We start from the raw sequence: 72,089 nt of genomic DNA, 5'->3' as shown, positions 1-72,089 counted from the left end.
GACTATGATGTTTTCAAGAAAAAGGAGTGCTACAGTGGTCAGTGGCAGATTAACAGTGGCATCTTCAACAAAGTGGGGTGGGGCGGTTTGTTAACACTAAAGACCAATGACCAATGTGAGTTTAATGGGTGGCAGGGCATCAATAAATCAACTTTCTGTCCACACCACTTGATAAAGATTTTAAATGAATGCCAGGCAGAGCATTCTAAGCTTGTATATTGCAAAAGCACATGAAGAACAACAAAAAAGAATGCTCTTTCATTGTTACTGTCACGTCTATTAAAAAAAGTCTTAGGTAGACTGTATGTACAATTTTTTCACTTTCAGCAAGAAAGACTTTGCAGTGACTTTGAAAATAGCGAAGACAAATGAATTTTGCAGCATGAGCTCCTTTGCACCACTCAAATCCATCTCAAGATACAGTTGACAGCTAAATTATTTATACCCTTACCAAGTTTTCAAATTTTTGTTAAGTATGTGAAAAATTGATTTGTCCCCATTAAGGTTTCTTGATAATGTAAGATATCAAAGCTTACATTATTCTACAAAGGCTCTAATTTAACCAGCCTGCCTTTTAATCTTGAGTAAAGTGAAATTCCAAAAAAGAAAGCATATTTACATGAATAACATGGATTTACATTAATAATTTAGTTGTTAACTATAAATCTAATATTTGAGGAAAATTGTTTTTCTACAGTGACTGTGGAATATTTGAAAACTTAAGAATAGAAATTACCTTGTTCCTTCATGTCTCTGTCTTCACAAGCTTTGAGAACCTTGAGGGCTTTCCTCTCGGTCTTCAGAGGGATCCGCTCAATAAATAACTCCAGATAATGTCTGCAATAAAAATCGAGGAGAAAGTCATTTATCACAAAGCTTTAATAGTGGAAATAAAAGACTATAAAGCAGTATCATTGTAGATTGATAGAGACCTGTTTCACAAAGCCTTTTTCTCAATGACAAATGACAAAAATCAGTGACAAATCTGCTGATAACCAATCAGAAGCAAGGATTTCAGTAGCTTATAACAAAGACTGTCATTTGTCACTGATGACAAGTTTTGTGAAATGGGGCCCTGAATTATGAATTATAAATTACATTTGCTTATTATTCCTTTCATCAACATGAATGATGTTACCATCTTTTAAATTTGCACAGATAAGTGGACATCATGAATAAGTTCAAATGATAAACCTTACGGCCTGAAATTTGTTTTTAGGATGCTATTTGTTTTGATGTATGATGTAAAACAGTTTTTAAGTATAATTTTAATATACACATCCCATTCCATTCCTGAACCATTCTAATTTTATGATGAAAAACAGTTCTTCCAAGTATTCACATTCCATTCTATTACTACAACCATGCATCATCCAGCTAAACTTACCTTCCAAATTGAGGGCAGTGATCTAGATAGTCAGCTACTACTTGCCAGAAACTGTTGTGAAAAGAGAAAGAAAAAGACAACATTAACACTCCCAGTACCACTGATTCTAATGTGTTTTAGAAGAATTATTGACATTTTTAAATGTTATTTCTATTGTAATTTTGTACTAGACCTTTTATTGTTTTTGGAATTTCTTTATATCTTTAAAGCATTGCTATGTATATAGGTTGTTTGGTATGATTTTATTGTCATTTTATTGAATTGTTGAAACAATAAATCGAATCGAATTGAATTGAAGAAAGTTTTATTGAAACAAATTTGTTATTACATTTAACCTTGATAAAGTATTCCATTTTAACATCTGGAACTTGTGAACTGGACCATTTGGGATTTAAATTTTTGTCAACATATATTTAATACATACTAACAAAATATTCAAACTGAAGGACGCATAGTAGCGGGCTCTCATGGGGAATTGGACACCATTCAGGTGTTTACACCATAAGAGGTTTTGTCAATCACCAAGATAACCTTCAGTTTTATGACCAACAGGCCTTATATAATGCTCTGCATTTTCCATACATTTCCCTTAACCGAAGACTCTCCAAGAGACTAGGGGTGTTTCCTAATGGGACTATGGTTTGCTGTGTGTGAGACTTGTACGCCCATAAATGGTATTTCCACCAAGTCTGGTGTCAGTGAATTATGGTCTACTGCACATAAAGACTTGATGACCATCTCCCTTTAAATAAGTATCACAGTGAAATTTTAAAAGTTTCTAAATTTCACTTCCCCTGCCCATTTCCTTTTTGAGCACATGAAAAAAAGAATTTTGATACCTCATTTGTCAAATTTGAATATGTGCTTTTGAAAATATGGCCACTTACATAAGAGACGAAATGGTCAAATTCTGCGTAATTAGGCTCTAACTGACAATTAGCCATTTTCAAGGTGATATAATTTTGTAATTAATTGATGAATCACCTTTCTTTTCAAGAAATCTGTTCTCTGTATGGATTTCTACATGCCTATTTTTTTCAGGTTCTTATGACAAATATTTTTTTTGTGTGGAATTTTTCAAATAATTATATGAAGCCCATTTTGAGCCGTGTGACAAATGGCTATTTTTGCGTCACCGGAACAAGTTTTCATGAGTTTTGAAACATGGCTAGATTTAAGAGTGTCTATAAAAAGGGGCTGAATTTCGCCATATCTGGGGTATATATAGATTACTTATTTCTGTAAGTTTGAACCATCAAATCCATTTAAATTAATTTTAAAAGGCATTTGAAAATGGCTCTAAACTCTTCAAGAAGTCCAGGTAGACAAAGGAACATCCCTTCACTGCTATTGTGTAAAAATGTGTAGAACAGGTGCCACATGCATATTCACCTGTTCTACACATTTTTACATATTAGCAGTGAAGGGATGTTCCTTTGTCTACCTGAGGAACTGTATATTTTGTCTGCTTTCTTTGTCCGTCATGTTCATAGTGTCAGGGTACAGCTGTATTCATTGGATTTGCGCTCGAGCACCATCTCGCGGTCATTCTTAATATTTACATGATCGTATTCTCCAGTAAATTCTCTTTCTTCTCGTATCAAAATTGAATTAAAAGTATGTTTTTCTGATATAGAAAAATTGTTTAAAACTTTTCACCCTGATTTTTCACGATCTTTTTAAAACATACCCCCATCATTTTTTATATGAAAATAAAGCTTAAGATGTGCTCTTTCCAACCAGTGGATTTTTAAAACTCAAAGACAAATGGTGTTCAAGCGCGTTGAGCTAAAACTAGCGATACGAATATGCAATCAAATAAAAATGGGGACAAACGAAGTGACACGGTACGAATTAGAGGGTAAATCTCAAGCAACTGTGTCGTAAGTAATTGATGGATTTTGATGAAAATGACATGACATGAAAGACAGAATCCTGGTTTGAAGGCAATCCTTACCTTGTATGAGACATCAGTGTAGAGGAATATTCAAGCAGGAGAAACTCTCTCAGATCAGATCCAAAACTAGGCAAGAGGAGAAGAAGAAAAAATGGCCATGTGGAAATAGTTTATAGGGGGTGATATACTTTTATGAGTTAAATATAAATGAAGCTTTAAGTATATTAATTCCAGCAAGCCATTAAGTTAGACTTCATTTCATGCTATACCTACAGAATGAAGTGAACAGGTGACAATTTTTAAAATTCTAATGAATCAAACCAAAGAAGTCAGATCCCCTAGTAAATATGACCTTTGGCAAGGCATTAATCTATATTTGCCACTCCTTTCCCAGGAGATAAATGGGGACCTAGTAGGATGACCAAAGCCTTGATGATAGTAATTGCCAAATGCCCTCAAAATGACCATATGGTAGTAATACTCCCCAGGGAGTGGAGATGGTGCACATTGTACATGAATGAATCCGATGACCGGGGTAAAAATATCTGTAAAATGCTTGGAGACGGTATTTCGTGTTAATCGCTATATTAATCCAGATTATTATTAAATAGACACAGGGGCTCCTTTGTTTGCACCTCTCCTAATCCCAAGTATCGGCTCTTTTCATGGGATTTATCGTATGTGAACTTTTCACCCCCAAAAGGCATCCTGGAGTAGGACTAGTTTGCCACTCTTTAAGTTCTTAGGAGTTCACTTATAAAAGATCAATTTGAGCACACAATTAGAACTGATCACAAGAAGGTGTTGCTCTGAAATATCAAAACTCTTTGAGATGTCATTTCTGTATGTGTGTGTGTGTTTTTGTTAAGTCCTAATTGTGACATGCAATTTCATTCAAATAATTCAAAATCATGCTCCGCTGGTTGTTCTTGAGGTAAACATAGTTTGACTTGATTTTGTACTTCAAATAAACACAGCAATGCATACCTACAACTAAAAAACTATAGTTAAACTTGTGTATCTTACTTGAGTTGATGTGAGTCCAGCTGACCACAGTGGTGAAGGAGGTCGGAGAGGTGAGCTACAAACCACCAGTTACTCAATGTTGCACTGCAAGAAAATCAGAGTTGGATAATAATAATACCAATAATAATAATATGCTGCTCTTGTATAGCGCATATCACATTTTGATATAACGTCTCTATGGCTTCAAAAGGACTTTGGATCTCTATACCCCGGTTTAGCTCCAGCAAGCAAAGAGCTCAGTGAATTCAAGGAATGAATCCTACAAGGTACCCACGTTAATTCTTCACCTGGGTCAAGTGTGTGGGAAATATAGATTAATGTCTTACCAAAGGCATTTGCTGCAGGAGCACATGTCCTACAACCATTGTACTATGGATACAGTGTTCCTTTTCTGCCACATTTTACACAAATGAAGAAAAAAAACTATACTTTTAAACAAATCTATAGAATTTCTGTTTCAGGATTTAGTATCAATGAAGTATAAAGGCCTATCGTTACATGCATGCATTTCGACAAATCGATCAAAGAACCTTTTATTCAAAAATTTACATGTATCCTAGCATTTAGGAAGTTCTAGGAGACCTTGTGATAGAACAAGCGAGACCAAGAAATGGGAGGAAGGTATATCTTAAGAGAGAGAAAGACAGCTAAAAATGGAAAGCCAGAAGAAGGATAAAACACAAATTCTACATGTTTTGTTTACCTGCTGATCTTGATCATCTGGTAGATATCAAACTCCAAGGCTTTGTCCAAGATACTGTCCAACGATGTCATTCTACCAGAGACGCCACACGCATCCATGCTGGCCTGCAGGTCAGAGGTCAATTGATAAAAACATTTCATGCATTTGACAGATCTATATGTGGTTTACTTGTGTGCCATTAGTATCCGATGTATCATTCACTGCTTTAAAAAATAAAAAAATAAAAAATCTTTATAGAACGATGGTCTTTACACAAAGGTGATCTTTCTCAAAGGCAGATATGGCCATACGTATAGGTCAGCAGCAAGAGGACTAAGGCTTGACACCCTATCCTTGGGACAGCATATTTATAAACTACTAATAATAGACAACACATTCAATAAATGCACTTTGGACCTTGACCAATTCGTCTCACCTTGGCATGGTAGTGAAGGTCCATTGCCTTGACCGTTGGGTTGGTGTAGAGGAGTCGAGTGACCATCAGGTGGTACCAGCCGCCAAGTTCTTGGATCAAGTCCCCAACCTCTTGCAGCAAGACAGACTGGTCACCACAAAGGATCTGTCATGAAACAAAAAGAGTTTAAATCAAGGCCTCTTTGCTCTGTACATTTTTCATTTTCAACTGTATGTTGGTAGTATGTTTGTTTTTTTGCTAGTTGTATTTTTATACAATTTTGCCATTATTTCTCCTTGTAGAAGTGCATCAGATTTTCAAAACACCTTGGTATTCCATACTTTCAGGGTAGCTAGCCATTTTGTCACATATACTTTATGGTTATTTTGTGGCCATTCAAAATTTTCATTTCTGGGCACGCTATTGTTCATTTAAAGCAGGACTGCACTGCTTGTAGCTACTTGCGCCCTCTATATAGCAAACAATGCCTAAGCGGTACCCGTTGGTCCCCCATGGACCCCTTTTTCTTAAGTTAATTGACAGCTGATTTGGAGAGATAACCACCTGTCAGTCACCATGCAGAGAGGTCTAATCCCTCCTGGCCAAACTAGTGCATATAGGCTTTAAAAAACATAACAGCAAATTTTGGAAGTTCATGGAAATTTGATTTACAAAAAGACAAATGTTGTATTCAAAGGATTTGATAGGCACAATTGGAAGGCTACCCGTAGCTACTATACAAAATCAAATATTAGATGTTCTCTGTACATTTCCATGGTGAGTGTGTATTTGATATTGGAGGCTTATCGTGACACCATGCGGAAGCTTTTAAGTTACTTGGTAACATTGTCTGAGATTCTGAAACAAAATGAGCATTTAGCTCATGCTGCAACGATAATGATAAACCTTTAAGTCAGTCAGGAACCCCATGACTTTTACAAGCTGATCCGCCCGTCTGATTATCAAGATATTTACGATTGGAAATCAAAATTCCAAAAACTGTTTTTTTGTTTAACACTACAGTCTATTGACTATAGTAAAACCAGGCACTCAAAGACTTTTACTTTTTGGAGGCACTTCATGAACATTTTGAAGCGCTTCAATATTACACCATATCACAGACACTGATAACACGTAGGGCGATGCATCTTAGAATTAACATTCTTAAACGATGCCTATAACGAAAAGGAATACATCAACAGCCTTTTCAGCATGCCTTACCACATGGTGTTAATACCAAAAGCCTCCATTGGTGGAAAATCTAAAAAAAATTGTCTTTCTCTGTTACCTTACAGACGACCTCCAGCCTTGGATACGAAACGAAGCTCTGATCTTCAAGACACTGTCTACAGGTGTCCTGCCAATGGCGCCACTTCAGGTCAAACTCTGCCAGGGACTGTCGACTCAGGGTTCCAAACACAGGCATACGCCGCATCAGCTCATCGATTCTACCATAAGCCTGACGCAGAAGGGGAAATTTATAAGGAATGTGGTGGAGGGAGAGAGATCATTGTTAATGCCATATAATACAGTGGTTAATTTGTGCATATGGAATAAATTTTGGTCATATATGAGCATCAAAATAAAACCAAATCATCATGACGATAGTTCAAATTCACAACCACAGAGCATTTTTAAGAGATAGTTACAAAACATGCAATCGTCTAATATACAGCATAAACATGAAGCATATTTCATCATGTAGAGGTATAATATAATTTCCCCCTTTTACACTGTTCCCACTTCTGAAAAAGTTACTTCTCAAAAATTGACAGGGTATTTGGTATATATTTTATCAACACACAGACTGTTATTTGGTTTTCAACTTTTTTTTCTTCTTCAAAATGGCAGCTCGGTACGTTTTCCTTGACGTCCAGCCAGTCGGGCTATTTTTCAAGATGGCCGCCAGCATTTATGTTTTTTTTTTTTTTAATTCAGAAAAAGATCATTTTAGAAGTATGTTTGAAATGTTTTTTCATTGACAAAAAAAACAAAAACAAAAACAGGTAACCTCAAAAAAGGAAATGGACGGAAATGCCAAACAAGATTTTGTTTTTTTAATGGCCTAATCAGATTGAAATGTCTTCTTCAAATTAATTCATGTAGAGTATTCATTTCATGCAAGTTATTGATATAGGTTGTTCAGCCTGTTACACAAAACTCTGTTACAAAGGATCTACAATGTAACCTGTAAGATGGATTTGGCTTTCATATCAACTCATAAATACTTTTAGTAATTCAAACATAGCCAACAAACTCATATTCTTCAAAACTAAAATCAACAAGATGCCATACATGATTTCATATGCTGAGAGCCAAAGACTAAATCACTCCTATAATTTCATGTAGGATTAAAAACTTTTTGGCTCTTGACGAATTGTGCAATATCTTTCCTCACCCCATGAGTGTCATGTTGGAACTTTGGATCCAATGAAAGCATATGCCTGGCCTCAGTGAGTCTCCCTTGTAGGATGTAGATGTAGATCTGAAGATGAACCATTGGAAAAGAATCAGTTTACAATTTAAGAATACGGTGATGCATTGATGCTATGGGAAATTGAAGATTTCTGGATTGTAAGTAATGCATGTTCACCTAAAGTCAGCAATGGGATTAGCTGATTATGGCAGGAAAACAAAGAATGTCCAAGTATTATTTGGTCCCCTATTCACACAAAAGAAAGGGCTGTGACTTCATTGAACTATTGTTTGAGTACGTGTTCAGTTGGATGCATTTCAATGAATGCTGAAAAGCAACAATGTATAGCTTGTAAAAAATATCAGAACTGAGATAAGATTCTTGATTTAGCCTCACTCAAAGACAGTCTACCGTCATATCATACAGTACATTGAAAACGTGTATGAAAATGAAAACAGAAAGATAAACTCAACACTGGTTTTATAACTCCAGATTATTCCTTGAAACATGAAAATTATAACTCTAGATTATTCCTGAAAAGATCAAAAATATAACTCTAGATAGACCATTTCTTAAAACATAAAAATAGCAAATTAAAAAAAACACAAAGGGCAAGAGAGATCAAGAAAAAGAACAAAAGAGAGAAAGAGAGAGAGAGAGAGAGAGAGAGGGGGAGGGAGGGAGAGAAAGAGAGAGAGAGTACAAATAAAGATAAGGCACTACTTACAGCAGACCAGTATTCTTCTGTGGTCTCGATCTCCTCTGCCATGAGAATGTTTCTAGCCTTGACATCGCCCTCTGTGAAGTGTAGCTTGACCCAGTCTAACAGCTGCTGTAAGACTATACCACCTGTAATAACAACAATGGAACATCATAATGATAATGATATAATTAATAATTGATAATGGTGTCTTCTTATGTAGCGCACATGTCTGTCAGGTAATGCTCCTGCTGGTGCTCAAACATAAATAACCTAGTCATAGCTGGTGGCCAAATATCTAGCGCTCTGGCATATCAAGTACATGTACCTATTTACACCTGGGTAGAAATATTGGAGGTCTCTGTGAATCGGTTTCCCATTAGTCTAGAGCCCTGCTACATACGGTATAAACAACACCCAAAACATTCATTTAAAAGACAAAAAATCTCAAAATCTGTATTACAAATGATATTCTTCATTAAACCAAAGAGGTTGGGGGGGGGGGGGGGGTACCTCCTTCCTTCACATAAAATCCTACACTGTATTCAATACAGTGTAGGGTTTTATGTGGAGGAACATGAGTTCTCCTACAAGCTTTCTTTGAAATTCTTTCAATATCCAATTCAAGAAATTCTAACTGGAAGTTATGAAACAAAAATGCATTATAAACGGCTACTGATGATATTATCTCGTTGAAATTGTTAGCAATTATTATTGTAAGCAATAGTAATACGGTACATGAATATAATTAGCGTACTGATCTCTCTTCAAAACCTGTTTACCTGGCAATGTCTCTACAAAGAGGATTTCACACAGACTCCATATCAATCCAATGGTCTGGAAGATTTCACATTGGTCTCCATACTCTCTTGCTTCTGTTTGATCTACATTTGGGTCTGCGAAGAGAAGGAAAGGGAGGAAAATCCAGCATGATGAATCATTTTTAATGCATTTAAAAACCTCATTCAAGAATGAAGATTTTTATTACATCACCTATAACAGCAATTACAGCATATATATATATATATATATATATATATATAATGTATATACATGTATGTACTTCTTTAAAGCCTATATGTACTAGTTTTGCCAAGAGGAATGAGAGTATTAGACCTCCCTGCATGGTCACTGACAGGTGGTTATCTCATCAAATCAGCTCTCAATTAACGTAAGAAAAAGGGGACCATGGGGGACCAATGGTCACCGCTTAGGCATTGTTTGCTATATAGAGGGCGCAAGTAGTGCATTTAAAAACCTCATTCAAGAGTTAAGATTTTATAACATCACCTATAACAGCATAATACTCTTAAAGAGGTGTATTTTTGTAATACAAAATTAAACTGGGGGACATTGTCTGGAGGAGGGGGGGAGGGGTATGTTGTCCATGAGAGCTACTCAAGCGGAGTAACAATCGTCCTTTGCGATCATTCACTACATTCTTATAGGGTCTCTATTTTTAACCGTTCCTGAAGTATAGTTACCCAAGTTTGAGTTATTATTCTTTTCAACACATATCAATTACTTAATCATTTTTCACAGTAATTCAAAACGATGGCTAGACATATACTTCTTTTTAAATTTCGCTTTCAGTTCCTCTTTTTTGAAACATAGACTTTTAAGAATAGCCAAAACCTTTAACTATCAGCTAAAGAGACCACAATAACAACATAAAACACATAAAATAACAATGAAAATGAATAAGAGGTTACCGTCAACACTATTATAAATAGAGAGTGTAATTTACGGAGCTACATTGCCATGAATTTGTCATGATGGTGGGTAGGACTTGTGGGTGACATGCCTTAAAGGTAATACAAAGTTTTGGGAAATTTTGAAAATTGGGTGGATAGTGATTCTTTACAATTTTGATATATTTGGATGCCCATGTGGATGTATTATAAGCACTATAAAATTTAGCCCCTAAAACATTTCTGTTTTCGAGAAAAATTAAATTTTTTATAAATTTCAAATAGCGCCTACGGCCTCACAATGGTAGCTGCGACCATGAAAATCTCAGAATATGTAGTTGTGATATATAATTCCCAAACCGGAATAGCTAATCGGTCGATTTTAGTCAAGAATTATTGTTTTGTAGCTTAATTAATATATTGACCTTGAGAGGGAGCTATACAACATTAAAAGTTAATTATTTATAATTTAATAACTTTAGACGCGATTTCAACCGCAACAACGATCACTGAATATTGTAGGATAGTATATGCTTCCAATATGTTCATTTGAACCAGATTCATGACCCCATACCAAAACTTTGTATTACCTTTAATATGAATTGTCCAATACATTGAATACAAGTTCCATCAATATATATTTGAATATCCTAAACATAATATATGGATATGCATCTTAAAATGGTGATAGAACTGTTCATTTCATGAGGGAGATCATAAAAAAAGATGTGTAGCAAATGGCTGAAAATGTGTCGCAAATTGCGATGCCATACCGGGAAAATTCTTCCCTGTAAGCCCCCATTCAAAATATTATAGTGATGCTATAGAGCATACCATTTAGTAAATATCTGACTGAAATTCAGCTTCATGTTTGGTTTTAAAACGAGATGGTTACAAGAATCTAAAAACAACATAACATAAGAGTTAAGAAGATAAAAGGGTCTTGTAAGTACATTCTATCCTCAGCATACTGTACAACTGATATATTTTTTCCTTCTTTATTTTGTGGTCTACATGGGGGTGTCTTTCTTTTTCTTCATATTGTTCTTCTTTCCTTCTTGTTTTTTATATTTTTTTAAAAACGATTTGCGTGTGTGGTTTGAAGGGACAGTCCCAAACCTGACAGTACGTGACGTTTCCTGCCCACAATCTTCTTTTCCACGATCAAAACGGGCAACACTTCCAAATGTCATGGTGTTACAATGAACCTTGCATTTCATAAGTAGAATTAAATTTAGCTCATACCTAATGAGGCCTTGCGGAGATCCTGCACGCATTCAGCTATGAATGCCCGATAATGTCGACTGCACTTTATTAATCTAAATGGCGACAAGGGTTATGAAAACAATCAACTTTTTAATGAGTAAAAACACATATTAATATCCAGCAAGCTATTTTCATTCATGTACAGGTAGTAGGGGTCATGAAATTAAAGGTCATGTACAGTTTTGGTAAGGACTCAATTCTTTTTTGACAGACTTCTTTGAATTTCGATGACAACTAGCAATACTAAGCCGTAGTAATTCTTGTTCCTCCTAAATAATAATAATAATAATAATATGGATATTTATATAGCGCCGGTATCCGTCAGGCTCTGACGCTCATGGCGTTGTACATATTACTATCACAAACATATAACTTTCTTAACTAAAATAAAGTAAACTAAAACAACACAAATTATTACGCTACATTGACATGATTAAATAGCACTGTTTAGAAAGAGATGGTTTTTAGAGCAACTTTGAAGTCATGGACTGGAGGGCTGTTAAGTTACGAATACTAAGTGGCAGCTTATTCTAAAGGAACGGACCAGAATGAGAAAATGCTCTATCCCCCAGGATCTGCGCGTCTTAGGGACAACTAATAAGGAGGATTGAGATGAACAAAGATGTAAAGTAAAGTATTAAACAAATGAGAGATAGAAAATGATTTATTTACTTGGCGATTTTGACAACACTTTTTAAGGACCATGGTGGTACTCAGTCACCCATTGCAGAAGTATTATGAATGGTGTATTATGCGACAGAAAATGAGTTACTTTTCATCATGAAATAGATTTCATACTCATACGTATTCATTATGCCTAATAATTAGGAGCTACCAAAGTTGGGTGCACTATTTTTGATACGCACCGTACATATTTAATCCAAGGCCACCAAGGCCATGGCCGTGGATGCCCCTTTGATTGGCCTCAATGCCCCTCTCATTGGCCTTGGAGATTTTTTGAGCCCTTTCCAATTCTTCCTATTTGTGCTGTAATATAGAAATGTGCCCTTCAGAAAAGTGGCCTTGCCCTAAAAATATTGAAATTTAAGGCCTGTAAGAGGGTATTTACATGTATTCCATTGTTTGAAAAAGTTTCACCTGACACTCAACAACATTTTATAAGTGCATGACTGTGCACTACATGTATATCTGCATTATCTTTTATATAACAAATATTGCATGCATACTCTTGTAAATATACCATACTGTACATGCAATTGCACCTTCAAATTCAGAATTCCCCTTTGGAGTTGTGACATTATATTTCAACCTCAGCCTGCAGCCTCAGTGAAATAAAACAAAACTCAGGAAAATTTGGATGTGTTGGTTCATATAGTTTATTATATTGAACCTCACAGCAGGCAATATTTGTATAATTAATCTGCTATTCAAATTTTCTAGCTAACAAAAGAAACTGTACTTGAAAACTATTAAATGCTATACAACCTAGGGAATTGCAACAACAGTGAAAACCTCATCAACTATTAAAAGGTAAATTAATTGCAATCATGATATAAGTCTCGACCTTGCTTGTCGCATACAATGAAATAGATACAAGTGTATGAAATAATAACAATCCGATAGATTGATATTGGTTTGACCACGGTCGTTAAACCCCACCATGTGCATCAGTTGGTGAAACGTGACAGCAATAACGATTTTGATCAGTATCTCAATGCTGGATTCTCCCCCCCCCCCCTTTATTGTCATATTAATCAAATAAAAAATGAGCAATGAGTGACAAGTGCAAAGTGCCAGTCCTCATTATCAAAGTTGAACAAAATGAGAGCACGGTTATAGAGTGATTTTCTAAAATGTGTCAGCAAAGCTAGGTTGCCATGGCAACTTGAACAGCATAATTGACATCAGCACCAGAAGTGTCACAATGTGATGATGGACATGTGTGCTACATAAGAAGCCACCATTATTAGTATTATCAGTATCAAGTGAATGAAATAAATCAATAAAGAGAGGGAGAAATTCAAAAAAAGAAAACTCACTGAGGTTTCCTTGATGCGTTCTTGTCCTCGGGAGATTGCTTTTGTAGCGAAACAAAAACATCTGTGCAAAGAAAAGGGGCATGTTATCAATATGAGAATGATACATGTACATGAACATACATGCAGTGTATCAAAAAGGGCAGGTCCAAGCTATTTGGATTGTGACGTACGGGACATTTAGAGACTTTAAACAAGAAATAACAACAGATGAAATTATTTATATGGCTATCTTTTGGTATGAGTCTGTGGCTATTATGGGCTAGTTCATTTGTGGAAAGTTTTAGTTCTGACCAATTTTTTAATTAATTTTAAATGTAATTAATGTGCTGCGTGACGTACGGGACCACAGCGTCCCGTACTGTTGTTATTTCTTGTTGTTTCTTGTTTAAAGTCTCTAAATGTCCTGTACGTCACAATCCAAATAGCTTGGACCTGCCCAAAATAAGGAAAGATGGTGAGGGTGGAAAATAGAGAGAGAGAGAGAGAGAGAGAGAGAGAGAGAGGAGGGAGGGAGGGGAGGAGGAGGGAGGGGAGGAGGGAGGGGAGGAGTGAGAGAGGGAGACAAAGAATGACAGCTCTAGATACAAAGATAGCAAGACAAACAGATAATGGTTGATGGTTGACAGAGTGAGAGAGAGAGAGGGAGAGAGAGAGAGATAGAAATAGAGAGAGAGAGAGAGAGAGAGATAGAGAGATAGAGAGAGAGAGAGAGAGAGAGAGAGAAAGGGAGTTGAGGTTGGGGAGGGGGGAGGGGGGGGGCAGGGAGGAAAGAGAAAGAGAGAGAGATGGATGAAAGAGAACAATATACACACAAGGAGAAACAGAGTCTAAAAGGGGAAAGAGAGAAATAGTCTAGATAGAAAGGTACATGCACATGTAAAGTGAGAGACATACAGATGTAGAGAGAGAAGGATAAAGAAGAAAGTGGGTGGGAAAGAGTGACAGAGAGAGGGGAGAGATAATGGTGGTTAGTGAGCAAGAAAAAAATAAGGTATCAAAGACAAACAGCTAATATGGCTACATGTAATAGAGAAAAAGAGATAGTGACAGAGAAAGAGGGGGAGGGAGGGATAAAGAGGGAGAGAGTGGAGAGAAAGAAAAAGAAAGAGAGAGAAAGAGAGAGAGAGAGAGAGTGTGATGAATCTCCTTACCATGTGATTGCATAACAAGTTTCCTGGTGTGTGGGTTGTGCATGTCTGTCTGCCATTCTACCTGATGGAGTGTGGACGGGGTCTGGTGGTAGACTACTTGGTCACCTGTCAAAGAAACACAGACCTGTAGGAATCACTGGACTGTCATTATCAGCGCCTATTTTCTCCGTTGAGGTATCGATGTACAATGTACATCTTTTTCTACACTGACATTGTGTTGACATTTCTGTCTCAAAGACTCAATAAAACTGTAATTTTCTGGGTTGATCAAATAAAACATTCAATCTATTATACAGATGGGCAACAAAAGTCAGCTAAAAAAAAGCATATCCTGTATATTTGCTTGATATGGCAATTTCCTGAGTTGGTCAAAATGTATACATTGCAGCGTTGGCAAGCAGACACATGGTGTGTAGTGAAAGTGTTGTTTGTCAATTTGGCAGTTTGAGATAAAACTGCTGGGGCTATTCTCAGGCTATTTATGATATTGGAAAGAACTCTTTCCCCAACCTACATGTAATGTACGGTATTTCTAATATTTCGAACAATTCTTTTTCTTCAAAAGGGAAAATATTGTACATACATGTAATAACTCGTCTGGAGAAGAAGAAAAAATCCTCCACACCCGTTCCCATAATCATGATAGGCCTGTATGCAGGCTCTTTTTTCCATTTTGTTCAAAATTTCATTTCGGTCACTGTTTGATTGTAAATGGGCAATTGGATATTCTGAATTTAAAAAAAGTGTTTTCAGCATCTCCACCATTCTCTGTGTATCCCTCACATTGCTCTTAAATTTATAACATGGTGTGCATCATAGGGAATCTAGATAAAATAGATACATAAAATCTATCGATGTAAGTGCCTCCCCCCCCCCCCCTTTTTTTTTCGCTGGCATTCTGGACATGCCCAAGCCCACATTTCCTGAAAATCACATACAGTAGTATAGAAGACGTGCTTATCAATTACACTCAACGCTCCTAATTATTTGAACTTTCTGCACTACTAAACGTCAGATCAAGTTAATATACTGAGATACTGGCCAAAATTAATTATAATAATGTCAACTTATAAAGCGCACATATTCTTTCTAAAAGACTGCTCAAGGCCCTCTGTACAGTATCAAAATAATTATACAATATTAAAACTAAGATATAAATATACAATATTAAAACTACGACATAATTATGCAATATTAAAACTATGACATAAACTAGATGGAATTCGACTGCGCGCAGTCGAAAATGATGCCTCCGTTATAGAGCAATTTTACAAACCAAAACAGAAAAAAAAATTGAATTCACGTTCAATGGTAATCCATTGACAGGTTCTCAGAATATTGTGATTACAAGCAATTTCTCATATACATATATGACCCTTTGATCTTTGACCTCATGACCATAAAATCTACTCAGTTCATTGGCTCTGCAAGATGTTCTGAGTTAAATAGTAATCCATCTGTCAGTTCTAATGAGAATGCGTTCACAAGCTATTTTTGCATACATAATGGGCCCATGACCTTTGACCTTTGACCTTATGAACCAAGAATCTACTCAGTTCATTGGCTCTGCAAGTAACAAACATGACCTAATTTTGGCATGAATCCATCAATCGGTTCTTGAGATAACGCGATCACAAGCTGTTTTTGCATTCATAATGTGCGCTGTGGCCTTTGACCTTTGACCTACGTGCTCCAAAATCTAATCAGATTGTCTTCCTATGGTGATAAACACTATCATTAAGTTTGAAGTTTAAATCTCCAGTGGTTCTTGAGATATTATGATAACAATCTCAATGTATGGAATTTCATAAGTTGACCTCTGTGACCCTTGACCTTTGACCTACGTGCTCCAAAATCTAATCAGATCGTCTTCCTATGGTGATACACACTATCACTAAGTTTGAAGTTTAAATCTCCAGTGGTTCTTGAGATATCATAACAATCTCAATGTATGGAATTTCATAAGTTGACCTCTGTGACCCTTGACCTTTGACATACGTGCTCCAAAATCTAATCAGATTGTTTTCCTATAGTGATACACACTATCACTAAGTTTGAAGTTTAAATCTCCAGTGGTTCTTGAGATATCATGATAACAATCTCAATGTATGGAATTTCATAAGTTGACCTCTGTGACCCTTGACCTTTGACATACGTGCTCCAAAATCTAATCAGATCGTCTTCCTATGGTGATACATACTATCCTTAAGTTTGAAGTTTAAATCTCAAATGGTTCTTGAGATATCGCGCTAACAAACTCAATACAAGGAATTTCATAAGTTGACCTCTGTGACCTGTGACCTTTGACCTACGTACTCCAAAATCTAATCAGATCGTCTTCCTATGGTGATAAATACTATTCCCGAGTCTTAAGTTTAAATCTTAAATGGTTCTTGAGATATTGTGATAACGGTCAAACGGGACGTACGGACGGACGTACGGACGGACAACCCGAAAACATGATGCCTCCGGCACCACCTTCGGTGGCGGAGGCATAACAAATAGTGCTTAAGTTTCTTCTTAAATATTTCAATTGATGGTGATTGTCTTTATTTGTTAAGGTAAATTGTTCCATAATTTGGGTGCAATGTTAGCAACAGGGGCAGGGGGAATTATCCACACACAAAAACAAACAAAAATCACATTTTTGGCTCAAAATTTATATTTCACATACTACATACAGTAATTCAATAAAATTGATATCAACTTGAAGGTTTTTTAATTATCAGTCATTTTACACCAAACCCATGGTACCTTTAAAACCCTATTTAAGCACACCAAACACATCCTCTATACACTGATACACGTGTATGCATACAGTTAAAGGAAACCTCACCCCAAGATAATAACTTTACTTATTTTGAGAGATTTATTATATTCTTGCCCATCAATCTACATTCCCCTGGTTTCCCCACCAAAGTGTATGAGAGGCATTACGCTAGAATAATGTTCAGTTACTCAGCACGACATGATCACCATTTTCTTGATAACGGGATGCACTACATACATGTACATGTATGTGAATTCATTTATCAAGTAAATGTATTCAAATTTGTGGATGATTTCTTCCCCGATGTGTGTGGTGATGAAGCATTTCATTCACCTGCTATTATCTTCTGTAAATATTGCCATAAAACAAATTGAAAAAATAAGTTTGTACTCTTCTAGGGTGAAGGATTCCTTTAACTGTATGCACATCAAATTCAAAGGGCAGGAATACATCTTTTTTTCAGAATATGTACACTTATTTTTGGGTTGCGGTTTCCTTACACATACTGTACGTACATGTACACTGTACATGTATGTATATGGGCAAAAATGTTGTTTTTGTTGAAATCAAGTAATGAACTTTGGGTTGCTATAACTTTTCATTGAAAAAAGATATAAGCCTCTCTTTTGCACAAGATATTGTCCTGGTACATGGACAAGTTTCTGGAGAGTTATGACTAACAGAGAATCGATGCCCCACAATTTAAATATATGGAGAATTATTTTTGGATAATATTCAATTTTTGAAAATAATCACCCACAATCATGTTTTTTACTTAAAATGTTGATGTTTATTAATCCCAATTTCATTAAAATCGGTCTAAAGATGTAGATTATTTACTTTTCTTCCATATGACAACAAACTCATGGTGGTTCAAGGTTTCCATAAAATATTATAAACAAAATGCTATTTTTCACCAAAAAGGCCATTTTTTTAAAGCCCCCTCTGATTAAGGGGTAACCGCTACAAAAACAAACAAAACAAACCTCTGAAATATTGTGTTTATGATAAAGGTGTGCTAACTCCAGGGGTGATAGTGAGCACTAAAAAAAAAATAGGTTTTTTGTTTTCCCCTCAACCACGCCCCCCTTGAGTAAAAAAAGAGAAGAGGATTCGCGGGGGAAAATGGCATCTAACAACATTACCCCCTTTCGAGTAAGAAACTTGGGGAAAAAATAGGGCAAAATAGGGAAGATTAGAAAAAATAATGGGGAAATCTGTAAAATCAGGATAAAAGAGGGAAGAAAAAAATCTGGTGAAAAAAAAAAAAAAAAAATAATAATAATAATTGGGAAGAAGAAAAAAAAATCAGGTTTTTATCAGGCCTGTAAATTTATGTGGTAGTGGCAGGCAAAACCCTCTTTCAGACTTTAGCCCCTTAGCATGATGAAGAATAATTAAAGTTTGATGAAAACTAGATGTCAAAACTCAGCAAAGCAATCATGCATGAAGACAATATCAGAGAATTCTGGGGGGTGTTTCACAAAGATCCTACACTGTATGTCAAACCTATCTCTAAGTTGGACTTAATTTATGGAAAGCCGTTAGCATCTTTGAAAATATTTTGAAAAACTCATTTTAAAAGGCATAAAATGTTGATTTAAATCATTCATATCTTCTTTCATGGGAAATTTTATGATCTTGATGTGGAATTTATGAAAAACCGAAAAACCTTGAATTTTTTTGCTTTTGAATATATTTTATTTTAAGGCTACAAATGGCTCTCCATTATTTTTAAGTCCAACTTAGAGTTGAATTTAGAGAATCTTTGTGAAACACCCCCTGGAGTGGAGATGACCCTTTTTTGCTTAGAAGTACATTTTAGGAATATCGTGCCTCCTCTTATACAAAATCCAGGATGCACGCCAGGTACATGTATACTCACCACTGCCCTCCGCTTTCCTCCTCTGCCCACATCCAGTGTGAAGGATTAGCTGGTTTCCTCTACCCCATACAGCAGAGAGACCATGAACACTCGACTCAGGCTCAGGGATACTCTGTGGGAAAGACAAAGAAGTTTAATATACATGTAGTTAACCCTGTAAGTTGGGGCTTTGATCGGATCAGAAGATCGGAGCGACACCCTCGCACCTGTGATCGGTATCGGCAAAAATAATCGGCAGAATTTTTTTTTTTTTTAATGACGAAAATGTTCAAGTTTTTGGCTATCAAATTCTCCAAAAAAATTCATGGCTGGGATTATTTTGTCATTTGGAGTGGTTGTAGACCATGTTGGTTGATGTTTAGTGCTTTTCATGACTTTAAAATTAATAATATTGGTCTAAGTGAAGAGGCGAACCATGCGGGCTGCCATCTTGGATTATAATGCATGCCTACATTATAATCCAAGATGGCAGCCCGCATGTTTTGCCTCTTCTCTTAGACCAATATTAGACAAAAATCTTATCTTATCTTACTACTAGGCCTGAGTCATGTCGGGATTTTCATAAACCGGGTCCCGACGGCCTTGCACCGGTCGGGACCCGGTGTCCCGAAATCAGCTCGCAGGATTTGTCACTTGCCTCTATAAAAAGCGCATATCATCAGTATGTCCCTTAAAAGTGACATTTTTATCAGTCAAATAAATCAACACATGCATACCTTGGCACAGATTGGTATATTCTTCCATTTGACATTATATTCATCCATGATTGGCGATGTTTAGTGCCATTATCGTGCCTCTAAAAGTTAAAAAACTCGAGCAAAAATATAAAGACTACAATCGAGCCGCCATTTTGATTTATGCAGGTTGAATAAATCTGGTCAAAAAATATGAATGTTAGAATAATAAAACGGCTTTCTAAAACATTCTTCTGTACAATATACCGATCATATAATATTTTAAAGACAAAAATAAATATTTATCTCTTATTTTAAACATCGCATGCTTTTTTTTAAAAGCTGAAAATTACTTGGTAATCACAAGAAGTTTCGATACGAATAGCTGTTGCAAGGCAAGTTCAGACTAGTCTCGGAAAAATGCGCAGTGCTCCTCGTTATCTGTAATGCGTGCCAGAACGAACCCAAACAAAGACGTGATCGTAACGAGAAAAAAATCATTAAAAACTACGAGAGCACAATTGGAAAGATATACTGCTCAAAATTACCATAATCAGATACATAACTTGGACAATGAATTCAATAATCGCCCAAGACATGCCACAGAAATTGTGATAATCGAGGAGTAACTGGGTACATTTTTATCGCAAGGGGCCTGCTGCAAATACTCGAATCCTTTGTTATACTGCTTTTTACCGTAGAGGGCGGTATTTGCCTCGTGTTCAATTTAAACACGTTTAGATATATTGCAGCAGGCCCTTTCGATAATGATTGTACCTATAGTAACTCATTAAATATCACTATTTATGTGGCTTTTCTTGGACAACTATTGTATTCTTCCTCCAAGTTATGTATCTGCTTACGATAATTTTGAGTAGTTGTCTTTCCAATTGTGCTCTCGTAGTTTTTAATGATTTTTTTCTCGTTACGATCACGTCTTTGTTTGGGTTCGTTCTGGCACGCATTATAGCTAACAAGGAGCACTGCGCATTTTTCCGAGACTAGTCTGAACTTGCATTGCAACAGCTATCCGTATCGAAACTTCTTGTGATTACCAAGTCATTTTCAGCTTTTGAAAGAAGCATGCGGTGTTGAAAATCAAAGAAAAAAAAAATATTTTGTCTTTTGAAAATTATTCGATCGGTATGTTGTAAAGAAGTACTTTTTAGAAAGTCGTTTTATTATTCAAACATTAATGTTTCTTTCAACCTGATTTATTAATTCTGCCGAGAGACGTAGACCTGGCCAGTACAGTAGCTAGCTAGCTAGCAGCTGGCAACAACAACCCCATGGGGCGAACTGCTTTGCAACCCATATTTATATCAGCAGTTCGGATTGATTCTGGATGAGCTAGAATACGATTGGTAACAATTAAATACTTAAGTTTTAGGGTGGATCGATTTTAGTGGTGTGCAAAACTGCAATTTCTTACATATTTCATTATTTTTTTCGGAGCGCCGGTTCTCAAAAAACGAAACCGGGACCCGACGGCAACGGTCGGGTCCCGGTGTGATCGACCGTACCGACTCAAGCCTACTTACTACATATATGCTCCGGATTTCAACGAAGGAACACAAGTCTAGTTTTGAATATCAATGTTTTGATAGAATATTTCTTTATTTACCTGCATATGAAATATCTAGCCTATAATCTAGGTGATTTGATTTCCAAAACAATGTTTTTTTGCTAGGAAACTTACACAATGCACAATATGCCAAGAAAAATTGGCCCGCATTATGCTTCGCGCGCATAGTGGTGATTTATCACGGGGCTGCGCTGGCATCATGTATCGCAGCTGCCAGTTTTCTAAATGTACATCGCTCAATGCGTAAAGTTCTACGGCTACCGCCTACGCGCCAGCCGTACTTCAGTTCAGGAATCTCCTTCATTCAATACTGTCACTGGTAGATCTACTACCCGCACCCAATTGTTTTAAACACTCTAAGCTTAGTCTTAAATTCCACGTACCATCAGGCATCAAGGACTGGAACTCACTACCCCCCCCCCCCCCACATTGAAAGGACGCAAACATTGACACACCTTCAATTGTCATCCTACAAAGTAAACTAGACCTCTAGTACATTCTCAAAAATAACAAGCAGCAGCCAACTTTTTCCTCAACCAAGTCCAAGAGTAGACCCTAGTCTAGAATTCTAGATCTACTCTAGTCTAGCCTAGTCTCTAAGGCTCTAGCAACAATCCTTACAAGGAATAAATTAGCAACAGTGCACACCCCCTAATCCTCCACGTTTGGTTCCAAACGATACGTTGAGGAGTATACTGAAGAAGAAGATGAACTTTGTCAGAATTTTGTTTTACTTTTCTGAACACCCAGTCCCACATAACGGCTTTTGTGTTATTAACTGTTAATGTAACTTCTATTGAAAATAAAACTGACAGTTTCACATCTAATATCACTCTTTGCCGAATGAAATAACCACAATTTTATTACACAGGAATAAATCATCCCTAATGAACCGATCTAATTTCAACTAAAACCTTAAAAATACGAACCAAAAATGGAATTTCCCGCTCGTAAGCCGCCATGCTGATGGCTGATCCTTTTGAATTGGCTGATACCAAATTGAGCTGCGTACACACACGTAGAATTGCTTGCAACGCGCGCAGCGAAATGGGTAATCCCAAAGTCGACCACAATCGAGATAGACCCCCGCACCCCCCCCCCCCCCCCCCCCCCCAACACAACACACACGTATTAATATAACACCGGCAAAATTTTAGACATCAGAAGCACTTTCCTTTATACAAAATATAATAGCAGTGCATATGGTAGTTAAGAATTTAAGAAAAACGAGTATTTTTCTTCTTTCCATTCGTCGTTTTCTTCTTTCTTCCTTTTTTCTTTCTTTCTTTTCTGTTTTGCTCCATCGTCAGTTTGTCTTTATTTTCTCCTTCCTCTTTTCCTCCCTCTTTTCCTCCTCTCTATCTCTCAATCTTAATTTCCTTCTTTGAAGCGCATACATACTGGAAACGTCATTTTGTATCATGCCATATTCTATCATTCACGTCTCTAATTTTCAAACAAAAAGTAAATATTCCTTTACATATATACCGTATAGTTATTGTAGTCCCTATAATTTTGTAAAATGTAATTTAATATTGATAATGACAATTTTCTTTTATCTTGTGTGCCAGCTCTTTAGGAAGGCATATACGCCATGAACTTCGCATCGCTACCAACGTTCCAATTATAAACTTCACAGTTTAATGGCCAAAATTACAGAACAATAACACACGTGTAACCTTCATTTCAGTTTAAATGTCATTTTATAATCTAGTATCTTGGTGCTATTTCGAACAACTCAGGTAGCTTTTACAGAAAATTGTAGTTCAAGGTTGCGTTTATCTAGGAAATTTTTGGCTAGAATCAGGTTTCTCAAACGTCTTTCAGTCAAATTTAGAAGTAGATAAACGCAAAGCCTTTTTCAAACGTCTTTAGATATGGGCATATCAAAAGACGCAAAAAGGTGCGTTTTGTATGTGACATACAGCCAGAATCACGTTTCTGAGAGGTCGATAAACGCAAAGCTGTTTTGAACGTCACATACAAATAGGACCACACAGGTGTTGTGTACAAGCATGTGTGTGAATTTGACCTCCGAGAAACTGTCTGCTTCCCGGGTCAAAACAGCTGGGCAGACACAAGACCTTTATTTTGAATCGTGAAGAGTAGATAAACGCGACATCCCGCAAATCACGATCGTATAGTGGGGTATGATAGTGGGGTTCGATAGTGGGGTACGATATGTACATATCTAGTGGCAAGCCTAGATAAACGCGCTCCAAGTCACCCATTTATCCAGTCGAGCAAATAACCTTGTCTAATAATGTTGTGTAATTAAATTGTGTCGATCAAAGAGGCAACATAAGCAGGCATCGGAGGATGGAGGAAGCAATTTGTTATATTTTATGGCGCCTAATAAAGTCGATTTCCATTATTGCATCGTCTCAAACGTAAAATAATTGTACCTACAAAAAGGAACGAGAGCTCGAATTGTTTAGTACTGCCGCACAAACATAGCATTGCACTAATGATCTAAATCAAAAGTGCTATGGCTCCCAATGCCGACATTTTCCTGTCTTTCTTTGAAGGTATTACAAAGTTTTGGTATGGGGTTATGAATTTAGTTCAAATTAACATATTGGAAGCATATGCATATACAATATACATTGAGCGTTGTCGCGGTTGAAATCGAGTCTAAAGTTATGAAATTATAAATAATAAACTCTTCATGTTGTATAGCTCCCTCTCAAAGTCAAGATATTAATTTAGCTATGAAACAATGTTTCTTGACTAAAATCGACCGATTAGCTATTCCCGTTTGGAAATTATATATCCCAACTGCATATTCTGAGATTTTCATGGTCGCAGCTATCATTGTACGGTCATAGGCGCTATTTGAAATTTATCAAAATTTACCGGGAGCACCGGTAAATTTTTATATTTAATTTTTCTCGAAAACAGAAGTGGTTTAGAGGCTAATTTTTTTAGTGCTTATAATACATCCACAGGGGCATCCAAATATATCAAAATTGTAAAGATTCACTATCCACCCAATTTTCAAAATTTCTCAAAATTTTGTATTACCATTAAGTTTTCCTGTGTTTTGTGACTTTTTGTATTGCGTTTTCATTACTCTCTGTTTATCATGCCCATGTAGACGTTGGGGCGAATAGAATTCCCAGTGATTTCTGAGTATATCGATTTAACAAAATGGTATTATATTAGAATTCAACAATTCAGTGAAAAATACCACTTAATGTGAGCATATTTACAGTAATTGAGCGTGATAAAGATAAGATTTATTTTCTGAGAAATTACTACGATAATTTGTTTTAATAAATTGAAAATTGAAAATTTCACGGGGAGCACCGCCCCAAAACCACCCCGCCGAATAACACACCAAAAAAGAGAGAGAAAGAAAGGAAAAGAAAGGGGAAAGGGAACGTTAAAAGAAGATGGAAGGACCCCCCCCCCCCATTGATACAAAATTATTCTCTTAGTATGACGATGCCCAAGCTGGTGCCCCCCCCCCCCTCCATGACTAGAAACACACTACGCCATGGATTTGGAGGCTATTCTCAAAATTATTTGACATTATTTGTAGTATATTCTGTATGAGGGTTTACTGACTGAGTCTCCGTTACGGTTACCTCCCTCCCACGCCCGCCCCCTCCCCGCCTTTGCGAAAACTGTAAATTTATGGCAATGTTGTGCACCGGGCTGTGGTATGCAGTTCCGAAGCACATTACCATTGCTGATAATTTGGTTCCTGATACGCATTTCCAACTCCATCTCAGTTGCAAAGCGAACTCTTGAGCCTGTCAATTCGATATGTTTCCGCTTGTACGCAGACCTGGATGTTTAATGTATAAGCTTGTGAGGCAATTAGAGTTTTTGTTTTATTATCAAATTCCCTTTCTTTTCATTTTACTGCCATGAATAGTGGCCTAGCGTGGGCTCAGATACTTGGGGGAGTCTCCACTCTTTAGTCAGTCTTTTCAACATTTCTTTAGCGACGGTACCCTTTTAGGAGTTAAAAAGTTTCGCGTCACCCTAATCCAAATCCATTAAAGAGGATTATGTTTTCCATGACATTATGTCAAAAATGTTATCCACTCATCACCGTGCACTAGATAATCATCTCGTCATTTTTGCCATTCGATTGTGGGGAGGGCATGTGCCCCCCCCCCCGTAACCCCCCGTAGCTGCGCAACTTGCGATGAACCTGCGAGGGCGGACAAGCGTGAGCACCATGGCACTCTAAGAAGTCTCTCATGCTGGGCGCGCAATACTCCAATCAAAAACATTTTCCGTTCGATAACCCGATGAGAAAATAATGATACCGCGATCTGAATGTTATTAGCCAACAGTCGCATTTATGGGGAGTGATTCTACCAACTCACTCAATCGTCCTCTTAGTCTCCATAGAGTGATACCAATGTTGTTAGTCGGCGCCATTCTTTTGTTTTGAGGGCAGCTTCTGGATGATACGGACAAAGACTTTCGGAACAACTTGAAACAATTTAAAAGTTACGGACATAAAATCCTGCCAGGAAATTATCCAAGTTTTTCATGATGTATCCCTGATCTTGCTGTACAATACGTTTTTTGGTGCATGACTACATATTTATTTTAACAAGGTGGAGTTCTTGTCAATGTTCTCAAGGATTTCTACAAAGTTACGGTTAACTCTCTTGATGTCTATAGCAAGAGATGTTCACCTGTTGGTGATATAACTATAGATTGTAAGCAACACTACAACCATCCTCGCGGATCTGTATAACACTGATTTGGTTAGGAAACCCGTCTTTCACCATGTTGGCTCTAAGATACATACTTGCAGTGTTGATTCGCAGTGTCTTCATGGTATTGGGAATTCCTGGGAATGGCCTCATCATCATCGTCTACCTTAAGAAGCATCGTAAAACGGGAACAGACGTCTTCATTCTTGGACTTGCCATAGTCGATTTCATCGTTTGCGTGAGTTTTCCTCTGAAAATTTACTCCTATGTGGCCTCGCAGTTTACAAACCACGTCCTGTGTAAGCTGATGCACTTCTTCGTCTTCTGGAACACCTATCTTGGCGTTTTCTTAACAGCAGTCATCACTGTTGACCGTTACATAGCTGTGTGCAGGCCGATGAAACGAAGAGTATCCCCTAAGCAAGCCATAATCATCGGGTCATGTCTTGCCTTATTGGCGGCATTTACTGCCATACCCTCCGTTGCTATGACAGGCATTCGTTCTTATGGTCCTGTCTCCAGATGCACTTATTACACAGAAGATGTTGTCTATGCCCGAGTGATAAGCTACCTGAACGACACTCTGTTTTACAGCTGCCTGACTGTGATCACGGTTCTGTATATTCTGATCTGGAGCGCGGTGCGTCGTCAGGCAAGGGTTCGAGTCCTGAAGTTAGGTGGAATCAATAGTGTCTCTGGTAACGTTTTGCCGAGTCAGGCTTCCGTAATGCCATCAGAGGCTTGGGCTGAAAAAGAACAAGGAAAGTCTGATGGAACGACTACAAGTCCCTTGGCACTAGCAAATCACGGCTATGCTGAAGAGAACGATACTGGCCAATCCTCAAGCAATGAGGCTGGGACATCAAGAAACCCGTCCGAAGAAAGTGACAGAGACGGGGGCAACCTTCTTACTGTTGAGCCTTATTCAAAACAAGGTCCATCTTATGGCAACCAACTTGCTCCACCAAGCAGAGCTAGTCCCTGCCCTAGCTCAAAGATGCCATCCCCAAAGGCAGCCGCGCCAGCCCCGGTCGTCCGGACAAACAACAAGACAACCGTCATGATATTCATCATCACCGTCATATTTTTCCTCTCCTGGATCCCGACCAAAATCTGGGACTACTACCCAAACGTCAAATTCACTTGGCTCCAAACGGACCCAGTTAGATACAACTTCTTGTACACTTCTCTTTTTGCAGTGAATCTCAACCAGGTTATCAATCCCTTCATCTACAGTTTCGTGAACGTTCAATTCAGACGGGAATGCGTCACCGTAATGAGACACATCCGACAATGCAGATTCTCATAAAAAATGGTTTTATCCTCGTTCATCTTTTACTTTCCGCTTACACGTTCATATTCTTTAACTCGATTACTTAATCACAACCTTCCTTCTCTTTCACTTCATCTTCCCATGTTTCTTATTTTCCTCCTTCTCCTGCTCCTCCTACTCCTTCCTTGTCTATTTTGTTTGTCCTCTTTTCTATGTCTTCTTCTCCTTCGCCTTCTTTTTAGCTCCTTTAAAGTGTTAGGGGCCCCAAAAGTCGCGAAATTTTTTTTATGATATTTCACTTAAATGTGTTTAAAGCCAAATATTGATGAAAGAATACAGAATTTAGGTTTTGTATTGTACGCAGAAAACCAAATTTGTGTATTCTTTCATCCATATTCGTCTTCAAACAAATATATTTTGAGCATCCTTGCATAGTTCAGTGTTAAATGTCATCCTTTTTCACTTCATTGTTCAATTGAAGTGAAATTTAGCCATCAAATTTGTGGGGCTCCCAACTCTTTTAGAGAGGCTATAACATAATCTCCATCCTCATCCTCTTCTCTTTTTTTTTAGGCCAATGCAGTCTGTTTCTGGTGTATTAATTGCAGGAACTGTATGGTGTGGAATTGTAAAATGCATTTATTTCATAAAATGAGCCGACTCTTAAATTGCATACTGTCTTTTTACCTTCTTATACAACATCGTTATAGGCGTATGGTACACGCTTTTAGGTAATGAACGATATTTTGTGTTACCATTCTTGATTGTGAATGTTTAAAGAGAATTTTCATGTGAAAATGTGTATACAAATGTGCGTTTGTATTTTTAGGATGTCACAATATCTAACTTGATTTTACATGTAAATATCATTGAAGAGAAAGGAACAGAGAGCTGTATATTTCGTGTTGGTCACGATCTGTATTGTTAATAATCATGAAGCATTTTTGTACCTGGTACCGTAATCGGTTTACACTGTTGGATTCAGGGGACAGCAACCGACCCATGCTCCCTTTTAAAAGTAAAGAAAATCATGGCAATCCTACAGTACTATATTAAAATAATATGTGCCCCACACTTTCAAGTTATCGACCCAAAAGAATAGAAGTTTGATAACCTATTGAAATCATTATCACTTTTAATAAAGAGAGGTAACCTTTGGTCTTGCTCTTTTTTTGCCGGGATGAGCCGGGAATTTTTATCGGAATTTTGCGTCCGCCAAACGTTACAGAAAACCAGGATCTCTCTCTAATTTATTCCAGCGTGAGGGTAGGCCTTAAGGTCGCTTTACCTCTGCAAAAGGACAGATGAGTCCATATGATCAATACTAAGCGTGTATGATTCTCTTAGCATTTGGGATGGAGGGTATTTTTTTCCCTTCAGTGACATAGTTCAGATTTTTTTTCCTTCTCGAAAAGGCATATTGATTGATTTATTTATAAGACGGACAAAAAAGTTTAGCTAATGGTTTAAGAAGGAGCACATTAAAACAATCAATTATGAAATATCCACAAGTTATTAAGACCATGAACGTGAGCAGAAAATGTGTATATCAGTGTTTGATGTTACAGTATATACATTGATGATTAAAATGTTGAAAGAATAGAATTTTGCACTAAACGAGAACTAAAGGTGCAAATGGTATGAAAAGTAAACAATGCAATTCAGGAGGTATAAGCAAGTGCTGTTAATAACAGGTAAATAAATCCTCATCGAATAAAAGAAAAATTACGAAAATTATTAAAAACTACAAATACATGTATATATTTAAATGGTTTAGGGAGAACTTGTTGCGTTATGAGAAATAACGAAATCGATATATTTGTCTATTTGATTAATACTTGGCCTCAAATGTGATAATTTAAAATTGTTAGTTGTCCTGTCAGTAAATGTGATTTCAGTCAGTTTTATATTTCGCTGGTCTGAAACAGTGTTTATTTTTTTTCAACCGGAGTGCCAAGAGAGAAATTTAGTTATATTTAGAATAAGGTTAATTTCGTGAAAAATATCTATCAAAAACCGCGTTGTATTTTCATAAAGAAATAAAATGTCAAAGGTAACAACACATCTTTCTTCCTCGCTCTCTTCGATCTCTCGCAACATTAAGAAATCAGGATTATTTTAGGCAATTAAGTGCCTAAATACCTTCATATCAGGGGGGCGTTTCACAAAGCCTTTTTTCAATGACAAATGACAAAAGTCAGTGACAAATCTGCTGATAACCAATCAGAAGCAAGGATTTCAGTAGCTTATAACAAAAACTTTGTCACTAATGACAAGTTTTGTAAAACGCCCCCTTGCGTAACAAGGTGCCCGATATCCAACTTGACATATTTTTCATATCGAAATTAGTTTTTACTACGCTCCTCCGCTTCAATTGCACGCAATATTTAGAAGCAGAAAATTGTTGGCAACGAGGTGCTTGAATACTCTCATATTCCTGTATCGAGATGAATATGAAATTTGTATTCTTATATTTAGCAGCGAGGTGCTGACATCCATTGTTTTATCTCCTATCTAAGTATGTGATGATTATACAATCATTTGTGCCATAATAGTAAATAGCATTCTTTTCTTCCTCGCTCGCGAATGTGCCCTAACGTGTTTACACGGCACTTGACGAGTGACAGAGTGATGGAAACTTACTATTCTATGATGACTTTGGGATCGGGGTGACGCGAAACTTTTTATATCTTAAAATGATGCCGTGACTACAACAAAGGGTTGAAAAACACTGGTCTTAAAGACACACTTGCTGCCTGTTAAAATGATCCGAATTACTTCGAGTTAGTTTCGTTAATGGAACGCTACCATATCAGAACTCAATATTGGCTTTAAGGAAGGCATGACGGGATGACTTTGGGATCGGGGTGACGCGAAACTGTTTATATCTTAAAAGGATGCCGTGACTACAACAAAGAGTTGGAAAACGCTGGTCTCAAAAACACACTTGCTGCATGTTAAAATGATCCGAATTACTTCGAGTTAGTTTCGTTAATGGAACGCTACCATACCAGAACTCAATATTGGCTCTAAGTTAGGCATGACGCATGGAGACATCATTACAACCCATTGCACACAATGCGCCAATAGGAACTTTTAGATTTGCACGACGAGAACGTGAACGTGAACGTGCCTTGAAAGGACATCGCATTGCCTTAAAAGGATGTTACATGTCGCAGTCCACATTCTCGTCGTGCAAATCTAAAAGTCCCTAAGAGCCTGACGTACGACTGCGTCAGCGATCTGCACAGTCTTTTGACGCTCCGTGTGGAATTGGCTTCGTCTAAATGTGAATGGACAAATGAAAATGTACAGTGGACATATTGCTTTGAATATCTGGCGTATTCACTAATCGCCGTCGCATGCTGAATTGACGCAGGAATAAACACAGTGAAATGACGCTTTGTGTACAACAGGCATACTAAAAAATGTATAGTGACATTTGTATCTTGTTTTTAAAAGAGGATTCCATCCTGATCTCGAGCTGCTTTCAATAAAATCCGAATTTTAAAAAGTTTTAATCAATCAAACACAAATTGGGAACTATTGGAAAATTGACGTATTTTTTTAAAGCTTCTCTCCCATGTTTGCTCTGTGGTGAAAACAATTTGTAATTTACACTGTATTTTTGAGTTTTGAATTTGAATTTATTTTCCACAAAACATGAAAATAAAAGTTTACAAAATGATAAGTTTACAAAATGATACATTTACACTAAAACGAAATGGAGGGATAACAAAAGTATAAATACTTTAATCTATCCCGGTTATCTCTTTAAATATGCTTTCATTTTTTCTACAGAAAAAGAATCGTACATGTCCCCATTAATGAACAAAAGAAGGTGTCAAACGATATAAACGTCATCAGCTTATAAATGATTGATGCTGGTTAGAACAATTCAATGCTAACAATGATGATGCAGATTAATGGTGCGGTATATATACAGTATATAGGCAATTAAATAGCTTCGAAAAAGATTCATGAAAGAAAGAGAAGCGACCCATAGGATATGTAAAGCTTCGTCCTTAATTGGAATAAAGTAAAACGAAATTTTAAATTAAAAGCTATGTTGTTACAGTAGGGCACGATACAAATATACGCTGGAATAAAAAGGCAATAGCTTTAAAGGTAATACAAAGTTTTGGTATAGGGTCATGAATTTGGTTCAAATGAACATATTGGAAGTATATGTGATCCTACAATATTCAACGATCGTTGTCGCGGTTAAAATCGAGTCGAAAGTTATGAAATTGTAATAATAAACTCATTACGCTGTATAGCTCTCTCTCTCAAGGTCTAGATATTAATTAAGCTATAAAACAATGTTTCTTGACTAAAATCGAACAATTAGCTATTCCTGTTAGGAAATTATTTATCACAACTACATATTCTGAGATTTTCATGGTCGTAGCTACCATTGTACGGCCCTATTAGGCGCTATTTAAAATTTATCAAAATTTACCGGGAGCACCGGTAAATTTTTATATTCAATATTTCTCGAAAGCAGAAGTGTTTAATGGGCTATTTTTTTAGTGCTTATAATACATCCACAGAGGTATCAATTATATAAAAATTGTAAAGAATCACCATCCACCCAATTTCAAAATTTCCCAAAACTTTGTATTACCTTTAAACGAATTTGTAGGGTTAGTTTGAACCACACAATTTCCCCAGGCTGAAATTGGATCGCAATTCTCTTTATAAATATATTGGCGGTTAGGAGTTTCAGTTTCATTGTAAAAACACAAGAATTTACAAAATTGGTTTCACAAAGGGTGAATCGGTTTATTCGGCCACTGGAAATGTTGGCTAATGATTGGTGTTCTCATTAAAGTTGACTTAAGGGTATTCTTCCAGTCATGCTCATGCAAACAATACCACATTTAATGTTTTTAATATCACTATCAATCACCAATTTGCTATGATTTATATCTTCCTGCTTCATAGAGGGTATACATTGTCCTCATGCTAAAAATACAGCACTCTGATTTTAATATCACTACCATCAATTTGCTGCGATTAGTTTCTTTCTAATTGCATAGAGTGCATCCGTTGTCATCGTGATAACAATAATATACTCTGTTTTTCAAAATCAGCGTCATCAATTTACCACGATTAATTTCTCTCGGCTTTTGTAGTAGGTATAGATTTTCACTGTGCATTGACAAGGCCATAATTTATTTAACGAACCTTTCTTTTATTCAATAATACTGATGCATTCACTCGACATGCACGAAGTTTGTTCTTGTAAATCAAATCTGGATGAAATCTTTATGAAGTCAGTTCAATGTTAGACTTTTGGGCCACAAGTTACTTTTTACATCAATAATAATATTATCATTATTATTATTTATTTATTCATTTGACCAAAAATAAAAAAGTAATGGCAAAAGTAAATAGCATAATATTAATATGAAAACAAATTAAAGGAATGGGAGCAATAAGTGGATCAGGGTGCACACAAGTGAAATGCAACACTGTTGCCTGGGGGCATGTGTCCCGCACTTGCTACTCCCAGTATATTTACATCATACTGAATATTGCACATACGTGAGCAGTTACACCAAACAATAATTCAGAAGGTCAACTATTATTTGACTATAGGAATGCATGTACGAAGTCTAGATGTAAACATTATATTGAGGAACCAGAAGCAAATAGTAATTTACGAAATAGGAATGTGAAAGGGGATATTAGAATAACATATGAAAACACGTACATTTCTAAGAACAAATGATGCAATTATTATCGTTTAAAAACAGTACAGGGGGTGGTTCACAAAGATCCTAAGTCAAACTTAACTTTAGGTATGACTTAACAATTATGGAAAGCCGTTAGCATCTATGAAAATATTTTGTAAAAGTTATTTCAAAAGGCTTAACATGTTGATTCAAATCATTCAAATTTTCTATTATCATGGGAGATTTCATGTTCTTGATGTAGAATTTATGAAAAATCTAAAAAAAACTTTAATTTTTCGCTTTTGAATATATTTATTTCAAGACTACAAATAGCTCTCCATAATTTTTAAGTCCAATTTAGATTTAAGTTTGACTTAGGATCTTTGTGAAATACCCCAGGTCTAATAAAACAAACTGGCGAGCAAATAGTCATTATAAAGTTATTACTTGTCTAGCGCTCCATCTTTTGTAAATCTGGACATTTCCAATTCATTTCAAGACACGTGCTATTCATTTTTGTGTCTTGGCATCAATATCGATATGTAAAAATGACTCCAGTGTGTAAAGTCAATCTGTCTGGACCTCTTCACGTCATAAAGCATTGCTATTCCTATTCGTGGATGGAACAGAGTCGCTAAGACTTTCGATAAATCATTATAAATCATTATAGTAAATATGTTCGGGTTACATTTACATCATTGTAATGGTCACACGTTGAGCTGATGGACAAGGCTATCGGAATTGCCTCAGGTTAAATTCAATTTCGACCGTCTATTCGATGGCGATGTAGTAGATGCATTTGATGTATAAAAATACCTCGTAACAAAAGCATGTTAATATAGAATGGCATCAATTTATGTATAATTGTTATCTTTGTCTAAACACACGTCCTGTGCTGCACGTACGGAAGTTGATTACCTTAAACTTTGATGTTCAGTACTAGGGCCACTCCTCTTCGTTGTTTCCGCAAAGCGTTATTTCACAAACGATTATAAATTCAGGGATATGAGCTGTGTCATTTTGAACACCCCCCCCCCCTCTCCCTTGTTGATGATAAATGCTTTGGTAAAACAAATGGAATACTCATAATATTATCAGAGGGATGCTTCAAATGATGACGGCCACTGTATATGAACAATGCATTTCATGTCGTCTAATTGCATAAAAGATAGACAAGTGCTACTATAAAATGAGTTGAGCAATACATCCTTTCCATACCTAATTTCGACATGCGCAGTAAACAAAACATTACTACGTGTATATTGACGTCTCGTGTCTTATGTCTCGATCGTTGCACATGAGACGCAAGACCATGCAATTCGCTGACGCAGTCGAACGTCAGTGACGCATTGTATGCAGTGATTTAAGTTGTGGGAATACAATTTTCTAAAGCTTTAATGTCAATTTCATACTCCCCCCCCCCCCCATCTTTATTTATCTTCTTCCCCCTCCACTTGCTGCCGTGAAATGAATTGATCTCGGCATAGCTTGGATTCGAAGAGAGATGATTTAATTTCGGTAAGGTCTAGAGTAGTTCGAATGTAGGCCTACCTGATGTATTAAATAGGTAACTGGCAATACTGGGGGACAACAATTGGGTACTAATAAGACTGTCATATTATGACACTGTTATTATCATTATCATTACCTACGAATAATTTTCGAATCATCTCAGGAAAAGGGAACAGTATATAGAAAACCGACCAGACGCCAATCCGCTCCCTCTTTCTTCCCCTTTCCCTATTTTTTTAAAAAATCTTTGACTACCCCCTTTTTATTCCCTTATTTTCACCTAAAATAAATGCTTGTGTTTTTTAAAACCAGAAAATGTATTTGTTTTGTTGACAATTCAGGCCAAGAAATGTAGAATGCACGAATGAGCAAAGTTTGTTCCCATAGCGACGCTCTATACACTAGCTCTTTTCTTTGCCTTTGATTTCCAGGAAGTTTTTGTGAGGTTGCTTTTATTTTGCTGGTTCAAACAATCAATCTACTGCAGGATAAACGATACAGAATGAATTATATATAACCATGTTTTCACGACATACGATGCCATTACCAGGGCTGAAAATTAGCTTATAGTTGCAAGAATCAGTCTGCATATGCACAATTAAGTTCTTAATTAAAACGACTGAATAACATTCAGAAATAAAACGAATGGTGATATAATCGAGGTTTTTGTTGATAATCTTGGTGTATGTTTGCCCCATAGCTTCTGAACAATTAAATAATGATAATCACCAACACGCACTCCAAATGTTCGGGTAAAAGCCTTATTGGTTGCTTAATGTAGCATTTCTCCCCATAGAAATCGCTGTCAATTATTTGAAAAATAATTAATTGTTATAACTACATAGAGAAATCAAAGACACCTTGCACATTTGGCATCCATTTCCTATGGTTAAAAGTGACTTGGTAACATTGTTGAAGGTCGATGAAAAAACTGCGTAATTTTGTATAAAATGTTACTTATTATATTCCTTTTACTGTACTAACCCGCTAAAAATCCTGACAAATTCTCAAACCACAAAGATATTTATGGTTTTTCTTTTTGAATTTTCCCAAACATTTTTCCATGAAAATAAGACATTAGACATGCTTTTTAAAATCTTTCAACACTTCAATGTCTGGAATGGTATAAGAGCCAATTCGTTGCTTTGTTACGATTTACATTCACCTATTATAGTTAGGAGAATTAAGGAATCGATCAGATCAGTTTTTCCTATGTGTATCATTAATAATGGTTCGTTTTCACTCAAACTTTCAGATTATCTTTAATTGTACATCTAGCATTGAAGTCAATACCTTAGAACCATTTTCTCTCATCTGAACAATGTTACCAGAAGTAAGGAACATACGATGCAAGTTTTAACAAAATAGTAACAGCAAAAATGTATACCACACTCACCTCATTACAAATGTGTCCCTTTGAGCTGTAATAGTGAGAAGGAAAAAAGGGGAAAGTGGGGGGGGGGGGGTGATACTCTCTGCATAGTTCCTTGGATGGAATTGAACTGATCTACACAAAAATTAATGAATCGAATAAGATTTCTTTTTTCAAAAGCACTTGAAAAAAAAAAAAAACTGATATGATACCCATTTTATATACATAGCATTATCACAACTATGCCTGTGGCCTAAATACAGCCATGATATATGTAGCGAGCATGGTGATTGGATGTACAATGTAGATAATTATGATCGGATTCGTGGTATTATTTTATTTGTGTTTTTCCTTTTTTCCTTTATTCAGTTGAAGACTAAATTATACATTCAGTTTCCATTATGTGCCTTTGATTTTTGTATACCTCATCATCTAGTCACCAACGCTTATTCAAAAACATACAATGCCAACGAGAACACCATGATGGGTTGATAAAGACCTGAACGCTCTCCTTTGTGTAATGTGTGATAATGTCATTAGCATTTCGTCTTCTTTCCCATCAATTACGCAACCTTCGAAAAGCACCGATCACCCTGGTTTTCCCACACACAGTTGCACGCTTGGCTTTTCTTTTACCGATGGTTTCTTTCCCCGTCATATAAAAACAACACGTAAACATTATCTGCGCAGGAATCAGAGAAAGATCGAAACAGAGCATGGCTCTTCCTATCGCTCAGTCATGTTATTTTAAGTAGCTGTCTTAGAATTGCGCCAGCATCCACACGACAGCTTGAAAATATATATGGATATTTGTCAGTCGAGGTGATGAGAGTTTAATCGCTGGAATCATTCACCATGTTCATTCATCTTCAAGATGTTGAACAACTCACTACGCTTGTTTTGCTAAGCGACATAATTTTGGTAACTTGCATCTGATCTCTTTTAGTACGAATATAGGTTTTGTGAGCATGTTTCAGTAAAATGTATTGGCCTTTACAATTCATGGCATGGATATCTACTTGAACCCCACGATGGGCAAATATTGACAAACGTTGAACAGACTATTTATGTTTGTAGCAAGACTTTCCTTGATACAATGCTGTTCATGTTGTACTCGGTCAAGATGAGATTATATTTTCACACGAGCTAAAGTTAACTCGCAGAACGGTTTACTAAAAACTGGGAGCTGGAAAAAATGATGTATCTGCTGACGACAACGTACCATCTTCTGCAATGCTTTAAGTAAAATACATGGAAGATATTTCACCATGTTGGCTCTAAGATACATACTTGCAGTGTTGATTCGCAGTGTTTTAATGGTACTGGGAATTCCTGGGAATGGCCTCATCATCATCGTCTATCTTAAGAAGCATCGTAAAACAGGAACAGACGTCTTCATTCTTGGACTTGCCATAGTCGATTTCATCGTTTGCACGAGTTTCCCACTAAAGATATATTCTTACATAACATCACAGTTTACAAATGACGTCCTGTGTAAGCTCATGCATTTCATCATCTACTGGAGCACCTATCTTGGGACGTTCTTGACAACGGTCATCACGGTTGATCGTTATATCGCAGTGTGTAAACCATTGAAGCGAAGAGTATCCCCAAAACAGGCGGTTATCATCATCTCGACCTGCTCCGTCCTGGCAGCATTCTGCGCCATACCGTCCGTTTCAAAGACGGGCATCGCGACCTATGGTCCCGCCGTTTCCAAGTGCTCTTACATTTACGATAACCTTGCCTATGCTCAAATCATTGCCTACTTAAATGACACTCTGTTCTACAGTTGCCTGGCTCTGATCACGTTCCTGTATACCCTGATCTGGATAGCGGTACGTCGTCGGGCCAGGGTCCGCGTGGAGAAACTGGGTGGTGCCAACAGTATATCTGGAAACGTAAGACCAACGCAGATTTCCGTGATGCCATCCGAAGCTTGGGCGGGTGAGGAAGGTGCGAATTCGAAGAGCCCGACTGAAGGGCACAAGGCACAGGTTCAGAGCAACTATGCTGCGAAGACCGTTGACCAGTCCTCCAGCGATGAGGCTGGGGCATCAAGGGACCAGTCCGCAGGAGGACGTGGCGACGCCTCCGACCTTCTCTCTGTTGAGCCTAATTCTAATCAAGGTAGACCTGTTTTTGCTGGAAATCATCTCGCTCCTCCTCCTCCTACTCCTGGTGGGAGCGTTAGCGTTAGCCACGGTGCAATGGCCAAGCCTTCAAAGGCAGTTGCCCCAGCCGCGATCATCCGGACAAACAACAAGACAACCGTCATGATCTTCATCATCACCGTCATATTTTTCCTCTCCTGGATCCCGACCAAAATCTGGGACTACTACCCAAACATCAAGTTCACTTGGCTCCAAACGGATCCAGTGAAATACAACTTCTTCTACGTTTCTCTATTCGCTGTGAATCTCAACCAGGTGATCAATCCCTTCATCTACAGTTTCGTCAACGTTCAGTTCAGGCGTGAATGCGTCACAGTGATGAGGCATATCCGACAGTGCAGATTATCTTAAAAGTCTAGGGCATTTCGTTTGATCGCTTACTTTTATTTTTGGTTTATAGATGTCTCTGCAAAGCATGAGCTCAGTCATTGGGGGGGGGGGGCACCAGTCTCTAGTCTACTACATCAGTGTTTTTTTTTCTTCAAAATTGTTGTTGTGGTTACGGCACCCTTGTTGGAGTTAGAAAGTTTCGATAACTCGTATACATAGATGTACTTTCACATTTTCAAGAGAGGGCCGTGTAGGGCATCTTTCCCGAAAATATACTACCCGGATCTCAACTATTGCGAGCGAGCGAAAAGAGTCACTTTTATTATGACAAAAAAGTTATCCACACTTCACTGTACACTAGAAAAAATGTAGAATCATATATTCCGGAATCTCGTTGCCAGAAATCATCCCGATTAATCAATTTTGAGGGAACGAAAAATGCACTGTTATTTTGGCAAAATTTCACTTCGATATAAATGACGATAAATAAGTTGGATTTGGGCGCCGTGCTGCCCGTATCATGACGACATTCGTGAAAAGAGGTGCTCGAATATCGTCATATTATCGCATGCGGATATACTATGCTGTATATATGAAGCTACTTAGTATCCCGTTTTCGAGCAATCCATCTTCTTATATCATTTATTGTGTTTGTCATACGATTAGGGGGCACATGCCCCACCGTGCCCCCATACCTTATTATTAGGGAAATGTCATAGGTGTCATGGCGTTTGCCACTCAGACCTTACCCCCGTACTATATATGTACATACAATTATTGCATGTATCTAAACAGAATTCATCTATAAAATTCAACGTTTTTTAACTACAAGCAAAACAATCTAATTTGCTGTTGTATATAGTCCTTGTAATATATGCCGCATATCAAATTATAGGCCTTTGATTGGTCAAAATTGTAGGCATGAAATTTGTTACTGACTGCTAGGCAGTATAGCGACAAATCTCACATGTTATATTTCTCTTCGGCAACGAAGAATTATAGAATATTCAAGTTTGTATGCAATTTTAATTGAAATCTTTATTTCAGACACCTTAGAAGAAAGCTATCGACATAAAAGACTTAATATTTGTTTTTAAGAAAATGCCAACAAAATTTAGACGGTCTTCAAATAAAGCTCATACTAGCTACGCACCTGGCATATCCTCACAATGGAAATTGAGGGCAAAATGTGGGCCTCAAATTTAAATTATTACCGTTGATCGTCTCGGAAAAAAGAGGGAAAAATCTGATGAATAGGGTGTCACATCCTAGAAACCAATCTCCTTCAAGAAACATCGCTTAGCGGATAACCAACAAGGAGAAAAATGGGAGTCCCAAATTTACATTTTTGCCGAAGATGTTGCAGATAAAAAAACTGATTAAATGGGTGTCACGTCCTCAAAAACCAGCCCCTTCTAGGAATGCCCCTTGCGTATAACCGCCAAGGGAAAATTTATGGTAAAATGGTGGTTCTAAAATACAGATTAAATAATGTTTTTGCTGAAGGAGCTGTTGAAGGGATATTATATCTTTAAGGATAAAGATGAGTTCTGGTCATGCGATTGCATTGTGAAAGAAACGATGTGGCATCGATCAGAAAAGGTTGATCATGTAGCATATAATAATAATAATTATTATTATAGTAATAGATCACATTTATAACGCGCCTTATACATTGTTTCTAGGCGCTGTGGTGCTGTTGTTCCAGCAGCCATTAAGTGAAGCAATTTCCTTACACGAAATAAAAGCCGGGTGGACAGCACCACGATTACACAATATTATTCTGTACAAAATTACAGTATGTTATGCTATGTTACGTTACAAAATTACAGTTTGTTACAGATAAATGAATAAATAAACTTAATCTTACTTAAATTATGCTAAAGATGACTTATTTCATAACAAATAGTAGTACGACATCATTTATTTATATGACATGTTTAGAGAAGACAAAATTCATGATATGGATTTGAACAGATGGGTTTTTAACATTACTTTGAAAGTCGATATAGAAGGAGCATTTTGGATGTACACTGTACGACGGGAGGCTATTCCACAGCTGGGGGCGGCTACAGAAAGTGCTCTATCACCGTATCTTGTTTTCACACGAGGGCCAGGAATTAGTTGAAAGTGAGAGGAAGTTGAAGCACGTAACCTGGAGGACGGGGTTTGGATTTTACGAGATTGGAAAGGTACGTGGGGCATTCACCGTTACGGATTTTAAAGGCAAGGAGAAGAATTTCGAATTGGATACGTTGAATTACTGGCAGCCAGTGGAGATTGCGAAGGATTGGAGTAATATGTTCATAAGGTCTTGGGCGGGTAACTAGACGAGCGGCAGCATTTTGGATACGCTGAAGAGGAACAAGGTTGGTGTGTACTGCAAGTTCCTGGACTCTTTAAAATGATATGAAATTTAGCCCAGTCTTGGTAAAGTAACAAGCACTGTACACAGAAAGATGTTTATTGGACTACAAAAACATGTGGCATAAAGATCGGGCTTCATTTTTAAGCTGTTACTTGTCATGTTTAGAATATAAAGGCATTTGAAGAGCCTAACTTTCCAGGTAAATTTTTTTTCCGATGTTCTTCACCTCTCCCCCGAACACGACCTTCTTTACAATCTTCCTTCTAGAAAAATTCCTTGCGTAAAACCCACAAGGGAAATAGGGGCAAAAAGGCGGAAATGAAAAAATAAAAGATTCTTTACTAATAACTTTTCTTTGCGTCATAAAAAATGCCTGCGCCAGGGTTATTTACAGCTGTATGCTTACGTGATTTTGGGAGGAGGTCAAGTTGTTGTTCTATTGGGAGTCAATTCTTTACAGTAACTAGATTTCCTTTATCTTTTCATTGGAGTCACTACGTGTACATGGTGCATCTATTTTGCTCACTGTGTGGGAAGGTGGTAACTTATTCAAGTTTTATGGTCATATCTTTCGTAGAGCGACTAGAAATAAACTATTTATTTAAGCTGTTGCGTACGGCCATACCTGTATAGATGGAATCCTTTTTTTTTTATATATATAAGTTGTTGCTATGCTGGGCAAATTTCGCGTACTATTCATTATGTGAATAACACATTTTCAAACTAAATTTTCAAATTAAACAGATTTATCCTTTAAACAAGTACTGGAATACATAAAGTTAATTAAAAATCGCTGAGCAAGAACAAATGTTTATCGAAAGATGATGATTTTTTTCATCAAATTTCTAATCAGTGAAATACAATGAGACTTTATTAACAAGAAACTTGCAAAGAAGTTTGTTACCATTTACATGATTCTTCTTCTTTCTTATCGTATATGACGGTGAATATATCACTTTATTGACGGTCACATCTGACGTTGCATGATTATGTCACGTCAACATTTCAGTCAGTCTTGTGAAACTCCTGGACTTGAAATGAAAATTGTTTGTTTCAATTGCAAAGTGTGAAATTGAATATTGCATAACTTTCCTGTGCAGTTTGATGTTGTAATACCAGGTCAGAGATCAGCTCATGATTAGAAGTTCTTGATAATCTTGCTGCACAAAGGGAATGAAAAACAGTGAATTTGTAACTATCAAATGGTTATTCCTTTGTGTAGTTGGACAACTTTCTTCAGGCAACTACCCCTGAAAAAAAAATGTTTCACGGACACGTGGACATATACCCCGGACAACTTCCCCTAGGACAATTTCCCCCGGACTATGTCCCCATGAAAAATTACTCTCGCCCAACTAACCACAGGGAGAGTACAATTAGGGCGTAGTTGTCCGGAATTAATTGTCCTAGGTATAGTTTTCCGTAGGTGTTTGTCCAGGGCTGATAGTCCAGGGGCGAGTTGTCCTAGAATTTCTCTTAACTTACTTTACATAATATGTCAGGCGGTGGGCTACAGAATATGGAAGAAGTACTGAAGCTAGCGGGCATGTGGCCTTTGTGAACTGGTGTAATGTTTTTTAATATTTTAGTCAGAAACAGGTAGATGACAGTTCAATTAATTCGAATTTGTACAACATTTATTGGGATGGTGCAATGTACATGATTCATGTATACAACTTTAAACATGTGTCGCTGAAGAAACGGGTTTCATGTCTATATTAGATATATATTCGATAGAGCGAGTTGGTCGATGGCCTTAGCATGAAATAAATGTATACATAAACAAAACAATGTATTTTATCGAGTTTTTAAAATATCTTTGATTGCTACTTGTGTGATTGCAAAAGTTGAGGTATAACGTGTGTAAGAACATACTGTATTCTTGTAAATATGTATATATATATATCATATGATTATTAAGATAATGTATCAGTTTTCACCTACACTTTATGCAAAATGATATTTCACATGATGATTTCATTATATTTCACAACATCGTGCCTATCTTGTATATTGCACATTAAATGGCCTAAATGTAAAAATGTAAAAATTTACGTATTTTCTCATCTCCAGATAAAGGCAATTAACAGAAAATCAGAGCCCCGTTAATCTATACAATACATATATGATACCGAGAAGTGACTGTGCAACCAACTCGGGGGATCAACTTGATACGTGTTGCACATGTACATAAACCTTATGGCTAACGCACTTTAGTAGAACACAATGAAAGTGTTTGAGTTTGGCATGAACATAAGTCTTTATTATTTCCTGAGTATGGAGAGATAGACGTAAACAAAATGTCTCTTTGAATTCTGTGTATTTAATCTTTGCTTATTGTTAATGTAAATGTTAATGTGTTATCAGTTATCAATGGTATCATTATCATTAATATCATTATTATTATCCTTACTATTATCATTATTATTATCATTATTATTATCATCATCATAATTATTTATTATCACTATCATTATTGTAATTGTTATCATGGGAAGTAAAGATGAAATGAGTATTATAAACACTATCTAACTTCTTAACCCATATACCACGAAACATAATTACTATCGCTTTTGTTGTTCTTCTCGATATTGAGGCTCTAGATATGCCTATATCTATCTGCATTATTGAAATAGACGTATCTCATACATGTAGCATGGCTAGAAGCTGATTCCATTAGCCCCAATAATCTAATGCAACTTGGCGGTCACCGAGTGCTCCATTTCAATGATTAAAATTTAAAAAATATATAAAAGATAAGATTGACAACATAAAATAGAAGAATATCCTTGTTTAAAGATAAAGGTGAGTTCTGGTCACCCGATTGCATTGTGAAAGAAAATGTGTGGAATGGATCAGAAAAAGTTGATCATGTAGCATGTAAGTATAGGTGTGTATTGCAGGGTTGTGGAGTCATCAAAATGATAAGAAATTTGGCCCAGTCTTAGTAAAGTAACAATCACTGTACACAGAAAGATGTTTATTGGACTACACAAATGGTGTCGGGGGCTACTAACCTTGACTTTCTAATCTTTCTATGCTCATTACTCACCCAGTTTACATTTTTTACCAAAATTGTTTGGCAAATGACATTTATTTGTAATCTTGAACATTCAGAGTAATTTTCGTTTGATTCTGTGATTTTTTTTTAAAACCAGAACTCACCTTTATCTTTATTAGTAATGGATATAATTATCTTAAGTGGTGCTACGCTTGCATGCATTTTTAGGCATTGTACTTTCAAGCTAGACCATACAAATCTAATCACTACTCTGCTAAATCACCCAATGTACTTTTTAATTAAAATTCATTATTTTTCCTAGCGGCTATGCCAAATCGTAGGGTTTAATTGTTTTTCAAAAGGTTAATATCGTTGTGGAAATATTACGATGTAACTTGAGATTATTAAAACACCCCTTTCAAGCAATCTATCAAAAAGATGTAGTGCAGTAAATTATCATATTCGATATTAAATTGGCAAAAAAAGCACCTGATATTAATTATTATTAGTTTTCTTTTTTGACGATGGAAAAAAAAAGAGTATTGATTCATTATTTCTTTATTTTAGTATGTCATATTTTTACTCTCTTTGAGACTTCCCAAATCTGAAGTTTAATTTTTTTTCTCCACAAAGCTCTGTAGAAACGAATATATTGTAACTTCCTTCTTCGAGCAACGCCGATGAACATTCATCAAATACTGAACTTGTTATTAATCAATTTTCGTCAGCATCAGTACGGCCGTAACAAAGAAGACGGACGTGAGATATTTTCTCCATTCAATAGTTGATTCGATCTGAATAGCTCATTCGCCTTTGACATTTCGTCGCTGTTTTCACGAAGTGACGGTAGTGAAATAAAATTGCTTTCACTTTGCGTGGCGATTTTCCTCACTACCGTCACTTTGTGAAAACAGTATTTTGGGTTATAGGTTTTTACTTTCCTGTCGTGGCATTCAGTATTTAGCAAATTTCCTTTCTCCAAATATTTTCCATTTGACGTGCTTTTTGAGAAACCATCGCAGTTAACTTTGTATAGATATATTTAGAATATTTTGTGTTTCATAATCGTACAGACATCAGTCATTACGGCCGTCGTTTTATTTTCTGGTGATAATTCCTCAAACCTTTAATCGTTTTTAAAGGAACATGTCCGCCAAACGTTTGACCTTATCCATCTTTCAGTTCACGCGATATATTATAATTTATTGGTGTTTACAGTTGGAAATAATTGGTAATCTCCTCTTGTTTGAGATATACATGTATTTACTTTATCACCACTCATCAAATAATAATTAATTTGTAACTATAAAGGTATTATGGAACGCTGAATTTATTTGTCATGCGTGCATGAGCGGTTTTCCATTATAATTATGATCTTTGATCATCCTTATTATCATTAGTATTGTTATTATTATCATTCTATCACTTTTAACGTTCATACTAACAATGATGATGATACAAATATTGATGATACATGTAATGATGATAATGATTATAATAATAATGATAACAATAATAATAATAATAAATGGTAATAATAATAATAATAATAATAATAATGATAATAATGATAATAATGATAATAATAGTAATGATAATGATGATAATGGCAATAATAATAATGACAATTATAATAATAATTGTAAAAACTAATTTCAAAAGTTGTGTTGTTCACACTCTAAAAAATTATTCTGGTTTACTTGAAGATGTAACACCATCCTTAATCAAGAATCCATTCCTTAATGTTTTAATTAATACTTTTTCAATGTATTTGCTAATTTATTCTTAAAAGAAGAATTAGTCCTTCATGAGAAGATGGCTTTAATAAGTGCAGATAAATCAGATAAGCGCATTTAATAGTGAAATGAAGAGAAGAGAGATGTGGGTTTTTAAATGTCAGACCGCTGATCATATTCAGATAGTAATGGAATTCCCATCTTGTATTTATTATTCCATTACTTTGGAATGGCCTTTTTATATTAGAAAAGGTCAGACAATCACTTCTTCGTTAAAAAAATGTTAATTTCATGCATAAACAATAAGATTCGAAAACGAATATAGACTCCTCTTTTGGCAATGTTGTCATTTTGTGGAAAAAAAATGATACTTTGAGTAATTTTGACAGATTATAAGAGTTCTTCTTGTATGATGTCAAATACCATTACGCATTGTCATTTTCAGATTCTTCGTTATTATTAGTGATCTCAGATATTTAAAAAAAATAATATATGTCTTCATTTGCCTAATTTTGTTCAAATTTCATTTATATGTTTTTTTGCTCTGATTTTTCTGATTCCTCCCGGACCTACTTTCCATGGAGGCAAAATTCTTCTTTAAAAGGGACGACTGAATCCTTTGCTGTCCGATTTAAAATGGTTACTTATTAAAGTCAATACAATTTAAAACATTGAAATTATCGGTCTCCTTGCTAGTTATTCATTGTAATCCGAATTCGTATGTTTAATGCATCATGGCGGATAATTGCTAGTTATGCGGTGAATTGTCTTGATAACCCGTCGTGAGTCTGAATTTGTAAAACAGGACAATGTCAGAAGTGAAATATAACAATCGTAGCCTGGTGCATGTTTTATTTATGTCTTTGAATAAATAAAATCAGTTTCATTTTCATTAAAAAATAGCATCGTCCATCGTATTAGGAGAGCAAATTAATTGCCCTCTTCCTGTTTTTTATGTCTGCTGAGAAATTGAACTTATATTACGAAGGAATTTGAATATTTGAAGAATATTTTCCTAATATATTTATAACTGTGATGTTCATCACACTTTTGTTAAATACTTTTACTATTTTTCTCACCATCTAATTCATCATCCTTGTACTACCACTGCTGCTTACTACTAGTACTACTGCTAATACTACTTCTAATGATAATAATAATACTTATCATTATACTAATACCACCACTTATACTACTACCATTAGTATTAATACTACTACTACTATTATTACTACTACTACTACTACTAATACTACTAATACTACTTATACTACTTATACTACTAATACTACTACTACTACTACTACTACTACTACTATTATTACTACTACTACTACTACTAATACTACTAATACTACTTATACTACTTATACTACTAATACTACTACTACTACTACTACTACTACTACTAATACTACTAATACTACTTATACTACTAATACTACTACTACTACTATTACTACTACTACTACTACTACTACTACTACTACTACTACCATATCGCTCCGATTGTCTCATTTTCGCTCGCGTGAACATTGCCAGCACAAACCACTGACCTCTACCTCCTACACGGATCATCGCACATTCCCATTCACTATACGTTACGTACTAAAAGGCTGTATTGTCTGACCGTTCATGAATATTCATGTTTTTGCTAAACTCGGCAAAATGTTTGCTTTTACTAAATGGAAAAATTACGGTGGGGGGTTGGATGAAGTGGACAAAACGAAATAGGCAGAAGTGATCTATGATAATTCATGCTTTTTATGTTTCGTGTGCTCGACCTATAATCTTCAAATCGCTTGGTAAACTGAGTCCAAAGTTAGACTTGTTTGTGTATTATAGGCAATGACGAGCTTGCAACCTATTTTGAAAAATTACGGTGGGTGAACTTTCAAAAGTCAATGAGACATGAGGACTCCAATGAAAGAGCTAGTGATAAAGTACGTCGGGGTGGATGTGCTTTTCGTTTAAACAAAAAATGAATTTTTAACGATTTTTTTAAAAAACGTCCATAGGCTAACATGTTAGGCTGCTGAATCTGACCATGCTCTGACGATAGGGGGCGTTGTGAAATGAGACTAAACGGAGCCATTTAAAACAAAAAATATGTACTACTAGTAGTAGTAGTACTGCTACAACTACTACTATCACTACTATTTATACTACTCATATTACTACGACTATTGCTTCTTATACTACTTCTGCTTTATTCAAACAATGTGGTAATATTTATATCATAAAATAAAAGAATGTGATATATAATTTAAAAAAAACATACATGGTCTATTTTCCAAACCGCCACCATCCTACCCTATCGCAAATATGCTTTCTTGCCTCGACTCATAACATACAGATGATGAAAAATAATGGATTCTGTTTCAAAGAAAAAAATCTAGATATTTTACCGCACTCACCATTAGCGCTCTCTGTGCTTCTATTATCGATCTTGAACATAATGAAGTGAAAATAAAAGGGTTTTTTCCTTCACCATTAGTTTGATGAACTGCTCCTCTGAATGGCTTATCAACACAATAAAACCGCATCTTTATAAACCTTAAAATTGCAAAATTATGCTTATAGGTGCACTTAATGGATACTTTTTGGAAGCGAAAACGCCTGGAATCGGGTGTTTAAGCACAAGCGAACCGATCTCTCGGCGAAAGTAAATAAATGGGATTAATTAGCATTATACAAAAACATTCTCTGGCTTTTTTCAGTGGTCCTGAACATCTTTTTCCAGATTTCCAGACATATTTAATGGGATACTTTATCACACAAACATTTTGAAGTGCTATATAGGAAAAACAGCCACCGGAAAGAAATGGTGACGCCAAATTCACAAATCCTTTACGTTAAGGTATATGTTTATCCGGTGCATTTAATTCGATAAACTCTAATCTGTGCTCTAGTGACCGGCATAGACATGACTGTTGAAATCAAAAGACGAGCATATACATTAAAGCCACGATCTGCATACAACTAATCGAAGCCCTCAAAGCCATCCGGCTGCATTAAGTATGTTTGCCTCAGATATCAAAACGTCGTATTTAGAAACTGTACAGCAAGAAAAGTGATGAATATTTAATGCATTTTTAATAGCCTATGTGAGAGAAAATAGCCATATTTTAAACGATGTTAATTTTCATACTATTTTTTTTAAGTATGTCTTATGCAAGCAGAAAATAATTTACTGAACAATATTTCACAAGTTCATTATCATATTTCCTGTTTCCTAATTTTCAACTGAGAAATTTACAACATAGAAATAAAACTCCCCTATTTTTTCGACAGTATTAAAGATATATATAGCTATAATTTATTACACAATTTAAAAAAAGACCGCTTTAGCAATCTTGAAAACCGATGAAAAAGTGGAAAAGCTAATTTTGTAAACGATTCATATCATATGATTTATATCCGTTAAGAATGAACAATGTACTTGTATATTGTTGATTGTGTTTTTTTTTTAATTATTGGATATATTACAGTGTAGTCATAAGAACCTGCAAAAGAATTCAATAGATTTTTAGTAAAGCTGTCTTTGTGAACATTTTATTATCTTTGCGGTATATTCAACCAATACAAATTTTGATGCAGATCATAGGTAACTCCATATTTATGAGCCGTAAGATTTGTTTTATTGCATAAAATAGATTAGTGTTATATATCTTATTTCATTGCTCATAGGGTCAGATTTTGAAACACGCACTTTCTTGCACATTAAAATAAAAAAAAATTATGTCGGAAATGTAGTTATTCATAACATTGAGCAAATTTGTGTTTTCAATTTGCAAAACAATATACCTTCTGATTTTTTGGCAATTCAGTGGATGGACTATATAGAAGACTGTGTTTTTCCACCGTGATGAATACTTCTGTTTTACTGCAATGAAAATGCATAAGATTCCTATAATTTTCTTTTAAAAATTACCCCTCAAGAAGCTGCTCATTATTTTTGTTAATGTTCTGGGCGAATCATGATAAGTTTTATTAGAACTACTTTGAGCATTCATACATCAAATATAATGAAACCACAGAAAGAAGTGCTTGTTTATGACAATGTTAATATAATCTAGTCTTATAATATCTGAATTCATAAATTATCCTCTAATAATGAGCACATCCAATATTGTGAACAAAATCAAACCACTGACATTAACCAATCTATATATTGCTTATACACACATATACCGCAACTTCAAGTGAAATTATTTTTCTCAATTCTCTAAATACATGTATCATGTTTATGAATAATACCACACATTTTTTTTAATTTGGCAGGAAAGTCCTATTCGTATAGAAACCTTTGCCTAAGATCATAAATAATTATTGTACTTTTCAGTAAGTTTTCTGGAAGCAGAGCAAACATGAATTGAATGACTGCACAATTCAGTTTGAAATTTCCTGGACCTTACGATGTGAGAGTTTTTAACCTGTTTTTGTTGTATCATAGATTATGCAATCATGAAAATCAGGTCATGCGATATATTATATCTTATTCAGCGAATACCATCATCATAAGTGCTGGATTGATCGGTTGATAGACAAAGTAAAATCCAATGGAATTTCTCCCATAAATCATTATCTTCTCTCTCTCTCTCTCTCTCTCTCTCTCTTTCACTGTCTCTCTCTCTCTCTCTCTCTCCCACCCTTCTCTTTCTATCTCTCCTATTTTTCCTTCTCTCTCTCTCTCCCATCTTTCTCTCTATGTGTCTCTCTATCTCTGTTTTGTCTCTCTGTCTCTCTGTCTTTCTTCTCTCTCTCTCTCTCTCTCTCTATCTCTATCATGGAAGTAGGTCAGTGATGTAATACTGAATTGAGCTTGGGGATACACGCAAAAACAAAAACAAGAAAGAAAGAGAGAGAGAGAGAGAGAGAGAGAAGGGAAAGAAGAAAAAAGTATAATGTCAGTGCCAAAGATGTATTTCAACTCTCATTGGTCCAGGCCCCCAAATTTTTTATGTGTAATTTCCTGGAGCTAGCCTCGGCTGTTTTAATTGTATGCTTGTTTGCTTCTTTTTTCTTTTTTTTTAAGGGTTTGTTTTATTATGTTTTGTTTGCCTTGTATCCTTTTCGTGCTTAGCTTTGTCACATTATGGGCGTGATCAGCCGTTCCTATTATATATGGCTACTTCGATGAGAGTCACTGACATTAATGTCAACTATGCATCCATTTATCACAATCAGAAACGATTTAAGTTGTCATATCTACACGACGGCAATTTCGCCGACATATAAAATCACATAAAAAGACATGACAACCGTAAGAGGTCCTTTGAACACGGCTGTCACTCCCTTGCCTTAGCGTGAACATTGACATTTGGAAATGTTTATGTTAATCATATTGCCCCTCAGATCTTTCTGAGGTTTGAAACATTGTCACTCCCACTTTATTTATACGCCCGAACTGTTGTTTCAAGATATGAAGAGTTTAATCCAAAAGGAGCTAAATCTATTTTGTAACTTTAGAGAAAAAGGAATTTGTTTACCAGATTTTTTACAGGCGTCTATGGAAAACTGATATTAGAAGGTACATGTTTTCATAATTGCTCCAAAAATTTAGGTAAATAATTTTGTTCGAAAACGAGTACTCAAGTGAACAGTGTTCTGATATGAAATTTTCATCAAAAGTGGATTTAGCTCCTTTTGGAATTGATCTCTTCATATATAAAGGTAAAATTTTTTCTTTTTTTTCTTTTCTATTTTTTACTTTGCGATGACCGCATTTTTCACCAGTCTTTCCCTCGAGCTGTCATTTACTTTTAGGATTATCTTCAAATGTATCTGATTCTCTCAGATGTGAAGTATAACAAATATCATGATTTAAATCAAACCTGTCTAATGCATGAATACAATTTTGAAGAGTTTGTATCGCATATGCGCGCAATCTAAATTTAGTTTTGTTTTGTGCGATATGAATGCATAGATATTAAGGCCATACATTTCTCTATCTCCCCCCTCTCTTTCTCTCTCTCTCTCTCTCTCTCTCTCTCTCTCTTCTCTCTCTCTTTTTCGTCTTCTCTCTCTCCTTCTATGTCTCTTCTCTCTTCTCCCGTCTTCTTTCCCCTTTAGTCTCTCGTATTCATTTTCTAATCGTTAACCGTTCTAATAACTTCGAGACTGTCGAAGAATCTTTCAAAGCTCTGAAATTATATTTGACAGCATCCGAGAAATTGAGAGAATGCCATTTCACCAAACCCGGGGAAGATTAATCGCTATCGAGAAGAAATTATGGGGCGTTCACCGCCGTGTAATGGCTCTCAGAAGACGATGTTATCACTTTAAAAAAAACACAACGAATTTATATCTAGAAATGAGGCGTAAATTGTGAGATGGGAGAGGGAGGGACGGAGAGAGAGAGAGAGAGAGAATTGGTCGGGAGATGGATTGAGGGGGGGGGGGGATACTAAGATTAAAACAGCAGGGGCGGATCTAGCTTTTTGCTAAGGGGGGGGTTGACCAATAATGACGATGCAGAGCATCGTCCACGAGCCGCGAAGCGGCGAGCCGATTTTTTTTTGGGGTGTTTATTTGAACCCCGTAAGTGATGTTTTCCTGGCATCTATTAACACAATGGAGACCATAAAAAGCAGTGCATGATAACGTCTTTTTAAATCAAGTAACAGTTAAATACACAGTTATATCCAGAGTTATCATGTGTTTGGTTAAGTTACCAGATGAGTTGAATATCTTCTCACAATATTTGCACTTGAAAGGGTTTCTCTCCAGCGTGCGTTCTTTTTTCTTTCTTTTTTTTTTTTTTTTTTTTTTGGGGGGGGGGGGGGGCCGCCCAAGGGGGGGGGGGGGTTTAAACCAAATTCGTTTTTCATAAAACTCAATATTATTTTCATTCCCAAATATTTATTTTTCATCCCCAAAGACTTCAACGATCCCCCAATTTTTTTTTTTTTAATGTGGGGATTTGGGGGATGAGAATCGGCAACGCTGGCCTAGCTTGTCACTTCGGCGGTGGCCCGTGTCCTCAACAAAGCTGATGGGGGGGGGGCAAGGGACTCTGTGACATTTGTTCGCCCAACCCCCCCCCCCCCTCCCCCCAAAAGAAATAATAATAATAATAATAATAATAATAATAATAATAATAATAATAATAATAATAATAATAATAATAATAATAATAATAATAAATGAAATAAATACATAGAAATAGAATAAAATAAAATTACAAGTTTAAAAAAAAAGATAAGATTTAAAAAAATGGTCCCCGGATTTTTTTTTTGGGGGGGGGGTTGCAACCCCCCCAACCCCCCCCCCCCCCCCCCCCCCCCCTCTAGATCCGCTTCTGAACAGGGAACGGAGCCAGGTGTGACAGAACACTTAGAAAATGGGTAAGCATAGAAGTCATAAAGATCATGGCAGGTATCAACAACAGGAAATTAAACTACAAATGCACATAGCCTTAGGATGATTAATTCTGATCAATAATTTCAACGGCAAATCTTAACTGACACTCAAGAACGCCCTTATAATCCGAGGAAATTTCAAGGAGCGAACAAAAAATTGCTTACCTGGATGTATTATGCATCGGTGACCTTTTGCAAGCTTGATCTCGTGTATTAGCCACATCACCAACTTGTTGTTTTCGCTGACTCTCGAAACTCCTTTTATTTTGGACATGTTCAACAGATCTGTGAACTCAAGCGATAGGGGATGGAATCATTCAAACAGTTAGTAAAAAGTGATTCGGAAGAATTTTGTTTTTAATAATGCGCATCGCATGCCTGAACAGATCTTCTGGAGAGGTTAACAGTTTGGAAAACTGAAACGTAAAATTGCACAGTTTCAAGGATGATTTTAATACGAATGGTTAAGAGATTACTCAGTCGGAATATGGTAGTAGGTCCATGGTCGGAGTAAAGTACGAGAACTAAAAAGATCTTATGCTTGAGTAAGCACGAGCTACTGAAAATTCCGTGAAAATGACTGGGGCGGATAAATGCCTTGTTTAAAGTACATGTCAGCCATCACTTGTATCATGACCCCCTAAGCGTTTTTATTTTTTCGCGGGGGGGGGGGGATCACTGCTAATACTGAGGGTGCCTTTTCACTACCAAACTCTCCGACAGACGAAATAATAATGATAAGGATAATCTTAAAAACCGAATTCATCCCATTTTGCGGTTGTCCTTTCACTTCCAAATACTCTGGTAAGCAGAATAATGATAATTCTATGAAGTCATCTTATTTTGGGACTGCCGTTTCACTTATAATTTCTCTGACAAGCAAAAAGCAGACCAAAAAAGAAGATCATCACAATTTAGGGTGCTTTTTCATAAAAAGAATCGACTGACAGCGCCCCCTTCGGCAACCTTGCACAGCCCAATGGATCGGTTTATTTACATATTCAAATTTATGGATTAGTCTTTCCTGGGGACCTAATAACGAGTTATTCCATTAACATGTTATTAATCAATAAACTACAATAATTGGAATCCAGTCTGCATACATTTCTTTTAAATACGTCAGGCAAACCTCGGGCAAGCGTTTAGATTGTCAAGAATACCTTTTGTTTGAAAAGAATGCATACGAATATGAATATGTTATTAAGCAGGTCTATTAAAGGAATAGTTGAGTGTTGGTCAATACTCACATTAGCGAACGAAACTATGATCTAAACATAAAAAACATACAATAAATGTCGAAGAATGCATCATTGAAGATATAAATCCGAAATATTACATTAGAGTGAATTTATATGCAAAAAACCTGTTCGACTGCAAATGATTTTATTTATCAAAAATTTTACTTTCGAGGCGTGTTCAGTGTAATTGTATAGCGCCACCTCTCGGTCAAGCGGCAGCACACCGTGAATTTTCGCCAAGACGACGATCGGCGTGCAAGTAATATCCGAACCATGTCTATAGCGCGCTGACTGATTTATATTGTACACATTATGGTATGCGAGGCCTGCACATAATTGCATGGTCTGTGGTACTGGTAGCGCTATTGTTTTTGAGCGCGATATGCGAATACTGTATGTGTATGTAGTGCGAGTACGCTCGACCTAGTAGTAGTGTATGTGTATGTATTGTACGTCGTATGACCCAGTTGATTACTTCTACAGTGTAAAGAAAGTGGCTTACTCTATCTATCAACCAATATGTGAGACAACGCAAGGGCAATTTTGTATTTCGTTTGTAGGAACAAAGCTGTGGAATGATCTCCCAGATGAAATTAGATTAAAAACATCGAGGTTATCTGTCCACCTACCTTCTATGTAAATGACGTGGGTCTTCGTTTTTCCTTTTATATTACTTGTCTTCCTTTTATAATATGTGAAGAGTTTCATTCCAAAAGGAGCCAAATCCACTTTGGGTACTTCTGAGTAAATTGCCTTTTTTATTTCTCCACTTTCCCTTTAGCCATGTATACCTTCATGTTGTTATATATGTTAAAGGTGTCACCCTGCATGGACCTGATTATCTGCCAATAATGATCAGAAAAAATCTTCCCTTCGGCTTTTCTGATGTTTACTAAATTTTTAGATTTTTTATTTTCGTGGATTTAGCTCCTTTTGGAATGAAACATGTTATTGTACCTAAAAAAATAAAAAATAAATCATATTTTCTCAATAAAGTCACTGAAATTTTATTCAAATTTAGCAGCAAACCTTTCCTTTTAAATAGTAATAGTGAAATCACACATAAATATAACCTTTCGAAAAGAAAGTAAACAACATTATTACAGTTTCATTCCAAAAGGAGCTAAATCCATTCAATTCCAAAAGAAGCTAAATCCATGTTTCATTCAAAAAGGAATTACTAAATCCACATTTTTTTTTGGCACATATCGCACGACAACCAAATGCCCTAAGATGTTGATACCCACTTTGATAGAAAAATAAGGTTTTACAAAATGGAAAAATACTAGAAGAGAAAAGGTAAGAAAGAGTAAAGACGGATTGAGGACGGTAAACCCCAAACAAGAGACTCCAAAGATCTACCCCAGAATCCTCTCACCGGCACCAGAGTTGCCTAGGCCAATGATGGCCGAGAAGATTGCGCAATGTACCGCGCCGGTCTGGCAGGAAGGTGCCAATTGCGGTGAGGGGTTTTCATGGACCAGTAGATCTGAGATTATATTATCCCAAAAAAAAGAGATGAATATGAATTGACAAATAGTACCAAAAATAGAAGAAAAAAAAAGAAATAAAGTGAAAGGCGTAAATATTCTAAAAAAGAATGAAACGCCGATAATACCAAACAACAACAACAACACAAAATCTAAAAATTTGATAGAAATCAGAAATAACTGGTGGATTTTTTTGTCTTATCATATGTTATAGGTCCAGAGCGACACCTTTAACATATATAACAACATGAAGGTACATGGCTAAAGGGAAAGTGGAGAAATAAAAAGAAATAAATTAAAACAAATATTAAAAATTGTTTATCAGTATACTATAATGAATAACAGTAGTGAATTAATTTAACATCTTACTTGATTCATACTTGTCCATAATGCAGTGTTTTTCAGTATTCTTATTTTGGTACTGCATGCAATTGTAAAGTTAAAAAAAAAAGTGATTGTAACTTCTTGTAAATAAGTTGTGTTCTACGGTGCCTGTGTATTGCATGACCTACGTCAGTACGTGATAACTTGTAAATGTGTAAAGACATAAGATTTTAATATAATTATAGTAATGCTAAAATGAAGATACATAACATATTTTTATGGTGTACATTGAAAGCTTTATTCTGCCATAACTAACAGTTAAATTTACACAACATTATTCAGATGAATACAAATTATACTTGCTGTACTGAAGGCAATATTTAAACGTGATGTTGATTCCAACCATTGCATACAAACAGATCATGTGTATTAAAAAAGGCACATTTTTATTTAGCATCTATCGCTATGATATACTTTATTTGTATACCACCATGTCTTGTTACTTATTAGTTACTGCTTATTTATATACATCTTGTCTTGTGTCTTTCATAAAAACTTGACATTCTCTATAGGCAATGTGTAGATAAGTTTACCAAAGAAAAGTATCTATAACAGTAATGTTTCTACGCGCTTGACAAATATACTATTACCCCGGTCATTTGATTCAGTGCTTGCCCGCACACAATGTTTTGACTAGTACGTGATCGTACAAATTTTGCCGAGAAACTGCCTACTAATTGATATATTTGGTAAATTATTATATCTATTTGGACTTGATAGATATAACGCATGTGTCGCGCACTTGTGCGTAGTCCCATATACATCTTTCTGTGTACAGTGCTTGTAACTTTACCAAGACTGGGCCAATTTTGTTATCATTTCGATGATTCTAGAACCTTGCAGTACACACCAAGACTTATATGCTAGATGATCAACCTTTTCTGATCGATTCCACAACAATCCTTTCACAATGCAGTCGCATGACCATAACTGGTTTTATCTTTTAAGTTTCACATCTTACTTTATATATAAATGCTTTAAAAATTGTCTGAGTGATTCTTTTCCTTAATGTGTACGAGTATACATGTATACATACTCCATATCGATCTCAAATCCTGAATCATATCAGTTTCAGCACAAAATTAAGTATAGTTAGGTACATATATGTCTTTCATCTTCCCTAATGCTCGACTATGAATATCACCTCAAGTGATTAACATCCAACATAAGGTTTTTCAAAAAAATAGCACAGACATTTCAAAACTGGTCATGTCCTATACGCACACAAAAGACAATTCTGCGTTGTGTGTACTGAGTTTCATATGAATCGATCAAACTACTTCCAATAGTTTGCTCACATACTTATTTTACACACTGCACATGCATTGAGTTTTATACTGTTATTATAATGCCTCATCAAAGATACCAAAACTATAAAATTGCTAAAACTTGGAAAGAATATGCTCCACAAGATTATTAAAACAAAATTGTATTCTTTGTGCAAAGCTTGGTTACCATGGAGGTACCTTAACAGACAGACACAACAAATGTGTCTTGCACACCCTCGGGTCAATCGGTATACCAAGTTTTATTACAATTTGCGTACAAATTGGAAAAAATTTGACCCAGTTTTTTACAATAGACCAACAGAAAGACTCGCCTGCCCAACTGTATCCTTATTCCTTTATACACCCTTTCAAACTACAAAGTAGTTACAGGCAGCATATCTCTTGATGGTATAACCTTGAACCGCAATACTTTGGCGTTGAGCTGATTCACGTTCATTGATTCAAATGATGCATGAAACCAACTGTTTTGCTGTCTTGTGATCATTTCTCTTTTTCGCTTGCATTATTTTAGTCACATTGATTGCATTAAACAAAAAATGAAGACTATTTACAATAAGATATTCTACAAATCTTTCTTCTGTCCATGTTGATTTTCAACAGGTTCCGAAGTATAGTCTTTTTCATGATCGACTGTCACCTCAGTTACATGCACAGTCACTAAAACCAAACACATTGTTGACTCATGGTTTGACCTCTTGGCTGTAAATTTTATAATTACTACCGTAACTTCTTCAAGGAATATAGGTTGCCAAATAGATACAAATTGAAATATCCACCATTTCCACATGAGCAAGCACTGATTTTATCAAAAATTATGAATTGTATAAATCACATAGAGCTTTTATACACTGATGTCACAATTTGTCTTTTATATTCCTACATTTCTTCCATTTGTAAACTTGCCAACCTCTTATTGTAATACAATATACAAGTGCCAAGCATGGTGGCTAATCTAGCAACAATAACAATTTATTTCTGGTACATGTATATCATGCGTTATGTGACTTTTTTTTTATACTGATAGATAACCACATCCCCATGATCCCCAGGGACACTCTAGTATCAAGTTTGGTGGTATTTTGTCAAAGGGTCTCTGACATATCAAGAATACATGCTCGTAATGCTAAGCCATGCAATCTTTCACCTCCGGACCACAAAATCATTAGCAACCAAATGACTCCAAAATGTTAAGTTCCAACCAATCCTCAAGCCTAAAAACATGCCACATGGACAAATTAAATCGAGGCGATTAAGAGTCTTGCATGCAATCATGCAACAATGAACCTCATTTGACCTTTGACCTACTTATGTGACCTTCAACTCCAGAATATCATGGAGGCCAATAATGGGCATCTACCAATCAAGTATGGTTACAAACAGATGCAGGGTTGGAAAGTTAGCAACCCTAATTGATTTTTGCAGGTAAGATTTCACATTAGACTTCATTCAAATTTGTGTAGTCACGGAGGATGGACGGAAGGACGCCATTTGGATCCCTTAGTCTCTGCTCGAAAAAAAGCAGTTCTCAAGTCAGACAATCCCAAATGTTCACTACAGAGGATTACATGGATTTCTCTAATCGGCCTAGTCTCCTGGCTAGGATCACATCAACTTGTGGTGGAGGAAATGGTGCAAGCCGGGGCCTTGTGTGTCTAGGGTCATCAGGGAGCAGAACAGCCTTCGAGAACAGTGGTCCTTGGTCCTGTTCTCTGCGTTCCAGTATCGCACCGATGAGTCCTTGTACATACATGTAGGGGTAGGTCTTGGGGACCTTCTCCTTCCGGGCCACGTAGTTGTTGGCACGCTTTGACCATACTGCAACATATCTGTATCATAAAATAAAAGAACATGCAAAATGTAACAAGTTGCATTATATGCACACTCATTCTTGTCAATTGGAAATGATTCATATCTCTTGAAGATAAACTTGAGTTCTGGTAAAAAAAGAAAATGAATTCTCACAGAATCTAACGAAACTTACACTGAATGTTCAAGATTACAAATAAATGTCATGTGCCAAACAATTTTGGAAGAAAATGTATACTGGCTGAGCAATGAGCATAGAAAGATAAGGAAATCAGGGTAGTACTAGCCCCGACAGGCCGACACCATGTGTGTTGTCCCATATACATCTTTCTGTGTAAGTGATTGTTACTTTACCAAAACTCTGCCAAATTTATGATGATTTTGATGACTCCAGAACCTTGCATTACACACCAAGTATATTATTACACTGAATCCAAGTCCGCATTTAGGGTCCAAAATCAGCAGCATGATTGACAAACCATCAGCTTACAGTCCGTCATCTACATAATTTAGATGTGCGTCGTGTACAGGGACAACTTCTTTAGATGACGTCATATTTTGGCGATTTAAAAGGGGCGTTCCCAGGAAGGACAATTAGATATTTAATAATTTCCCCAAAATTGATAAATTTCATGGGAAAGAACTGCCAATTCGGATTGCCCTGTCCAACTACACAGGGAAAACAAAAAATCATGTTTTTTTTTTTTACTCCACCCACTTTGGATTGCCTTGTCCATCTAAAAAAAAATGTACAAATAAAAATAGGAAAAACAAGAAAGAAAAGAAAACCTTTTTTTCTTTCTTTCTAATTTCCACTCACTTTGTATTGCCTTGTTCATCAATCTGGTCGGGCCTGTCCTTGTGTGCCATGTAGTCGATGACCGCAAGCAAATTCCTTGCCCGGTTTGCTGGGTAGCTGGATGGATAAGACAAACAATTGGTATTACCACTACCATGATGAACGAATAGTAAATGCTTTAGACAAATCTCAGACTCATTGGCCCGTAGTCACAAAGGAGGTTTGTACAAACCATGGTTTGACGATGGTTTACATCTATGGAATGCTGCTCGCATACCGAAAATTGTAAATTAACATTGTTAACAAGTATGGAGTTTACATTCCTTCTCCATCAGTTTACAAATGGCATTCCATAGATGTAAACCTTGGCCAAACCATGGTTTGTACAAACCTCCTTTGTGAATACGAGCCATTCACTTCAGTTCTGGATTTGTGTTGTAAATTATCGACTCTTAATTAAAGGTAGTTACATTTCCCTGCTACAACCACTCCAACTTGACTTAACATCAGGTACCGACACAAGTACGATACAAAGTCTGCTGTTTCAAGACTCTGCATGCATCCAAAAGTGATTTCAGCATTTATATAGATGTCATTCATAATTTCTCATTAACTTTGCTATTTGCTTCAAAATATGATATTGTAACTGTAACCGTACTGTAATGATATGTTTCAACTTTTCCACAGACAATCTTACTTCAAACATACAAAATGATACTAAAAATACTTACTCAAAGGAATACCGCTTGGAAGCATACATCAGTATATGGTTGTGGAAACACTCGAGCATGCTGGTGTGCCTAAGGAATTATGAAAACAAAATAAAAACTGATATAAATGATAGGGCATTTCATTATTTTCATACCACAAAATCAATATTGAAAATCCCATGTCATACACATGAGCAAATAAGATGCATTATCTTGACCTGCTGATATGTCCCAATTTTATAGGTCATAACCGAAAAAGAGCTCAATCTTGCAAACATGTACGTAATGAACGCATTCTCATTAAATTCCTCTCAATTTACAGAGCCTTTCGTACATGTATACAGAATCCTACCTGAAGCGAGCAAATCAGCAGAGTAGGCCAAGTTCTCCATGAATTTGCGGTCAAAGGTGACTTGTACTATTCACCTGCTAATTCCCCTACTGCTGCTTGGAATTTCTTCGCTGGGGATGGATTGTGTTGTCGGTTCTTCATATCTGTAAAAAGTGAAGAAATGAAAGTCATTCACAAAGTAAAAAACATTCAGATTTTAAATCACCAAAAGAAATTATTTTGAAGATGGCATTCTCTAATAATTATCACAGCTAGCCAGATTTGGAATTTGCATGACTAATAACTGATGCATTGGTTCTCTGTCATGTATGTGAAGTTGAGACACTCTTTGGTAGAGATAAATATAGATGAGACAGTCACATCTCAAGCAAGCTATAGTATAACCTTGTCGACTTTTAAAAAGAGCAGGATGTTTACCCGGTTGACTAGCCCTGCACGTCATCATTACAAAGAAAACTGCAGTTGTAACGAGGGACATTAAAGGTAGGGTCTATTACAAAGTTTTGGGAAATTTTGAAAATTGGGTGGATAGTGATTCTTTACAATTTTGATATATTTGGATGCCCCTGTGGAAGTATTATAAGCACTAGAAAATTTAGCTCCTAAAACACTTCTGCTTTCGAAAAAAATTGAATATAAAAATTTACCGGTGCTCCCGGTAAATTTTGATAAATTTAAAATAGCGCCTACGGTCGTACAACGGTAGCTGCTACCATAAAAATCCTGGAATATGTAGTTGTGATATATAATTTCAAAAAGGTAATAGCCAATCGGTCAATTGTAGCTTGTTGTATAGCTGAATTAATATATTGACCTTGAGAGAGAGTTATAGTATACCCCATAAAGAGATTATTATTTACAATTTCATCACTTTAGACTCGATTTCAACGCGACAACGTTCACTGAATATTGTAGGATCGCATATGCTTCCAATATTTTCATTTGAACCAAATTCATCCGGAGGTCTAGAAGTCTAGAGGAGCCAGACGTAGTCTCAGTGGAACAACCGACGATATAGAGACTGAAGCTTTCGGTCTACTGTAGACCTAGAATCTAGGCTAGACTATCAATATCATATGATTCATGAAATCTGAATTAAAAATCCAAGGCAAGAGATAACAAAACGTAATTTCTTAAATTTGCCGATTCCATGCATCTAGTCTCTAGACTAGATCAAATTAAAACGGTAGGCCTACCCAATGCAGTGGGGCGTATATCATTTCAACTTACCTCTCAGTGAGCTGGCATAGCCATAGGGTCTATTGCATCCTCTAGACTCGGCAACGAGAAGGCCGCCTGCAGCTCGCGAAGTTTCTCCGCCGTACCCTGGCCCTGGCCTTGTTCACAGCCACTCCCGCGCCTCCTCTGGGCCGGATGGTCGAGCTGCCATTGCTTGTTTCTCTCCTTCCTCTTAGTCTTACCGTCTTACTTAGTCTTATTCTGATTTAGCGTAGCCTTAGCCTTGTCCTTAGGCTTAGCACTAGCTGAGTCCGAGTCGGCCATCGTCCGTGACCTCGAGCTCCTTTTCCAATCTCGATCTCGTTAGCGTATTTCAATCAAAGCTTGGCTGTAGCTGTCTAGCTTTCGATCGGCGCCGGTGATAATCTGATCTGAGCTGTGTGTGTTATACTTTACGTGAAAGCAGCGTATTGGAATACACCAGTTTACAGTTGTGTGCGCCATTTTAAACAAAGCCAATGACCTAGAGGTCATGTATTTATGCGTAAATTAAGATTGCGCCCATGCAAATTATGATGATATCAATGCCTGCGCGCTGCGTTGTGCGCGCATATCATCATTTGCATGGGCGCAATCTTAATTTACGCATAAATACCAGAGGTCAGAGGTTATTGGCCCCAATTTTGGGGCCAATAACCTCTGACCTCTGTCTGCTCATGCGCACTGATACAACTGTAAACTGGTGTATTGATCAGCTGTACTGTATTACTAGCGCGCGGTCGGATACCCGCCTGCTAGCTACCTGTACTGTACGTACCAACAAACTCAAACACTCGTTGTAAATACGCTGGTTGTTAAATGACATAGAGGGAGCTAAACACGTAAATTCAAAAAATAAACCGTCGAAAGTCAAAAGTGATGTCCGGACGTCAAACACTTTTATATAATGTTTTGAAAGCAAATTGCACAACAATTAGAGCATTTGATTTGGAATTATTATCATCTCCCATGTTTTTTTCGATGATCTTTCATATGGTACTGAAATAAACCAAATCTGTTTTGGAGGGGCACTTTGGAAATTACCAATACTCAACTACTCAGGCGAAAAAGGGGGTTCTGCGGCACTCCTGGCACCCCTGGCTCCCAATTCTATAAGCTATGTATAACGCATATGCTTGATAAGATCTTATTTTGCCTCATGAGTAAGTAATTTCATGTATTATGGCATTGTAACCCCCTCCCCCTCCACCCCACCCCCAATATAATTAAGCCCGCCCATGCTTCTCCTATAGATCCACGCAACGTCGTTCAAAGCGTACAGGACACAATGATATACAATACAGTACAGGTATTAGTGAATTAACCAGTGAACCAATACAGCTCGAGAATAGAGGTCCGATCCGGAACAGTCTTGAACCAGGAACGGGCACAAGGGGAAAACCCACCGACGTACGTACAGGAATAAAACAGGGACGTCACATTGACCCGAGTACAAGATCAAATTCTATTCGATTTGAATGTCAGTTGGATAACGAGACTGCGGTGCATATTTTCATTTACAATTAATATATTCAGTTGAGGATTCTGACGCGGATTGTAATTGCAACAGGAATACTATAGTGCAGGTAGGTTACTTTACGATCGTGCGACTATATTAGCTTCATGAGGTATGCATTACAGGTGACACTGACATATTAACCTTGCATTTATGAAGAGGCAATAGTTCATTGGCTTTATGTAGCAGCCTACTTGAATATAGACTTACATAAGTGTGTATAGTATACTGTAAGTCAGTAACTGCATATCATACACACTTATCATACACTCATCGATCGAAAGTGAAACACTGATAGAGTGAGTGTGTTATTGTATCTATGTAAAATATGGGTGCGTAAGGTGTGTGGGTGTGCGTGTGTGTGCGAGAGTGTGATGAATGATGATGACTTTTCGCTCAATTAAGTAAGAATTGACTACTTGTCAGTCGCTGGTCGATAATTAAGTCACCTGCAGGCTGCCTCAGGTGGTAATGAAATTCAATATAACATGTATAATGTAATACACTAAGTGGCAACCACTATCGCGGAACCCTTTTGAAGTCTGAGTTAATTACGGTAGATGCTCATGAGTTCTCTTGTTCGTTTTACGTCAGTTTGGGAGAAAGTCAGAATATGAATGTCTCCTGAAAAATCTGCTCTTCAAATGCCCTCATATTCAAAATAAAACAAGAAATATCAGTAGTGTTTGGACTTGACAATCACGCCACAGGTGTATGTAGTCCAATACTACCGATTTCTGTATGCTTTTCATCTACATGTAGTATAAATAAGTCTCTTATCAATTTGATGATTCCAAAACCTCACATTATAAGCCAATTCCTATATCTACTACAAAATCAACTTGTCAAAGTTGCATCCAGACAATTTCTGACAACCGTGTTGCATGACCAGAACTGATCTATATTAAAGTCACAATCAATTCTCTCTAGTTCCATTTTCTATGGAACAAGTTATACGTTAGAGCTCATTATAAGATTATCGTCGCTAGCAGTATCGTTCACCTTCTACATAATTACTTCATACGTTCCGTGGTAGGGCAAAGAGCTATCCTAATTTCGGGTATTCAAGAGCAGAAGCCAGGTCATCAAGGGTGGTTGACTTTGGATAATAGTTTGAGAGAAAACGAGGCCATATAATTACGAATTAAGCGGATTAATTCACTTATGTATACGTTGTTTGGGTAATGTAGTAAAGTGTGTATAAAGCAGGAACTGATTTCACTGTAAGCCCCCCCCCCCCAACCTTCCTCATTCTCTCAGTATTTATATTCAATTTAGTTCACTTTGGTTCCGTTTGTTTCATATTTCACGCTATACATTGTCAGTTTTGTTAACAAGAATTAAACTGATAATATCTACAGACTTGGGATATCGTGTCATGGACTTTTTTCCTTTTTTTTCTTTTCGTTTACCTCGACAGATCCATATCTTACCTTCTGAATCCCCCTTTCCCTCCAAAACACATCTTCAGACCAGGCATGTACCCCCCCCCCCCCCCCGCCCCTTCTGAACCCCTCCCTCTCTGTAACTCCTGTATATACAGTGTAAGGCCATATTTTCTATTCCTTCTTTCCGCAGCAAATCCCCCAAACTCATCTGCTTAATCCCCGGCTCACAGTTTCCTGTTCACGACAGGCCGACTTAGCGCATCCTGATTACTCATAATTAGTCATTACTAATTTTCAGCTATTAGTACAAGAGGGAAACGTAGCGCGAAAGTTATTGAGAATCGAAAGTGGAGGGATATTGAATAACGCAGACACGAGTAATTACTATTAAACAAAACAAGTACTGCAAGGGGTGCATCGAATAGATAATGTTATATTGCTTTGTACATGCTAGCTTTCGTTCAAATATTACTTTCACCCCTTGATAATTGATGTATGGAGAGGTCTTTTCCTTCGCGTCCATTTTCTTTGAAGTGCTTGAAGTCTAATCTGTAAAATATCCATTTAGAAAAACTTGAATTAATTTTTATTATATGCAGACGAGTTCATAAATGGCAACAATGGCCAAAATGTGTCGCCATTGTTGGTATATTCTCGAGCTTCACTCGTCCATATTTACTTACAAATAACTTACAAATATTTTGTAGCTTCGTGTGTTCCCTTTAAGAGTATGCCTACCATTGCTAATATAATATAATTCATTTATTGGAGCTCGCTTATTAGCTGAGGAGTTCTGTACACCATAAATATTCAGGCAAACAATAACTCCACTGCAGTGTAATATTAAATTCATGTATATATTGTACTTTGTACCTTGGACCAGGGCGTTGTAAAGTAATTCACAACTCCCTGCTTGTACGTTGTGCATTTGTTGATCGCCTTGAGAGCGTTACTGGGAACTATAATCTGCCAAAAGGTGAACGAGAGTGGGTGTCCTATTGATTCTTATTTAGTTACGTCTATATGCTTCAATTTTCATTCAGTTTACGTGTTGAATGGAAACCTTGAACTTCTTGCCCTTGGTTTGTGTAGTAGCGATAAAGTGCTCTGGGACCTGGGTAACTTCCGGCCGATTAATCAAGACTGGACAAGGGTTTCATTGGAGCATTAAATGTTTGTCGTGGACGGGGTATATACTTCACTGCATTCAACGTACTTTTTGGGTACAAACAGCATGCTGAATCGCTTATTAGCTCCTTTTTATCAATATAGTGTGGAAGGAAAATATCACTGTGATTGAAGTATTCTTGATATACTATATAACATTCGGATAAGAAAGTCAGTTATCCTTCGGGGTATTAAATCGCTTTATACAGATCTTGCTACCCATCATTGGACTTATAGAATGTTTTAATTGTTTAAATTGGCCCCCTCGTTGGCGAATTCTAGGTGAAGACTTGTGGGGGGGGGGGTCTTCAGATTTACTGTTGTTATTACACTATAAGTGTGTGTATTATAATTATCATTTTGATTTTTTTTTTCTTCTCGGAATTGTTGATAGCTGATGTTAGTTAATTGTCAATAGGGATAGTAGTAGTGGCGGTTGTGGTGGTGGTGGAAGTGATGGTAGGTGTGGTGGAAGTACAAATAGTATATGTAGTAGATTAGAGTAAAACTGATAGAATTACAAGTTGCAATACGATCGGTTGAAAGTTGTCAATTAACAGATGGACACGTGAAAATGCTACATCTGTTTACGTTGGCATATCAACATTCATTTTGCCTTAATGAATTATTGAAGGGCCTACGATTTGTTTTAAATAAAAGACTTTAAACAAAAATGGCTGATATCTGTCGAGCGAAATTATCCAAAACGAATTCAAATATTCAACATTACATATATCATATCTATTTTATAGGTACAGTAGCTGACGAGATGGATGGATCTAAACTACAAGGTCTGTTATGTCCTATGTGTTTTGACATCCTCACAACAGCGACAACTCTTAAATGTGGGCATTTTTTCTGTAACAGCTGTATAGATGCGAACAGCGAGCAGAAGGATGATGGCGGACCTGTATGCCTTTTATGCAGAGAAGAGAACCTCACATCAGGGTCAACGGGGAGTGGACAAATGGTACGTTTGCTCTTAATTAGTAATAGACCTGGGGTGTTTCATAAAGATCCTAAGTTGAACTTATCTCTAAGTTGGACAATTATTGAAAGCCGTTAGCATCTTTGAAAATGTTTTGTAAAAGTTATTTTAAAACGAAGGCATAAAATGTTGATTCAAATCATTCATATTTGTTATTATCAAGGAGATTTCATGTTCTTGATGTCGAATTTATGAAAAGTCTAAAATACTTGAATTTTGGCTTCTGAATATATTTCATTTTGATGGCTCTCCATAATTTTTAAGTCCAACTTAGAGTTAAGTTCGACTTAGGATCTTAGTGAAACACCCCGGTTTCCTAACATTTCACACTCATGGATGTTTCTTTACTGGAGACCTAGTAACGAGTCATTCCATTAACCTGTTATTAATAAATGAACTACAATACTTGGAATCTAGTCTGCATACAATACTTGTTGCCATGTCAGGCAAGCATCGGGCAAGCTTTCGGGTTGTCAAGAAGAACCTTTGTTTTAATAAAGTAAGCATAACATTTGAATAATTTGTTAACCGGTTTATTTTGGAGCGTTCCTCTTCGGTAAATGCTTAATTTGATACATTAAATAAGAAAATGGTATATCCAGGGAGGACCTACTTCCATCCTCTTGCTCTCATCCAAGCTCAGTCAGTACGTCTGTTTGGAGCCAGAAGGGCATTGTAGGGCAAGTCCGGTCCATTTAAAAGTTGAATTGAATTAAGTAGAGACAAAATAAACGAACAAAATAGCGAGAGAGAGAGAGTTTCATCAAAATGGGATAAAAAATAAGAAAGGTATTAAAATTTGAAAGTTTTGAATAATTATAATGAAACATTTCTATATATCACATAGGCTGTACGAAAGTTACCGAGTTGACTGTGATGTCATCCCCTCACTTTTCTCTATCCTTTAATAACTTAATAAATGTTCTGTTCTGGGAATGTAAAACATGGTTTGAATCCTCATTAAATATATGTACAAAATCACAATTACTGTTACTGTCTTATTGTAATATAAAGGGAACATGTTATACAGGTGAGAGGTTTGTTCTGATGACAAAGTTACTTAGAGTCCGCCGAAGCCAGAGAAACAAAATTATAATTCCTTCAGGATAATGTTATTAACGAAAATGCAGCATACACTTGGACAACTAAATAATAGTACAATGTATTGATTAATATAGATACATTTTATACAAGTCATAACAATAGCTTGTTACTAATTTGTCTTAGTATCTCTCTATTCTAAAAATGAAGCAATTCCTTTTTTTTTTCAATTGCAATTCCAAGTGCATAATTTCTTCATCAATCAATTGCAGAAATCAAGCGAGAAAGAGTCTGCGGCAGGACAGAGCGGCGCAGATGATCTTCTAGGAATGGATAACCTTAACCTGGGGAAGGAGGCAGCAACAAGTGCAGATAAACAAAACGCAAAGGCCTCTGCAGCTGATGGTGTGAAGAAGACAGGAGACCAACCGGAAGCAGCTAGTTCGAAATCCGCTATTCCTGGAGATGTCGGAGACAATGCTGCAAAGGTCGTCACGGTTGTCCAAATACCACGTCGATCGTGTAACGTGAATGGAATGGCAGCTCAGTCCAAGGATTCCGTGGTGGTAGGATTCGGGTGGGATGGGAAAGGGTCCGACTGCTTTTCGGTGTCCGGTGATAAAACCCAACACTTAAAGGCTGCAGTGGGTAACGTCTGTGACATTACGTTTCTCTCTGATGGTAAATCGGTTGTGTCTCTCGGTAATAATACAGGACGTGTGTACGACTTGGACGGTACACAAACAGACACGAAATACACGTTTATCCAGGGGTTGGGACATGCGTGCTTATGCACTGACCAGCAAGATAACGTCTATGTCGTCAACGGGAATCCTTCGATCTACATCTTCAAAGGCAACACCAAGGATCCACATACCGTTGTCCCAACCGGGGAGATCCTACCGTTACAGGTCTGTGTCACCAAGACCGGCGTGATGATCACATCCACCTGTAACTTTACACGCGGCCGGATCACGGTCTACGACAAGACAGGTAGTGCTGGTAGCTCCATTGTTGCAGCAGGTTCCGACAACGACGAGGACAATGAAGATGGCGAATGCCTCTACGCTGCAGTGGACGACCAGGATAGGGTGTTGATAGCGAGGGTAAGGCGTTGGTCCAGTGTGGTTTCGCTGACCAGGTACTCTCTTGAGGGTACGAAGCTCGTTGAGGAAGTGGCCTTTGGCGATGTCACCATCCCACATCAGATTGATATGGCTTGTTGGTGTTATATCGTCACTGTAACACCCAAGATGGTTGTCTTTGCCAACGATTGCTTCTTGTCTTTCATAGAGCTTCCAGAGTAGGCTTTAATGTCTTTCACCCTCGCCCACAGTTGGAAAGTTTTTCAGTGGTCGAGCCATCTTTAAAATGGAATTTATTACAAGCAGGGCCCTTGAAAGAGAGGGCTCGACCAATATCCCGATTAGATTGCCGCCAAAAACGGATTATTTTCCAATGTGCATTTTATACCTTCTTATACCACCGATTACATGAATAATACTGTAACAGTCAGTCTTTCATTTTTGTAGTCTCTAACCATTATTTGTTATTATAAAAACATAATCGATGTTTCTTCCAATGTTGTACATGTATCTTATGATGGAAATCACTTGACATTTATATTGATCTGATCAAAATGCAAACAAGTATTACAAATCAGATATCTGCATCTAATGGACAGGTTTTTATGACTCACATTTCTTTGAATTGGGCTACCAAATCAACATTCTATGTAAGTGATTAAATGTTTGTGTGATGTGAAAAATGGTAATTAAAGAAATTAAAGACGTGTGTTTTAGCAACAGAGGATTATAGTCTTTATAATCATATTACTTTTGATACAAATTCTCTTCGAAAGGACAAATTTCACTTCAACATTGCACTGTTCTTTCAGCACATAGAACAGTCAGTACATATTAATATTTGCATTTTAAAAATATCCTTTATATTGTCCACATCTCTTACATCACGGACTTTTAACTTGTTTTTAACTGGAATAACCCATTGAGAATCTGGTGCATGACACATCTGACACGTCAACAAAATAATTGCCTTTGGCATCGAAACTGTCACAGGTAATTACTGACATTGGCGTGTTAAGAGGCCAATTTTCTAATAAGGTTATTTTTAATCTTCATTTACATTATGATCTTGATGCTGTCTAGTCTGTGCTCATTATCGTTAAACGATAATCCAAGAAACTTACATGTGTTCTGGATTCAGTTCTAGGTTGTACTTCGTAAACCATAGTAACCTTAAGAGGTCTGTCAGTATGCATCATAATAAGCTAAAAAAACAACACGCAGTTTCTTCTTTTACAACTCCGGTTTTCGTCTATAGTTTTGTTTATTTCAACCTTCTATGTTATGTCTTTCAAGTTTATTTATTTGCATGCACGTCTGTAATATATACAATATACTACTTTCAGAGACCATTAGAAAGTATAATTTAATGATAATGAAGATGGACGATTGTGTGAAATTATATAATTACGTTCGTAGGACATGTCGTTCAATTCCATGTATATACATGTATATCCTTCGATATGTGAACATACAATGTAAATACACATGTTTATTATGAATCACGTATATAGTACATTATTTGAATAGGACGAATTAAATAAATCACACTGAACTAACAAGATGTACGCGTTCGTAGTGTTACCATTCTTTGTCAGCATGATCACGTAAAACATCACTGTTTTATATTTTATAAATTTTGGTGAGATTTTCGTTTGAGATAAATGACTAGATAAGTTTTTTTAAACAAATCTAGTCCAGCCTCCACACTGCTTTCAGTCTGACGTCACAATGCCTGAACGCCGTCACATTTAGAAGTCTTCATTAAAGGCATGCGCAGACAGAGATACTGTCAGTCAATTCCACTCCTGACACTATTTTTGAAGATTCTGTCATTTCCAGGGGCGTGTTTCACAAAGATCCTGAGTTAAACTTATCTCTAAGTTGGACTTATCAATTATGGAAAGCCGTTAGCATCTATGAAAATATTTTGTAAAAGTCATTTTAAAAGGGATAATATGTTGAGTCAAATCATTCATATCTTGTATTATCAAGGAGATTTCATGTTCTTGATGTGGAATTTATAAAAAGTCTAAAATACTTGAATTTTCGCTTTGGAATATATTTTATTTTAAGACTACAAAAGGCAGTCCATAATGTTTGAGCCCAACTTAGAGTTAAGTTCGACCTAGGATCTTTGTAAAACACCCCAGGTGCCTTTGGTGTCTAAATTGGCCACCGGGGCACACGTGGGGTTGGGTGAGCGCACTAACTTTGTTATATTCAAAGTCTAAAGGAATCCACAATTTTCGATTATTTTTAATACACGAGTACATACCTCCCAAAACATGTATACATATATCGAAATAGGTAACAAAGTTATCAGTAAAAATGCATCAATTATGCAAATGATCATTATGTCATTTCAAAATGAGAAGCAAAATACCAATTATTGAAATTTCCTCAAATATACGAATGATCAATATACAATTACAAAAGGAGAAAGAAATACACAGTTAGAGATGGACCAGATTTAATGTGCCGGGATGGGCGAGGGCATGTTCCTCATATTGGGTCCGTCAGTGAACCATACGATATATTGAGACTCAATTATGTCAAATGCAATGAACAATAATGCAC

The 72,089-nt window shown here is 36.5% G+C and overlaps 5 protein-coding genes across 8 annotated transcripts in view; 3 read left to right on the top strand and 2 right to left on the bottom strand.

Moving 5' to 3' along the window:
- The window catches only part of LOC590002 (nuclear pore complex protein Nup85), a 26,292-nt gene extending 3,723 nt beyond the window's left edge, over positions 1 to 22,569 (bottom strand). Inside the window, exons 1-15 of the mRNA XM_030984309.1 lie at positions 22,475 to 22,569; positions 19,287 to 19,398; positions 14,632 to 14,736; positions 13,481 to 13,541; positions 11,460 to 11,533; positions 9,306 to 9,419; positions 8,551 to 8,672; positions 7,806 to 7,892; positions 6,696 to 6,866; positions 5,429 to 5,572; positions 5,014 to 5,117; positions 4,311 to 4,394; positions 3,345 to 3,410; positions 1,388 to 1,438; positions 737 to 837 (exon numbers count right to left, since the gene is read on the bottom strand). Of these exons, the coding sequence (XP_030840169.1) occupies positions 737 to 837; positions 1,388 to 1,438; positions 3,345 to 3,410; positions 4,311 to 4,394; positions 5,014 to 5,117; positions 5,429 to 5,572; positions 6,696 to 6,866; positions 7,806 to 7,892; positions 8,551 to 8,672; positions 9,306 to 9,419; positions 11,460 to 11,533; positions 13,481 to 13,541; positions 14,632 to 14,736; positions 19,287 to 19,398; positions 22,475 to 22,507 (1,429 nt within the window). The 5' untranslated portion in view covers positions 22,508 to 22,569. The remainder of the gene's footprint in view (positions 1 to 736; positions 838 to 1,387; positions 1,439 to 3,344; positions 3,411 to 4,310; positions 4,395 to 5,013; positions 5,118 to 5,428; positions 5,573 to 6,695; positions 6,867 to 7,805; positions 7,893 to 8,550; positions 8,673 to 9,305; positions 9,420 to 11,459; positions 11,534 to 13,480; positions 13,542 to 14,631; positions 14,737 to 19,286; positions 19,399 to 22,474) is intronic.
- Positions 22,570 to 26,348: 3,779 nt separating this feature from the next.
- Positions 26,349 to 27,536, top strand: LOC100890822 (cholecystokinin receptor-like). Its single transcript, XM_003725941.2, has one exon. The coding sequence runs from the start codon at positions 26,349 to 26,351 to the stop codon at positions 27,534 to 27,536; it is 1,188 nt and encodes a 395-aa protein (XP_003725989.2).
- Positions 27,537 to 36,755: 9,219 nt separating this feature from the next.
- Positions 36,756 to 38,656, top strand: LOC105444792 (G-protein coupled receptor moody-like). The gene has a single exon (XM_011679496.2). It carries the CDS (start codon positions 37,334 to 37,336, stop codon positions 38,588 to 38,590), a length of 1,257 nt encoding a protein of 418 aa, XP_011677798.2. The 5' UTR covers positions 36,756 to 37,333; the 3' UTR covers positions 38,591 to 38,656.
- An 18,503-nt stretch (positions 38,657 to 57,159) lies between these two features.
- Positions 57,160 to 62,664, bottom strand: LOC105446728. Its single transcript, XM_030984308.1, has 5 exons — positions 62,337 to 62,664; positions 61,107 to 61,249; positions 60,776 to 60,844; positions 60,066 to 60,161; positions 57,160 to 59,265 (listed from the first exon to the last, which is right to left on the bottom strand). The coding sequence occupies exons 3-5, from the start codon at positions 60,832 to 60,834 to the stop codon at positions 59,001 to 59,003; spliced, it is 420 nt and encodes a 139-aa protein (XP_030840168.1). The 5' UTR covers positions 60,835 to 60,844; positions 61,107 to 61,249; positions 62,337 to 62,664; the 3' UTR covers positions 57,160 to 59,000.
- Positions 62,665 to 63,640: 976 nt separating this feature from the next.
- LOC100890383 lies at positions 63,641 to 71,068 on the top strand. Of its 4 annotated transcripts, none has more exons than XM_030984307.1 (3): positions 63,641 to 63,755; positions 67,148 to 67,365; positions 68,697 to 71,068. In XM_030984307.1, exons 2-3 carry the CDS (start codon positions 67,165 to 67,167, stop codon positions 69,729 to 69,731), a joined length of 1,236 nt encoding a protein of 411 aa, XP_030840167.1. In that variant the 5' UTR covers positions 63,641 to 63,755; positions 67,148 to 67,164; the 3' UTR covers positions 69,732 to 71,068. The 4 variants fall into 4 exon arrangements, with proteins under 4 accessions (XP_030840167.1, XP_030840166.1, XP_030840165.1 ...); XM_030984306.1 differs by having other exon boundaries at positions 63,646 to 63,952; XM_030984305.1 differs by having other exon boundaries at positions 63,647 to 63,910.
- Positions 71,069 to 72,089: the final 1,021 nt, after the last annotated feature.

The sequence above is a fragment of the Strongylocentrotus purpuratus genome, unplaced genomic scaffold (assembly GCF_000002235.5).
Source record: "Strongylocentrotus purpuratus isolate Spur 01 unplaced genomic scaffold, Spur_5.0 spur5_scaffold_14, whole genome shotgun sequence".
Classification (NCBI taxonomy): Eukaryota; Metazoa; Echinodermata; class Echinoidea; order Camarodonta; family Strongylocentrotidae; genus Strongylocentrotus; species Strongylocentrotus purpuratus.
Note: the sequence above shows the minus strand (reverse complement) of the source record. Positions and strands in the feature narration are given on the sequence as shown.

Coding starts and splice junctions, on each gene's coding strand:
- LOC100890822 (XM_003725941.2), top strand. CDS start 26,349: ATGGTATTGGGAATTCCTGGGAATGGCCTCATCATCATCGTCTACCTT.
- LOC105444792 (XM_011679496.2), top strand. CDS start 37,334: ATGTTGGCTCTAAGATACATACTTGCAGTGTTGATTCGCAGTGTTTTA.
- LOC105446728 (XM_030984308.1), bottom strand. CDS start 60,834: ATGCTCGAGTGTTTCCACAACCATATACTGATGTATGCTTCCAAGCGG. Junction 60,162..60,775: donor TCCAAGCGGTATTCCTTTGA/GTAAGTATTTTT, acceptor TTATCCATCCAG/CTACCCAGCAAACCGGGCAA. Junction 59,266..60,065: donor GATGAACAAGGCAATACAAA/GTGAGTGGAAAT, acceptor TTTATGATACAG/ATATGTTGCAGTATGGTCAA.
- LOC100890383 (XM_030984304.1), top strand. CDS start 66,400: ATGTTTGTCGTGGACGGGGTATATACTTCACTGCATTCAACGTACTTT. Junction 66,452..67,147: donor GCATTCAACGTACTTTTTGG/GTACAAACAGCA, acceptor TCTATTTTATAG/GTACAGTAGCTGACGAGATG. Junction 67,366..68,696: donor CAACGGGGAGTGGACAAATG/GTACGTTTGCTC, acceptor AATCAATTGCAG/AAATCAAGCGAGAAAGAGTC.